The 72,089-nt window shown below is 41.4% G+C and overlaps 1 protein-coding gene across 1 annotated transcript; it reads right to left on the reverse strand.

The window, feature by feature from the left end:
* Positions 1–4,579: 4,579 nt before the first annotated feature.
* prkd1 (protein kinase D1) lies at positions 4,580–44,016 on the reverse strand. Its single transcript, XM_047610167.1, has 21 exons — positions 42,673–44,016; positions 33,232–33,370; positions 26,574–26,705; positions 26,327–26,496; positions 25,396–25,419; positions 25,096–25,306; positions 24,703–24,780; positions 23,310–23,511; positions 23,079–23,202; positions 22,658–22,735; positions 22,003–22,170; positions 21,649–21,760; positions 20,517–20,569; positions 17,328–17,400; positions 16,881–16,987; positions 15,755–15,916; positions 15,551–15,649; positions 12,879–13,039; positions 12,694–12,800; positions 9,320–9,405; positions 4,580–8,139 (listed from the first exon to the last, which is right to left on the reverse strand). The coding sequence occupies exons 1-21, from the start codon at positions 42,925–42,927 to the stop codon at positions 7,909–7,911; spliced, it is 2,772 nt and encodes a 923-aa protein (XP_047466123.1). The 5' UTR covers positions 42,928–44,016; the 3' UTR covers positions 4,580–7,908.
* Between the last annotated feature and the right edge of the window lie 28,073 nt (positions 44,017–72,089).

Genomic DNA, 72,089 nt, shown 5'->3' on the forward strand with positions numbered 1-72,089 from the left:
AATGGAAAAAACGTCACAGCAGGAAAAATTAGAGGATTAATAAAAAAAAGAAACGAGCTGAAAGAGAAATAAAGACGCTTTAATCTGTTAATAATATTTAACCCACCACATCAAATAAATTAAAATGACAACAAGAGAAAATAAGAATAAAAGAAAGTCTTCGGTTTTAATTTTGTTTTAAAAAAACGTAAAAATAATTATCAAACATTTTAAATTAAAGGAAATTACAATAAAAAAACAAACAAATTTAAAAACTCACCAGAATTTAACTGGATTTGATCTGAGATCTTTTTCTAAGCCGTGAATCGCGGCCGGTTCTTTCTAATAAACTCAGCTTTTATTTAAATGTGCAGACGCGTCCGTCCGTCCGTCCTCAAGCTTCTCACGGCTGCAGCTTTATTTCCCGTCCTGCATTCATGCTATAGATTAATTGATGAGGTGTTATACGCCGGCTTCTTTCTGCCTCAGCAGGCGGACGCTTAACGAGAAGCTCGACAACAAAGAATGAGACCATTTCTTTTCCTGCAGCCGAACAAACGGCTCCAAAGAAAAGACGCCGAGGACGGAGGACGGAAGAGACATAAATATAAGAAACAGAAGAATGAGACAAATAATAAAGAAACGTTAAAACACAAAACGGAGCTTAGAATCTGTAAATTATTTAAGATGCAGAACTATTTTATTGTTAATTAGAAGAAGAGAAATATTTAATTCCTCGTGTTTTTATTTTATTTGATCCACTTCTGTTTATTTGTTCTTGTTTTAATAATAATTTTTATGCTTTTTAATAACGTGAGTTTGTTTTTTTGTGGCTCAGAAGTTAAAACACAATCAAATAAAATGAAACTGAAAAATGAAAGTAAATGAAATAAGACTAATAATTATAAATGTGGTGAATTAATCACGTTTCCATATATTTCTATTGACGTCCCTTTACACTGAATTACTGAATGTAAAAATGATTAATTAGCTTCTCTGTCAGCTGATGCTACATAGAAGTTGATTATAATTTACTACATATTAACTATATCATGTTATTATTGTAGTTTTCAGCTGATGTTTAAGTGTGAAAATATATTGTTATTATTATTGCTGCCCTGGTTTTGAATCAAAATTGGTTTTAAAAAAAACTGGAAATTAAAAATAATCATAAAGTCTACGTTTAATGCACATTAAAATACACATACATATATATTTAGATTAATGCTGCTTTAGGATTAAAAAAAAACGAATGGAAATAAAAATCTTCACAAAATCTATATGATTTAAAAAGACAATATATGGACATAAATATCTGCATTTACAGCAGATACAGCATGAATCATAATATATTTATTAGAATAATTAGTTATATTATTCATTCATCCTTAAATATAAATAATAATAATGATTTTTATATAAAAATCTGGTGAATGTTTGAGAATAAAAACATACGTATGTGTCGTATAAAGTCTGCACGTTATTCAGGTCAATGTTTTAAATTATTAAGAAATAAAAAAATTAAAATGACTGACATGAGTGCACAGAAACACACACACACAAACACACACACAGACACACACACAAACACTGTACATGAAGACAAAGAGGATTCAGTTCAGTTTTCCTGCAGCTGCTTTGACTCGACAACTCAATTAACTACACACATGTGGTAAGACTCACTGTGTGTGTGTGTGTGTGTGTGTGTTTGTGTGCGTTGCTGCAGAAACACAACCTGAACAGAAACTGTGCAGCAGCGTTTGGATTTTGCAGCGAGTCTCTGAATTTGGACGATTTCAGGCCGATAATCGTCGATTTTCTTTAATCGCTCACAGAAATAATTCAGTTTTTGTTTTAAAAGCCGCCTCCCTCCTCCTCCCCCCTTCCTCACCCTCTTCCTCCCTCTTCCTCCCTCTTCCTCTCCCTCCGTCTCTGGCTTTTTTTAATTGGCATATAGGGAGGCTTGTTTGTTTTTGTTGTCTGCTGTTTCTTAAATGTGTGTGTTCGTGTTCATGTGGCCCCCGGTGTCCCAACAAGCACCGCGGTAGGTGTTGGGAGGAGGCAACAAACACACAACAACAAAACAACACGCAGGAATACACCAGACGAAATGAACCACAAAGACACAGACACGCACAGGCACACAAAACCTGAGAAAACACACACACACACACACACTCCCTCTGTGTGTGTGTGTGTGTGTGTGTGGAGAGGCTGACACACAGTTACCTCTCATGGGGCGCCATCTAGTGGCGACAACGCTTTTTAAATCCTGGTTTTCTTTTATTTTTAAAGATGAATTTTTATTTATTTGTTGATAAATGTGCAAGAAAACAAAGTTGTGATTAGGACAAAATAAAAATGAATCATGGCTTCAGTTAATATTACACTGTTTATATTTCTCTGTAAATATTTTTGAATTTTATTTAAACGTCTGTGATTTACACGAGAACCTTTAAGCCGTGAGCCTCATAAAGACAATAGAGACTCTTGATTCACAAACACATCTTCATTTTTACTGTTGTTATTGTTTTAAATGTAAGATTTAAACGTTTAATGGATTCAGCTTCAGTTTAAATCCATTCATATTCAGTTAATAAACTCTGAATTAGATGAAGGTTAAACTGCAGCTAAACACTAAATATGATTCACTTTTTATTTTACTCATCAGCTTGTGAAAACAGCTGTAGCTGTAGTGAAATACTTGCTGCTTCCTAGTACTGCTACAATACTTCATAGCATGTACGTTTATATTTATATATACATTTATTTATGTGGTAATACTCACTGTATTAGTATTTATTTATACTATTATTGTTAAATACTTGATACAACAGTTGTAGCTTTTAATTTGTTTAATTTTGCACTTTTTGGATCCAGTAACTTAATAACCTGTCGTATGTGTTTCTAAATGATCCGTGGCCAGCGGGACGTGTTTCATGTGTTAAGAATTTAAAAGCACGAGCTCTGAGGTCATTGATTTGTTGGTTCTTGATGAGACCAGTTCACATTCTTTAAATCGACCGACTCGTCTCTGATGACGTCACCAATAAAAACCCAGTAGAAAGGATGAATCTAGATTGTTGACCTGAGAGCAGACGGATCATGTGCTTCATACTGAGAGCTGCAGATATGTATAGTCTGTATAAAAACAGGCTGCACCTCAGCACCGTCAGTAGCATCTACTAGTGCTCCACCTACAGGCCGTTGGTAGATGGATGGTGGAGCAGGTGGTTCTATAGTAACTTTATCAAATAGTTGATGTGTAGCCTCCTTCTCTCTGGTTCCACAGGACGTTTGGTGAAGTTGTTGCTGACCTGCTAGCGTTAGCCTTTTTAGCTGCAGTATTTCAGGACTGACATGTCACGGTAGTTTGGGCTTCATCTTTAGTGAAGACGACTTGATGAACCGATGACCCGCTGGACTGGATGTTGTTATTGTCACGTGATCAGAGACCAGTCGACCCACTAGCCTCAACTAGACGTAAACTTTGTTCAGTACAGAGTTCGCAGGTTTGAACTCGTCAAGTAATTTGGAAAATCCCAAATTCTCCAATTAAAAATAAGTGTTTTATATTAGTATAAAGTTAATGTAGATATCAGAACAACAAGGGCTTCTTTAAGACTCACTGTCAGCCATCTTGTTAGCTTCAGTTGCTAACATGCTGTGACTGCCTAGTCGACTCGTTTGTACGACCCCTAGTGGGTATTCTGAATAATTTATCGCAGTGAGCAGAGGTTAAAGTGCCGGTAATTGTGTTGATCTTGTACTTCTGCAGTTATATGTGTGAGTACTTTATACGTAGTGAAGTAGGTAACAGTATGAATAATTTATCGTAGTGAGCAGAGGTTAAAGTGTCAGTAAAAATAAACAGTTAAAGTGTTGGACTCTTGTTGTAACATGTATAAGTGAAACAGTAGAAACTGATGATGTTGTACTACTTACATGAATTAACCAGCTACATGGATGTGGATAATTCAGAGAGGGAATTTCTCAGGCATTTAGCCTCCAGACTAAAATGAAGCTAAATGAATTATTGTCGTGTTTCTGGCTGGAACAATCATCAGACCATGAATAACTTTCTTCAGGGGACCTTTGCTGACCTGTGAGTCCAACTACAGCAGATTTTTAGCTTTTAAATGTGATCAGAATCAGATTGACCTCAATAAAGCCTCGTGTGGTCGCTTGATATTAATTATATTATCATTATTACACTAGAAAATTAGTTCAGAGTTGCTGCATCAACATTTCAATTACCTGCCAAGAAACTGAAGCAGTGGCCTGATACCTGAGAAAAACGGCGGCCATCTTGGATGTGACATCGTAAACACAAAAACAACTTAAATCTTATATGTTCTGAAAATCACATTTAAGTTTGGTTTCACTAAAAAACTAACATGTAGATAATGATAAAAGAGCTGTAACCTTTAAATCTGAGTTCAATTAAATCCATTTAATCTTGTGATTTTTCAAGAACTTTAAATTTTTACCTTCTCAACACAAATAAGCTGAATTATCCTGCATCCAACAGTGATATGAGGACAGTTTAGCAAAAAAATAAAATGAAATGAAATAGAAAGACACTCAGAGGATGCAAAGATTGATTTTTAAAATATCTTTATTCATGAGCTCGGAAAAAAATACATCTTTGAAATTCCTGCAGACACTTTGTGAGCGAAGCCACGTTTAGAAACAGTCGAGCATTCGGACGCACGAGTGAAGCGAAAACACATTCACAGGAAAACGTTTGTCCTCTTGTAGCTCTGAGATTAAACTCATTAAACATTCAACACGGGCCACTTCCTCACCAACGCACCACTTTAACATCTCCCACCGTCAAGGAATAAAGTTTCTGAGATTAGCTTAGCTTAGCTTTGTGCAACGGTTGAAACATATTATAAACACTGTTTTTTATTTATTTATTTATTTATTTTTTACAACCAGAAGAAAGAAACCATTCAGATTTTAGATTTGTAAAGAGATTATATTGTATTTCTTTTCTTGGTAGTTAAATCTCCAGTATCAGAAGTAGAGCATGTTAGCAACTGAAGCTAACAAGATGGCTGACAGTGAGTCTTAAAGAAGCCCTTGTTGTTCTGATATCTACATTAACTTTATACTAATATAAAACACTCATTTTTAATTGGAGAATTTGGGATTTTCCAAATTACTTGACGAGTTCAAACCTGCGAACTCTGTACTGAACAAAGTTTACGTCTAGTTGAGGCTAGTGGGTCGACTGGTCTCTGATCACGTGACAATAACAACATCCAGTCCAGCGGGTCATCGGTTCATCAAGTCGTCTTCACTAAAGATGAAGCCCAAACTACCGTGACATGTCAGTCCTGAAATACTGCAGCTAAAAAGGCTAACGCTAGCAGGTCAGCAACAACTTCACCAAACGTCCTGTGGAACCAGAGAGAAGGAGGCTTCACGTCAACTATTTGATAAAGTTACTATAGAACCACCTGCTCCACCGTCCATCTACCAACAGCCTGTAGGTGGAGCACTAGTAGATGCTACTGACGGTGCTGAGGTGCAGCCTGTTTTTATACAGACTATACATATCTGCAGCTCTCAGTATGAAGCACATGATCCGTCTGCTCTCAGGTCAACAATCTAGATTCATCGCTTTCTACTGGGTTTTTATTGGTGACGTCATCAGAGACGAGTCGGTCGATTTAAAGAATGTGAACTGGTCTCATCAAGAACCAACAAATCAATGACCTCAGAGCTCGTGCTTTTAAATTCTTAACACATGAAACACGTCCCGCTGGCCACGGATCATTTAGAAACACATACGACAAGTCAAGATCTTCACGGAGAAACGGAGAAGACAAACATTTCTGCTCCAGATGAAGCTGAAATGTCAGTTCCAGCAAAAACCGAAGCGAGAGAAGAGGCACGAAGAGGACGAGGCCGTGGAGGCTCTGGAGAAGCAGCCCTTGTTTTTCAGATCGTATCAGAAACCCGTATACGTGCTGTCCTCTCTAGTGTCTGTATGGGAGGAGGTGAACTGGGCTTCACTCAAAGCATCTCAGCTTAAAGGAGAAAAGTCTTAAACAAACATTAAAATAATTAAACTATAACTAAATGAATAGTAAGTATGAGCCTTGCATATGAACGAATGAAGCCAGTTTTTCTTCTTACGTTTATTGGTGAGTGAAGCCACTGAGGACAGTCTGGTCCAAACTATGACATCTATTTAGCATCTGCTAGCATCAGCTGATTAAAGAAAAACGTCTATTTAACCAGTGTTAGCGTGTTAGCGTGTGTCCCATACAGAACTAGAACAGCCGGTATCTGAGTTTAACTTTGCGCAGAGAAACAAACATTCACGCGGTTTACAGAAGACGCTGCGTTAGCATTCAGATGGACATCATGTGTTTGTCTTTTAAAGCATTCCTTTTTTTTTTTACTCTTTATTCATGTTTTTAATACTTTTTGATTAAAAAAACAACCATTTGTACGTTGATTGGCCGCGGAGCAGGAGAGGAGTGTGTTGGATAGTAACAGAAAGCAGTGATGTGTTGTGTTGTAGTTTTTGGTATTTACTGTAGGTGGCGCTGTGTTTCATGTGAGTGCTTTCATTCCTAAATGCTACATATCCATTCTCAGTAGCTCATTGATGTGGATGAACCTCACTATGTTGGATATTTGTTTTGGGAATGAAACCCTGAAACCTGATGACGTCTCATCGGGCGGAAACAAGGACGAGCTGAACGGGTTCGTTTGACCCTGATCCAGAGCTGGACCCTGTTCTACAGTCCAGTAAATCTGTTCTCTGCTCCCTAAACTTCTACGATTAGACTCCAGGAAACTTTTCTTTGAGACGTTGCAGCGTCTGTGTTTGTTGTTGTTGTTTGGCTGCAGCCTTTAACCTGAGTGACTCCATGATTCTGTTCAGTGGTTTTACTGAATGATGATCAACTACCAACACCTCATCACATTCTTCTTCTTCTTTGTTTTTAAGGCGGCTTTGACGCCACTAAATAAGACGACGAGGTTTTAGAGAAGTTCCCTCGTACGAGCTGAACTGGTGTCGTGGAGACGATCACTGATTAATTTCACTAAAGATTAAATATTTCATTGATTAAAAATGAAAACTCATGAATTCGTTGGGATCATTTGGAGCCGAGTTGGAATTAGCTCAGAAAGTTGTGTCACTTTATGTTTTGATATTTACAGTTTTTTTAATGATATAATTCAGGTTTAACTTGACTTAATCCCCAGATTTTACCGTGGATCATCTGAGTCCTGGTTTAGCAGCGTGGGGAGGACGTGGTGGAAAGTTCAGGATGAATAAAGAAATAACTGAGGTTAGAAGAAAGAATCCTTGTTTTGTATTTAAAACGTTAAGATCTTACAAGTTATTATTTATTCAATCAAATTCAGTAAGAAAATAGTGAATATTGTGAATCTGATCTGATATATATGTGTGTGTATATATAATTAGGACCAATGAGAAGATCAATATTTTATATTTATAAGAGGCTTGTTTTGTTCACATATAGAAACTGAAAGATTCAAATAATTAGGATCTTTATGTTGTTTGTACAAAACAAGGTTCTCTAGTTTTAATGAAAATAAAAAAATAGTCATGAGAGATTTAAAGTGTAACTTTAAAAAAACAAAAGGAGCCTAATTATGTGACGTAATTAATTTGTAATTATGAGATAAAATCATCTAAATCTCATAACCGTCGAGATAACGAAGTGGAAACTGTTGAGACAAAATAAGAATCTCACAATTAAAAGAAGCATTTATGAAATATGAGCTGTTCTAATTAAAGAAATCGTTAAGTCAGAGCAACGAAGTGAAGCCGCAAAGAAAACGGTTGAGTTTGGTTCATAGAAAAGAGGAGATTTAGGTGGAAGAAGCGAATCCTTTGTTGGTTTCCTTTGCGCCGTCTCCTCCGTCTCCTGGTCCTCAGAGTTCACTGACCCTCTCGCTGAGCGTCTCCAGCTCCTCGTCCCGCTCCTTGTAGCGGTCCAGGGCTGGGACTCCGTCGCCCCGGGGCCCGTTGGCGAGCTGGGCCGGGTAGTCCAGGCCGCTCAGCTGAGCGTGGTGATGCCAGCGCAGGTCGTCGCTCTCGTGGGTGATGTAGCGCTCGTTCATACGACACTCCAGGTTCCTCAGGTCCAGCCACATCTGGTAGTCCTGCAGGAGGGAAGCACCAGAGCGTCAGGGTCAGAGGAAACGCTCAGATCACATCGTCACGCTGCTCAGTCTGTGGTGGTTGGTGGTTGGTTGGTTTTTAGATGTTTCACATCATCAGAAAACTTATTTTTTTTTGATAAACCATGACCTGGAAGGTTATCTGGGTTCACATGGAGCCAAATGTTCTGATTACAGTCGGTTCAGACGCCCAAACCCAATGAAAATGCTCCATGTAAACACCTCAGTCTCGAGTGGAATCTGAATGAAGTCAGGCTCAGTCTGGATGTAAAGACTCAGGGACGTTTCCTCATCTGGTCTGCGGCTCCGCGGAGAGTTTGTCTCTAATAGCAACTCTAGACAGAGCCAGACATTATCACACGCTTAGAAAAACTACAAATACTGAACTCTTTAAAAAGGTCTGGAAACGACTGGAAAACTTTAAGGCCCGGCTACTGTAAAGCTTCAGCTTAGTGGATATAACACCACAAACTTCCCTAATCAATAATAAAAGTATAAAAACACTGGAAACTACGGCTGATTAGAACAGAGACGTCTTTGATCAGTCACACGTCTGTAAAACGTCCGCTCAGATTAAAAGCAGAGCTTGATGTAAACATCAGGTCAGAATAAATCACCTCACATGGAAACAGTCGACCTGGAACCTTCAGTCAGAACGAGAAAACGTTTCCATGTAAACCGAACTGAGAACCTTCACACGTGTTTTGGGTTCTTGTTCAAATCCCGTCCGTCGTGGACGAACCAGTGACCCGTCCACAGTTTTACCATAAACACATGATATGACGGTAAACGCGTCGGCCTAATTTCACAGCAGCTCATCCTCCAACCAGTGTTTACTGTACTGGAGCTCTGTTAGCTGCATGCTAACAGGTTTAGCCTTCGCAGGAGCTACAGGATTTTAATCCATAAATTCATTCTTATCATCAGCATTCGTGCTGATTGGAACCTGTACGCAGCACGTTAACGGATGCTTCAATAAAGGTTATTCAGTTTAAAATGTGCTCTGGTCCCGAGTTAGTGTGTTGGATGAACAGGTCATGAGTCTGGTAAATAGATTTATTAGTGCTTCTCTAGAAAAGGAGCTTCATTAAAGCTCTTTACATGTTAGAAATCAAATCTAAAACGGCCTCATCGTGGATTTAACGTGTGACTGAGCCGGTACCTGGAGCCAGGGGTGACTGAGCGTCTTGTCCACGCTGAACCTCTTCCTCATCTTCACTTGCAGAAGGTTGTTGATCAGGTCAATTGCTGCGAGGAAGGAAAGAAAGAAGGAAAAAGAAGTGAGGTAAAGCTGGGAGGGGGAGGAGGAGGAGGATGTAGGGTTGCCCCCCCCTGTGGTGAGGGGCCAGTCGGGGCTAATGAGCAAAGCTAACATGATGTTAACATTTCTTCAGGGGTCAGCGGTCTGAACAGCTCTGGGACCCGGGGCCCCTCAGGTCTACAGGGGCCTCCATCACTTAGCATTATGCACATGAATGGACCGCCACATGAATAGACAGGCCCCCCCGCCCTCCTCCACCCCCCACCCCTCCATCTAAGAGCGGCATGGACTCTCACGGAAGCTCATGGAGATGTCACATGACCCGTTTAATCTGCAAACATCCAGCTAGCGGCGAGGGGGGGGGGCGGCGGAGGCCGGCGACGTCAGTGCTCACACAGTTGGCCAACACTGCTCATGCTGCAGGAATGTTGTCAGGGGGCTGTTACTGGTTATGGGGTCGGTTCCTCTGCTGAAGTTGATGTATTGAGTTTGTGGGTGGCACCGTAGCACAGACCCCGACTACACCTGGAAGTTTCCCAGAAGCCCCGGCGGTCACTGACACACAGTTCTGGTAAATGTTAGCTTAGTTAGACGGAGGTTAGGCCTAAGCAAGTAGAGCTCCCCCTGGTGGCTGGTTGCAGTACAGGTCATCCATGTTAGTGGGCGAGGCTTGAGCTAAAGTGAAACAGTAAAATCAATCAAGTAAAAGATGATTTCTGTCAAAGTTTTAGTTAGTGAATATGATCAGGATCAGAAAAAAAAATCAATAAATAATGTGCAGCATGGATTAAATAGAAAGAAAGCAATTTTTAAAAAAGCAAATAAAATAAGTAATTGAAAAACAGTAGAACTAGCAGCAAATCTGACCAGGACATTGTGATATTACACATGAGGCAATATTGCAGAAAATCATGCAGCTGCTTAAATGCTGGAAACAGAACGTTCGTTGATTCACTAAAAGTTTCATGAATTTTTGATGAATGTTCAAGTTCAATGTCAATGTCTCTCTTTGACGTTTGTTTAGTTTTTATATAAAAAAATAAAGTCACACCATCATTAATGTGAACCTTGATCTCTGCTTTACAAATGAATGAAGTTTGAAGTTAGCCTAGCCTTATGCTAACCTTATGCTAACCTTATGCTAGCCTTATGCTAGCTAGTTATCTAGACTAAAGGCTTAGAAAAATAGCAGCTAGCGTCATATATACTGTGAAACCCATGTGTTCATGTAATTTATGTTCATGTAGATAAACACATTTAACTGACACATAACTTTACCTCAGTTACTACTAAGTTATTATGGCTAGCATGCTAATGCTATAATGCTAATACTAAATAACAGTGAGACTAGTAGAATAGTTTTTCAACCTTTTAACGGTGATGGATGAACACGGAGGCTGAGGAGAAGGTAAACACAGCTCCATGACTGATGAGGTGATTGGGCTACAAAGCATTTTACAGCTCATTTAAGATATTTAAAGGAAGTAGACGCTGGGATATTTAAGTGAGGACCTTTTACATATTAATAAGTAGAATCTAACCTCTGATGGAGCAAACATGGCGCCATGATCTGAGCTGGACAGACTCTCTGATATATGACTCTGGTCTATCACAGAGTCATTGTGAGAGGTGGGGTCCACCCTGGACAGGTTCAGACAAAAAGAACCACAAATCTTTTCTAGATTCGATGAACCACGACCTCCTCCACAGATTTTCAGACTTTAATGAGCAAATAAAACTCTGCAGCAGTCAGAGGCGAAAGTTATTTAAACTTTACAAACTTTGAGTTGAGCGTCTTTGCTCGTGGGCAGGAGAGCCTCCTTTTTTTGTATCTGATCTTTGTAGATGTAGATCTGTTGACGCACTCAGAGGTTATTCACGACGTTGAATCCTCCTGAGGCCGACAGAAACGACTCGCATTTATTCCCGAGTGCAGTTGGAGTTTTATGTGGTGGGATGAGGGGGTGGAGGGAGGGTTAGGAGCGCTTCGGGGGATCCGGCCGAGGAGCCAGTGAGTCAGGGCTGATTCAGATCTGTAGTCTGTAGCTAACAGGACGATTCCAGCCAACACATCCACATCCACAGCACAACAACGACAACATGAGTCACGCTGCAGCAGCACACAATCACTCCAACTGACTTCAAGGATGTGTTGGAGGTATCAGACTGAGCCCGAGGAGAAACATAATCACCTGAGCTGCTGCTTGTGGATGAATAACAACCGTCCAGTCACACAGAGGTGACACAGGCCAATGTATTAGTGGAGGTGGAGGAAGCTTCAGTTTGCAGACAAGAACCTCTCCTGGTTGAACCACCAGTGAATTAATCATGTATCTGAGCAAGTAAAAGTCAAATGTATCATCACATACTGAGCCACAATAAACTAACTTTGGTTTCTGGGTGCAAGATTTTGCACATCACACACAGAGCTGCTGAAATAGTTTTGCATCCTTTGGTGTTTTCTACATTTCTCAGCTGATTGTGTCTGTAGCAGCTCGGAGGAATCTGATCCCATTCAGATCAGAACCAGCTGAATTGTGAGATGTTGGTGGTTTCCTCTCATCAGCTGATGCTCCAACATTTCTACTGGATGAAGGTCAGGACTTTGACTTGTTCCTAAACATTCATCTGGTTCTTCTGGAGAACCACTGGTGTTCTTGGGCTCCTTGTCTTCCTCCATGACCCAGTTTCTCTTCACATTCAGCTCATGGACTCATGTCCTGACATTTTCTTTCAGAGTTCACTGGTAGAATTCACAGTTCATTGGTCCATCAATGATGAGCAGATGCAGCAGAACAGGCCCAAACCAGGACATTAGCGCCCCCATGTTTCATGGAGGGATGAGGTTCTGATGCTGGAATGCAGTGTTGGTTCATCTCCAAACATTTAAACCAAACTATTCTACTCTGGTCTCATCTGTCCACTAAACATTGTCCCACATGTCTTTGTGGACAGAGAGCAGTGTCTTTGGTTGTTGAGTGGATTCATCAACATGAACATCAGCCAATGTGAGAGAGGCCTTTAGCTGCTTAGAAGTTCCCCTGGGTTCCTCTGGTTCCTCTCCCACTATGATGGAGTGATGTTTGTTGGTGGACCACTCCTGTGGAGGGGAACAGTCGTCTTCAATCTGTCTGACTCTCTGTGGATTATTTGTGGCTTCCAGACTCTTTACAGATGGTTGTGGAACCTTTTCCGAAGCGTGTGAAAAAGTTTAAGAGGCACTATGAACCGTGGAGGAAACAAGAGCAACAGCATTTCAGTTTCGTCTCACTTACCTTCCTGGGAGACTTTCTTCCAGGGGTGAGGAGGGTACATGAAGGCAGCGTTCTGGATCTGATCGTTGATGTCTTCGTCTTCATTGAAAGGGAACGTCCCACTGAGGCTGGAAACACAAAACTAGGTCCCACACTGACGTTTCCTTACAGTTTTTATTCACGTTCTTCATCAAACCTGCTGCTACCTGACGTAGACGATGACTCCGACTGACCACATGTCCAGGGAGCGGTTGTAGCCTTTGTTCCTCAGGACCTCGGGAGCCAGATAAGCCGGCGTACCGACCACCGAACGCCTGAACGACTTCTCACCGATGATTCGAGCGAATCCAAAGTCACAGAGCTTCACCTGCAGCGTTAATGAAACCACACAACAATGACTCAAAACTGCGGTTTAATATTTTGTCATTTTAGTTGTGTAGTTATAATTTTGTGTCAGTATTTACACAACCCAACATTTTCATTGTGTTTTAACTGCATTAAGTTGCAGTTAGCATGCTAAGTGTTAGCTTCTTAGCGGTGCTTTTATGACACATGGCTAAACAAACATTTTGTGTGCATGACTTTACACGTTTCATTAGAAGGCAGCATGAAAAAACCAACCTGTGAGATTAGCTAAATGCTAACAAGCATGCTAGAGAGTCAGCAACATATCAAATAAGCTCCTCAAGCTAGCTCACATTAGCATGTTATTTATATAGCCGAGCTAATGCAACAGCAGAAAAGCCAAACTATAAAACACAAAATGTTTCACACTAAAAAAAAGAATAAGTAGAATAATAAGACCTGTAAAATAAATGACTGTTTAATTATTAAGAACCACTGAGAGCTGACGGCTGATATCAGTGCAGGATGATTCACTGATTCATTTTAGCTGGACTCACTGACATGAATCAGATCTTAATCTTCAGACTCTACGTTCAGCTTCAGCTTCAGCTTCACTTCCTCCGACTCTTTCTACATGAACAAGAACCTTAAACAGAAACAGACTCAGATCTCATCAGAATCAGAGTCTGGATTTTATTTTAACGTAATAAATTAGTTTGACGACATGAGCCTCAAACACTCAGGACGACACCAGCCCCTGTTCCTCCTCCTCCTCTTCCTCCTCCTCCTCCTCCTCCCCTTCATTCCCTGTGTCTGAAACCCCCCCGGTGTGTCTCTATACATTGAACTCAGTCTCTACACGTCTCATTAGTCGATGGCGTCACTGTTGTCTCATCATTAGTGTCACTCTGCCGCGGCTCCCGGCGCCGTCACATTATAATTTACACGTCAGTAAAACGTGGTGACTTTGTAAACTAACATGTGTGAAGTTCATGGAATAAAAAGTAAAATAATAAAATATTTTCATGATGAAACTTCTTAATGTGTCTCATTAACGGCAGCGTCGCTACAGACGCAATGCATGATGGGATATCGGCCACCCACTGAAAGACCACTGGATGGTCGCTACTTTGCTTTATGGGGACGTAAAGCGTAGAATTGAATCACTACGGCTTCAGGGTCTAACCCCTTTATAGTTAGAGGACACAGCCATTCTCCTCTTCTTCCTCCTCGTGGACCCTTCGTTCGTGGACTTGTCTCTGATTCCTTGGACCACATTAAGCTCCGCCCCCTGGTCAGCTGGAGCAGAAAAGATGAACTAATGTAACGAGTAGAAAACAGGATTTGTAAACGTCTCCGTGTGTTTCTGTCATTGTCGCCTGTTGAAGACGTTCTCATGTTTGTCTGAATAGACGAAGTCGTCTTCTCTTTGACGAAGCTACGCTAACGGCGCTAAGCTGGAATAGACTCATTATCTCATGTGTTTTCATTTCTCTCTTCGGGATATTTTCACATTTTGTTTGTTTCCTGATATTTCCCGAGCTGTGACGAGGACACGCAGTAAGTGAAGTGTGAGAGGAATCCTGAGCCGAGGCGGCGGCCTGATGCATCATTACTGATAACAGTTAGTCTGTCTGACACCAGCAGCTATTTCTGGAGGCTGAGAACCACAGGAAGCTGCTAATAGTTGCGCTGACGGCTAATGGACTGCCCGCCTGGATTCTCCTGTTTCACCTCTTCCTCACATTAATTCATGTTTTCATGAGAGTGTTTTTGTTTGCGTCGTATCTGGGATTCTCGTCTCAGCTTCTTATTTATAACCGAGCTCCAGATTTGATTCTATTTTATTTATTTTTTTAGCTGCAGGAACGTTAGGAACTGGACTCGGTCCGTTCGTCCTCTGAAATACTGGCATCTGATATCTGAGCAAAATATTCCAGATTTCATTTCATTAAAGGAACAGTCCTGTTCATACCGATCAGCCATAAGATTATGACCACCTGCCTAATATTGAGATGCTTTAAACTCCTTTAAAGTTTCTTCTCTCTCAGTGTCTTTTTTAACAGCAGACACGAGACTTTTCACAGTTTTGACTCTTTTCTGTTTTTATTTTGTAAAGTTGTTCCTTGGCGTTTTTTTTCCCTTCTCTGATTGGGTGATTGGCTTCTCATTATTCTCACCTGTGTCTTGATTAACTGCCCAGGTGATTATTTAAAGCCTTTCTCTCACTTCCTCTGTTCTCGTCTTGGTTTTCAGTCTTTTGGGTGTTGGTTTTATCCTGCAGGACTTTAACTTCTGGTTTTTGAGTCATTTTCTTGCCTCCACTTAGTGTCTCACATTTAACTTGACCAGAAACATGACAGTGAACTCTGAACCTCTTCTTCCTTTTCCATCTCTTCCTCTACTTTTTACATCTTCCTCATTTTTCCTGCTTCTTGCATCAACTTCTAAAGGACGAGACATTCGGCCACTTTCTGCCCAATATTATCAGTCAGAGGTCGTAATGTTATGGCTGATTGGGGAGTCGTATCACCTGTGGGAAAGAGTCTGCAGAGGCCAGCAGGACGTTTTCTGGTTTCAGGTCACAGTGGACAATGTTCTTGAAGTGGAGATGACGCAAAGCCACCAGGATCTGACGAACAAAACAGACGATTTAATCAGTTTCTGGTTTGAACTGAGAATAATAAAGATAAAATAAATGCACGGACCGTGTGTCTACAGTATATATCGGTCTGACCTGTGTCACCAGGAACTTGGTGATCCTCTCGGGGAGACGGCCTTTCTCACTGGACAGGATCATCTCCAACATGTCTCCGTGGAGCTTCTCCATCACCACGAACACTCGCTCTGGAGTCTCAAACATGCAGTCCAGGTTGACTACGCCCGGGTGGTGCAGGCTCTGCAGCCACGGAAACATTAATGATAATAATGCATTTTATTTAGTCACCAGAGGACACTTTACAGACAGGAACGGACGAATAGAACGATGGATAAAACAGCATGAATGAACGGAGGCTGGTCAGGTTGGCTCAGGTTGGGTTTGAAGGTCTACATGAAGATTCTGAATTGAATTCTTTGTGTGACCGTGAACCAGTGAAGTTCCTGTAGAAACTTGAGAAACATCAGAGGCGTTTTAGGGTTAATGTTGTGCTGCTTGTGCTTCTTCAGTAAAAGTTTACAGTGGATACGACGTTGATCATCATCATTAATAGAAGATCTTTGATGGAGAAGAATCAGTTCCCAACGGAGAAAAAACAGAAAAAATGTTGAAGGAAACAAATGTGACCGGCTGATGTTCTACCACATCAGTCGACCTCCTCGTCCTCTTCTTCTTGCTCCTCTTCCTCTTCTTCTTGCTCCTCTTCCTCTTCTTCTTCTTTATCTTCCTCCTCTACGTCCTCCCCCTCCTTCCAAGACCTGCTGCTGATTCATAAATTCTTCATATCTTCCTGTGAACTTTCGTTGTAAAATCTCTCTGGACTCTGTGAAATATCTTGTGAGACTGAGATTTAAAGTCTGAGGACAGAGAAGAGCGACATGAAAACACATGAAAGATGCGGAGACGCCACAAACCTCTGGAACTGAAGGATCCAGTAAACGAGTGTCGACGTGAGCGCTGATATTCAGCCTTTAACTCATTTAAATATTTAAACGGGGAGAAATGGATGAGTTTACTCCAGGGAGCAGTTTTATGAGCAGCACATCAGATCAGATCAGATCTGTGTAGCTGTGCAGGTGTGCACTGCAGCAGAAGAGCAGGAATATTTTGGGATGTCACACCCCTACAGTGTTGCCACGGTAATGAAGACGTTTCACGCCAGGAAGCTGGAGCTCCTGCAGCGCTGCAGGTTGAATGTGTTCACCTGCAGGATGGCCACCTCGTTCCTCAGCTGACTCTCCTGTTTGGTGGGGAAGCGAAGTTTGTCGATGATCTTGATGGCGACGTCTCGACCGGACTTCCTGTGTTTACCTGGAACACACCAACACCTTCATCAGGACCGACAGAGAACTGAGGAACAACACGTCTGACACAGTCAATAACACAAAACATGAAACATCTTCTGGTTTATTTCAACACTTTCTTACATGTTCCTTCACCATGTTGACATCCTCTCTATTAATCTACGGTTCAGAGCAACAGATTTGTGCTGATTTATAAAAAAACATGAGATTACCGGAGATTAAACTCTGGTATCTTGTCCTCTGTGTTATATCGATCGTGCAGCCAGGCAGCGTCCCAGTATCCAGATATTTGTTGCAGAGTTATTTATAAAGGAAAACAATAAACTGAACATTGATTGTGTTTTTACCTCCGTACACGATGCCAAACTGTCCCGAACCAAGAACCTCGTCCGGGAAGATCTGATACACGGAGTTGATGTCCTGGAAAACACGAGCAGCAGAATTAATAATGAATAATTACTTCATTATTTTTCCACAAACAAAACCATCTGCTTTTTATTGTTGAATTTCAGTTCAACGTTTTAGTGAATAATATTAATACAACTGAACTGCTCACTTAGCATTAGCATTAGCAATAGCAATAGCATTAGCACAGCTCTGTTACAGAGTGAACGATTAAGAATCTTATTAAAAAGAAGCCAAACTCTTGACAGTTATTTATATATACATATAATATTAGATTTAATATATATTTCTGCAGCTGAAGAGTCAGTGAAGCTTTTACAGATATAAATAATGAATTTACTTTGTAGATTAAACTAAGACAAAGTTGAATCAGTGTTTATGGAGAATAAAAATAAAATAAATGCATCACATCACATCTCACATAGTTTCTTACTGTCTCATTTTGTTTGTTAGATTGATCCTCCTGCTGGAGTTGATCATTATTATTACTTTTGTTTTACCTTAATCGTTTTTTATTTGTTGTTGTCCTGTAACGACTGAATTTCCCTTCAACCAGTAAACTCTGATCTGATCTTACAGGACCAGCGCTCTTTAATCTGGAGGAGCCTCAGTATTTTGCTTTTGTTTTAAAAAGGTTGACACTGAATATTTTCCACCTTATTTGGAAATTAACGCTGCATAAACCGACGGCAACATCCAGTCTGTTAGAGGCCCTGACTGAAGCTGTCAGCGTGTATAGACGACACCAGAACGACGAGAGGCAACGGAAACAGGACCGAGGGACATTAATGAGTTTCTGTCTTTACTTGAAAAAATAAGTGCATGATTGAAAATAGTTTAAAGAGAAGCAGGAAATGAAAGAAGCTCGACGTCTAAAGATAAAAACAACACACTGCAAAGTTTAGATAATGAAAGTTTCTGGTCTGAGTTGCGTTGGTCTGCAGCTGAGACGCAAAAACCAAAAAATAAAAAGGAACTGCATCAATTGATGACCTGGCGAGGGGTTTTTGTAGCGAAGGGCCTACTGCGCGCCTCCCTCGGCGTAACTACACGGCGTCAGTGATCTGCCACAGCTTTGACACCAAAACTGCAAAATATTTTCTCCTTCATTTGTCTGCGATCACGTCTCCCCTCTCTCCCGTTAGCTGACAGCCTAATATCACACCTCAAGCAAAGAGGACAGAAATACAATATTATGAACCTCCTCCCCCTTCCCCGCGCTCGCTGCCTAATTACCGCCGTCGCCATGGAAACGGTTTGGCTGAGTGAGTAATCACAGTAATCTCCATTTGAGGTGCTCGAAGACGTGCTCACCTTGGAGACGGCGAGGTGCACGTCTGCATGGAAATGGGACTCGATGTTCTCTGCAGTCGCATTTGCATGCACCAGCAGAGTTCAGCGACATCTTTCTGATGTAAATGTACAGACTCTCACATTGACCTCAAATCACAAAGTCTCAAAGAAAAAGTGACAGAGAGCAGGAAGAGGTAGAACCAGGATGTTTGATGAGGTCAGAGCGAAGTGAAATCTCTTCGAGTGGCTGCATGCAAACATCACATCTGACTTCAGAAAACCTTCCAGGCTCCTGAATGTTGCAACTACCTGCACAGGTGAAGCTTGAGGAAATGATGAAGCGTGAACAATGGCTGTCACTTAAAGTAGGATAAATAAAGGCAAATAACAACCACAAAAGACCACAGGGACTGTCACTAGATTCATAATTAAATTAAATTAATCACGATTAATCGCATAATTTCCAAGTTTAATGGAAATTCATCATTTTAAAATCAGTTTAAAATGCACCAGGATATTTTTCAAGGTTGTTTTACGCTTGTTACTTTGCTGCCTGCAACGGAAATTTTATGATGTATTTAAATAAATCAGGACTGTAAATACATTAAAATATTTAATCGCGATTAATTGCATGATTTCCAGTTAATGGAAATTAATTCAGTACATATCAGCTGCTCGGAGAAAACACATTACTCAGTTTTCTGATATCTGTCAGTTTAGATGCTGCAGGTCGTATTACTGCCCCCTGCAGGTTAAAATCATTTACTACCACCACACTTTAGATTCCGCTTTCTTTCCACAGAGTTACTGCTGCTTTCATCACTTCCTGATTCTCTAAACTACGGTTTAAGCTGAACTCATAATAACAGAACGTTCAGTAAAAGGATTTTGTGTCGGCGCAGTAGCCGCAGGTTAATGTTGTGTGGAAGAGTATTAGGGCCACCCATGAGGGTGTTTTTTTTATCATGCAATAATATATACAGCAATATAACTGAAAAAAAATTTCACAAGACAATTTTAAATTATTAATATTAATTAAGCTGCAATACTCTTCTACTTTCTGCTTTCAACTTTTTTCTTGAAATTTCAAATTGTTTCTCAAAGTGCATGATGAAAAAAAATCTACCTCCTCTAATTTATTTTCTCATGTGTAGCCCTGATACTGATACAACTCTGGTTTCAGTTGATTATTTTCATTCTGTGCTTTGATTAGTTTAGTTCACTGTATCTGTGTAGAGCTGATTAATTATAGAAAATCTGATAAAAACATTTTGAATTTAAAAGCAAGTGCAGCCTAACTCTGTTAGCGCTCGCTAGCTAAACCTGGACTCTAAAAACATTGTTTTTTTCTGCAACAAGACTGCTTATTATATTCCATCCTTGTCATTAACACATTAACATGTCTGGTCTGGAGCTGCATGTTTCTGGTCTGCGGTCATGAACCTGCCCAGTGTTTATTGTGCGTGTGTCGTGCATCATCTACTATCGTGTACTTGTGTTTATTTCATGTCACTGCATGTACAAATTTATCTTCCTTCTGCTTCTTCCAAGCAGACGCCACCTCATAGGAGCTGGTTTCTCTGAAAAGGAAGTTTTCTTTCTTATTATACTCTGGGCGTTTCACAATTCTCTCTTTATAACGGTGGAGGTACGTTCTGTTATTCTGGTCTAGGCTCAACCACCGTTGCCTCGATGTGTTTGTTAACCACTCGTGCTTGTGCTCAGTTGGACACCGTCGTGGAATCACTATTTCTGCAGTTAAAAGCTCCATAAATAAAAATAAAAGGCCAAAATCAGCCAGACAGTGAAATCTTTGTGTGTTTCCTGCATTTTCTCACCACATTCTCCTGGATCTGACAGTTGGAGACAGAAATACTGACGGAAACTTCCTCTGTTGATGAAACACAAACACAGTCAGAATAAAATCTGGAAGAAAAATAATTATTTGTTACAGAAAATGTACAAAACAACATCGTGATCAGTCACTGAGCATCGAATAAAACAAAAACTGTACAAATGAACTGTTTAAGTTTTATTTCCCTATAGCATTAAGAGCTTTAAGTTATATATCTGAAGCCTGCAGCCCTTTTGTGAGTTGAGACACATTATTTTATTCAGAAAACGGTGAAGTGTTAGTCATGATCAGTTTGACGTCAGCGAGGCCTGAAATATCTCTGATGGGTTTTGTGTGGGCGCCGTCGGCCCTGAGGGGATCTGAGTGTCTGCAGGAGAGTTCAACATTTACAGCAATACCTGAACTGGGAATGTGTGAGGAGTCCTTTCACGGCGGAAATAGACATCTACATTTTTCCATTTTCATTCTCAATAGAGTCTCGCTGCCACTCTGACAGCTGAAAAGGATGGTGAAGACGGTTCTGTCTTCACGTTAAAGTCACAGAGAAGACATAACGGCGCTTTTAACATAATAACATTCTGAGAATCAGGTTATTTCAGCTTCATTTTACTTTTATCATGTAAAATACCGCAATCAATGTCTCTGTGGTAAATATTCAACATTTATTTCTTATTATTCCACACTTTTCTGCAAAACTGGTCCTGACACGCACATTTCAAATTAAAGAAGTTTGGTTGTGAAGAGGGGAAATATTTTACAGCGAATTAACAATATAAAAACAAAGCTTCAGGAACATGTCGCAAGATGTGAGTCGAGATTTTCAGGTGGTAAAAACAGCATCAGGATAAAAGGCCTTATAAACCTGGGTGTCGTCTGCATAGCGATTAAATATGATGTTGGATTTTAAAAAATAAATAGATAAATAACGGGAAAAGTAGTGGAACCAGAATTGAGCCTTGTGGGACTCCATGCTGAATATTTTTTACTGTTTTATTATTTGATAAGGGAGTAAGGATCAAAGCAGATTCTGATTTCTTTCCACAGTCGCTCTGATCACGTCCTGATTTATAAATCAATGAAAGAGTGACCAGCTGTAATGGAGCTCAGCCTCTTACTGTGTCCACTGTGGTGAGAGCTGTGACAAACTCCTGTAGAGACGGCCGGCATCAGAGCGTGCTGGATCGCCATCTCCCACATCCGAGCCACGTCCTGCCCCACTCCGCTGACCTGAAACCGGGCGACAGCCACAGTGTTGTACTGCTCATTCGTCCCAGTGGAAAGATGCTGGTGGTCACATTTGTGTCACTTAAAATTATTTGTATCCCAATCAAACACATGAAACAAAGTTGGGTTCTCTTTGTCTAGTTTCAGGACTTGCATGAAAATCCATGTATGAGTCATTTTTATGCATCACTGAATATATGAAGACCAGTAACTCCCACGTTCTGCCAGGTGACATTGAATCTCACCAGAATGCTGCTTCCTGACACAGAAGACTCGACTCTCTGAAGATTCTCTCCGATGTAATAGACCAGTGACGCCGTGGCGATCTCAAAGCAGTGAGGATTAGCTCCATCAGGAAGCAGAGAGAAAGTCTGAGCCGGCTCCAGGGATAAGATCTCCGACAGAGGGATCTCCTGCACACAGTTCAGAGTATCAGCACCAGTACAAGAAGCTTTTTGAATCTTTCTAATTCATGTCCGAGAGTTGGAATTTTAACATCATTTACAACTTGAGATTTCCAGCTGTCTTTGTTTCTTTTTTTTTTTTTTTGACTATACTATGACCTTGATAACTGAGAATCTTCATACACGACGCCGGTGTTATCGTAGCATCTTAGCATCAACAACCACGAAAACAGAAGATCAACAGCAGATGGAGGAAATAACTTTGACCTAAATCCAGTAGCTCTAGTTCTTCGGGGATCTGGTCTGGTCCAGACGGGTTCTACATGTCTAAGTAACATCCAACGAAACCCAGGTCCAAAGATGGTTTAAACGTTATGATATTATTCTGATCATATTTCTTAAACTCCTCCAGGCGTCTTGGTCGTAGGTAAAGTTCTTCTGTCTATAAACTTATAAACTTCTGTGACTAGAGTACTAGAGAGTAGTACCGTCTTACCTTGTAGTATTTACTCCCTGTCTCATTTTGAAACAGCGTGATGCATTTACTGTCCAACCGCCAGTAGTGTCTTTTCCTCTGAGGAAGGTAAAGATGCAGAAAAGGAAGAAGTAGAAAAAGAAACAGATAAGAAATCAACCAGCTGCCCTTGAGCGAGAGGTGGCGTATGATCCTGATTTATCTAGTTAATTCATGTTGTTACGGGGAGAATGTAATTCAAAGTTTTGTTGCTGAGGTTTGATGGACTGGCTGCAGACTTTACTCCAAAACCTCTCGTCCAGTGAAAGCTGGACTCCAGGATAACTGATGTTAACTGATAGAAACAGAAGTCATCATGTTTGGTCTGAAAGCCGACAAGCGAACACGCATGTAAACAAACAACGGCAACAACACAAACTAGAGGAGGTAAACATGTGGGTACCAGAGTGTCCTTGCTGGTGTAGTGGACCATCCATCCCTCCTTCATCACGCTGCTGCTCTTCCTCTTCGTGTGTTTGACGGACTGAACCACTCGCATCAGAGGGATGTTGTTGCTGGTGGACGGGCTGCAGGGGGCGGTACAGAGCACGGCCTCAGATCCAAGTGTGTGTTTCTAGGTGTGTGTTTCTAGGTGTGTGTGTCTTGGTGTGTGTTTCTTGGAGTGTGTGCGTACCTGATGGCCCGGTTGGACTCGTCCAGGTCGGGGTCGTGCAGGTCGCAGAGGTCGCTTGGCCCCGCCTCCAGCAGCAGCCCCCCCTCGGACGTCAGCGCCTCGTCCATGTCGTCCAACAGGCCGCCGCCTCGGTCCACGTCGTGGTCGTCAAGGCAACCCTCCACCATGACAACGTCCGACTCCGCCCCCGGGCTCAGGAGCTCTGTGGAACATTTTGTTCTGAGTTTGATGACGTCACCTTTTTCTGAGACGTTTTGGCTTCACTTTAGCACAAACAGTCGGACAAAGGGAGGAGAAGTCATCGAGTTTTATTAACGAGCTTCTTAGGAAAGTGAGGATATTTTTGTCTGGCCTTTGTTTCTGCAAAGATTTAATTGGTTTCAATGTTTAGGTTAAAACCCTGTGTCCTCATATGGGGACAGTAAGTTTTTCATCCTGCAGACGATCACAGGTCAATGTGCAAAACCTCAAGTTCTATGGTTGGAACTTTGACATGTTTGATAAGACGAGCAGATCTAACTAATTCTGTGTCATGGTTTGTCTTTTATTTTATGAGTCATGTTTTGAAGTTTTATTTTGTCATGTTTCCTAGTTTCCTGTCTGTCGTGCTTCCTTGTGGTTTCGTCATGTCAGTGTCATGTTTTGTGTTTCCTGTTTTATTTTGTTAAGTTCTGGATTTCCTGTCTTGTGCTTCCTTGTTTGTCCCCTGATTGTTAATTGGTTTCTCCTGCTGTGATGACGCTCACCTGTGCCTTGTCACCCTCTTGTGTATATATAACCCTGCCTTCCCTTTGTTACTTGCCCTGTTGTTAATGTTTCCACAGCCACCTTCCTTGTGTCTGTGATTTTTTGCCATGTCATGATTCTTTTGATTTTTGTATTTTGTATTTCCTGCCTTGCGCAGCAATTTTTTGTTCATTATTAAAACCCCCTTTTCCCTTTATTTCCTGCCTCTTCATCCTTATTGTCCTGCGTTTGGGTCCAACCTCTTAAACCTGACATTCTGTCAATAGCAACGAGCTATAACGTTGTTAATTAGTAAATACTCATTTGAGGATGTTGGAATTTGAATGTTTGTGATTCTGTCTTTGCTCAGCCATGTTCATGGATTAAAATAAACAGTTTAAGGCGACTTTATTACATCATACAGTGAAATAAACCCTGTGTCCACATATGAGGACAAAGTTTATTTTTCAAAAACTACTTCCTGTTCCTGTCTTCATTTTTTTTGACGTCTTAGTTCCTACTGGTCCCAAATACCTTGAATAAAATTAAAAGTGTATCACAAATAAAAGCTCTGGTCTCAGGCGGTTACGCGTGCACAGTTATCGTTGCCGTATATTAAAGGTACAAAGAAACATGTTGTGTGTGTTCGTGTGATTTTGAAACTTGCCTCCATTTTTGGAAACTTCCCCCAGGCAGTTGTTTGGCACCTTTGGGGCACAGCGTTTATGACAATTAAATCTACAATCTGGAGGAGAAAGATCCAAGTAAAGGACGAAGGTTAGAATCTGGAAAAGGCTGCAATGACCTGTTAAACATCTGGAACAATATTAAAGATTATGAAGGTGGAAGAAAGTCAGTGTTAATTGACAAAAGGCTTTTATGAGCTAGAAGCAGAAACCTGATTTCAAATCAGATGCAAAAACCAAAATGAATGTTGAGAAGTTATTAGAAGAGGCTCTAAGTTGACAATCTGTCCAACAGGGACTGAACACAGGAGGTGGACTGAGACTTCATGATGGTGGACAGTTAGCATCCGAGTTAGCATTAAAGGTGAGCTCACCTTTGCACTGCAGGCCCTGCCTGAAGAGGCCTTTCAGCAGCTTCTTGCAGTGCTGGCAGACGGTGGGTCGGGTGTACGAGTGGATCAGGAAGGTGTGGGGAACTTTGACCTTGGACAGTAAGATCTTATCAAGCTCGATGGGACGTCCGACGTACGACTGGGAGCTGGAGCGCCGCTCCCTTCCGGGAAAATAGTCTAATTGGTTTTTCTGCTGCGAGCACAAATAACGGAGAAAACGTTACCCCTCACCTTCCTCTGACAATCAAGGATTTTATGGATAAACGCGACTGAAGGACTCACCTCCATGCTGGGACTGACTGGAGACTGGACGACGGGAAAGAAAATATAATGGATCAGAACAAGAACCATCCATTTAACTTCAACACTAATAAAATAATAAAAGGACTTTAGTTTGTCAGTACGTTTATATTTTTATTGAAGTTGAATATTTTAATCTTCTAAGATTAAAGATTAAAAAGATTAAAACATGATTTGGGAACATTTAAGGGGAGGCTGAACTTTTTTTTTCTTTTCTCTATTTCTGTTTGTTTTGCTGCTGTGAACTAATTATAAAAAATAAACCTCAACAAAGAAAATCAACACAACAATTTCCATCAATCTTTTTGAGTTCTGACAACTTCTCATGAAATGACTTCTAACCAAGAAACTTTACTGAGTTACAGGAATTATCTTCTATAATCAACACTGTTTTTAATTGTGACCTGCTTAATATCTGATAAGCAGCATTTTTAAGTTGAAAACTTAACTTCACATTAAATCTTCACAGAAATCTTTAGGTGTTATAACATTTCAGTTACTGGACGACACTTTACTCTCCGAGCTACTGAAGCCATTAGCTTAGCTTTGATCGTGCAGTAAAGACGAGTGAATATGTTTCCTGAACAACACATTTCAAAGTCAGAATAATTGAATATATGAATAATTACTCTGGTATTTTTCAGGCCAAGGATCCAAACTGGTGGTGAGATTGAGTAGCGCCCCCTACCTACTGTATGTGTTCTATGTTAAACTCAGCCCAGTGCTATTTATAAATACATATTATTATCATCATTTTTCATTCAAATAATACACAGGTTCAAATACTGATTGTTTTACTACAAACATGTTAAAAACAAATATATAAAAAAATGTCTAATCAGTCAAAGATTTTGCACGAACAATATCACAATATTAGGTTGATGTTAGTACTAAAAATATTAAGTCAGCTGACCAGTAAAGCCTCGTCGGTGTAGTGTGGAGGCGAAGGTTCGGCGGAGAGGGGGCGTCCGATGTTGATGATGCCTCCCGTCAATGAGACGTTGGACGGACGACGCCTCCTCACGCCGCTGCAGTTGTTGGGGATTTTAAAGGCACAACGTTTGTGATAGTTCAGACCACAACCTGGAAGAGACAGAAACAGACACATCTCTGTGAAACCCTCGTCCCCGCCCTCAGTCAGAGCAACACAACCGTCGTACCTTCACATTTGAGTCCCTGTCGTACGAGTCCCCACAGCATCTCTCCACAGTGGTCGCAGAAAGCCGGAGCTCGGTACGAGTGGACGAAGAGACAGTGGGGACGGATCTGGAAGTCCTCCACTGTGGCTGAAGCTGCAGGACGTCATAAAGAGATCAGAAGTTTGGTGTTTTGATATTTTTACCTGAATGTTGAGACATTTAAAGTGAAACTGAAGTCGAAGACCTGAAACCTGAGAAGTTTTTAATTATGAGGTGAAGTCTCCTCAGTGTGTGAACAGTTAAAGACAAATGAGATAAAACGAAGCATAAACTTTAAGCATCTGATTGATGAAGACGTCTCCAATGAACCTTTAATTGATTCTATGAATAAAAACCTAAACTCTGTCACCTCATTTAGAGCTGAACACTTGGAGGAAACGTCTTCGTTCTTCTGAATAAACCATGACCTGGACAGCGTGAGCTCTGAAAGAAGCCGAAGCCTTAAAGCGTCACTTCCACGGTAGAAACTGAAAACTGTTGGTGTGAATGAAGCTGAAGTATGTGGTGATTTATGTCCTCAGCTTCCCCTTCGTCGTCTCAGTGTTGTTGGCATTTACCTCATTAAATTAATTACGATAGAAACTGCAAAGTGTAAAAGGCTGAAAGCAGTTGAAGTTGAAAGGATCAAGAATCAATGAATTAATCACCAACACTTTTCCACTTTTTAATTTTTTAAATAAATTTAACCTTATTGCCAGCGTTTCTCTGAACGTCCCTGAGGCGTCTGGGCCCACGGCCACGCCGACCATCGAACCCAAACATCCTCCAGCTGTTTGCACAAAAACCCGGTCGGGTGCTTTGGCAGCGGCTCCGAGTCCTGCTGAGAATCAACCGGCCACTTTTCTAATCACATATGACACGATCATGTGGAGACACGGAGCTCTGAGCTGTGTTTCTGGTAAATCTGCAGCTTTATGGAAATTCATAATACGTTTGGTTTCATTGTTTCAAAAGACTTTAAAAGACCAGACAGACGTGTTCAGAGACCAGCTGCTGAACACAAAGAAGCATTCAGCCAAAGTTAAAGCCAAATATTTAGTTGGTTGAGACCAAAAATGGAGCCGGTGGATGTGGTGATGAAGAACTGTGACCAAATTAAGAACTAAACTCCACGCGTGACCACAGAATAACACGGAGATACTCTGAGTCGTACCTTAAGTTACGTAGAGTCTGGATCACGTTACTTCTCAGTGAAGCTCTTAGCGTTAGCATCTTTTTTTTAGTCAGTGAAATAAACTGAAACTAACTGAAACTGAGGCTGATCCAGTTTCCTAATGAGGATCCTCTGGTACGAAGCTGCTGGAGCTGTTGTTGTTTAAAGAACCTAAAGGTCGTACTTTAGTGTCAGTGTAATATTTATTAGAGCTGAAATCAGGTTCATATAAATATCAGGAGAACTGGTTTCTGGTCACATGTTCGTGGACCATTCATCATGTGTTAGTTCGTATGGATCATTGTTCAGTCCAGTTGTTCTTTAGTTTGATCCAATAATCCACATTTTTCCAGGTCTCATTTCACCATGTTTTTACCGCTCAGGGGGCGTGGCCTCGGCAGGAAGTGATGTCAATGCATTCCCTATATAAACCAGAACAGCCTCTGTAGCTTCCTTTCAACATGTATTCAGGTCATAGATTTATTTCTTTCTGTTGTGTTTTTATCGGTGAGACTCGTCAGCATCAACTCTCTCCACATATTAGTCAACTTTAAAAAGCCTGAAGTCGTTCCGTCCTTTACGTGGACGGATCCTGAGGAGCAGGATTCATCGGAGACTATTTTAGGCGGCGGATGAGTCCCCCGTAGAGTATTTGTGTAGCAGATACGTCGAGCGTTGGCTCAGAGCTGAACATGGACGCGTTGACCCGAAGGAAAATATAGAATATGAGGCTGTAACTAACCGGAGACGGAGATGGAGAGGAGAGGGGACGGAGATAAACAGCAGAGCAGCCATGAATAGGTTGTTAGCGGGTATTTTGTAAATGTTTTGGAGGTACGAGAGGCTCTTAGCGGGCGCAGATGGGCCGAGTGTTTTTTCAGTTGGCCAGCAGGCTTGGCAAAGCATCATGGGTAGTTTGGGACACTGGTTTTCACTCCCTTCCTCTTTTTTTTTTGTTTTTTTTCGTCTCTTTTTCTTTGCAAGTATTTCTGAATCTCTCTCGCCTTTTCCCTTCACACACACACACACACACACACACACACACTTCGCCCTGTGTTGTGGTCCTCCAGTAGAATGTGGCTCTGATTAGACATTCTGCTGCAGGAAATTACCTTCATTTATTCAAATTATTGTTTATGCCTTTTGTTTGGAGGGCCGACGTGCGTTTGGAAGTGTGAACAAGCTCCCAAACTGTTATTATATGCTTCAGAAAATCATGCATGTGTGTGTGTTACTGTGTGTGTGTGTGTGTGTAGGTAGTCCTGGTCTGGATTTAAACACCAGTGTTTATGTGTGTGCGCTGGAATTAGTAGCGCTCACTGCTGCTGCTAACTTGTTAACCCACAACCACAAAACAAACACACTGGTGGCGGAACAGCTGATGTAGCTGGTTTAGCTGGTTTAGCTGGTTTAGCTGGTTCAGCTAATGTAGCGTGCTAACAATAACATTTGAAGAAGGCTTTAGAGAAATTACAGTAACAGACTCAGATGAAATGTGTTGATGAATGTTCAGTGAAAATCCTCTGGAAACGTTTCACTGGTAATAAACACAACTTATCGCTGCAGCTAAATGCTCCTGCTAATGCTAACCTCTATTCACCCCCTCGTAATTACACTGCGCTGCTATTTTTATTTAAGTTTTTCACTTTTAATTTCTACTTTGGTTATGCTAAGTGCTAATGTTCGAGTCTTTTTTTTAGCTTCTTATTAGGATGAGAAACTGAAACCTCCGCCTAATATTATATTATATTATATATATTACGATGTTTGTTTGGTTGAAGTGTCCGTTAGAACCGTGTGACCGGGCGTCTCACAGATGATCAGGTTGTCTTTGTTTTGTTTCGTTTTTTACGGGCCATCCTGGCTGGAGATCCCTGTTACAACACACAACATCAATTTCCTGTTTGTTTCCTCCACACTCGGAGCTGTCGCATGGACTGGCAGAGAGCCGCTAACAAAAGTGTTTCTAAGTGAGTGTCAGCATCCTAATGGAGGAGGAGGAGGAGGAGGAGGAGGAGGAGGGAAGGGTTAGGGTGATGAAGAACATGATGAAGAACAACCAGGAAGGAAGGAGGAGTTTCTCATTGTATTGAACATCTCTGGTGCTTTCATTTCCTCTCACTCTGAATTGTTTTGTCTCAGTTCATTGAGTTCAGCTCTAAAATTACATCAAGTTTGGTTTTGATCAGTGCAGAAGTCTCCATGTTCCTGCATGTTGCTGTGTTACTCATTGTATTCCTGGTAAAAAAGTCTGACCTTTGTCTAAAGCATGACCCAGGTTGAGTGAAATCTGTTGGAATGAAGAAACTAATCGATAATAGATCCTGGTTTACTTTGATTAACTACAAGCTCCTCCATTCCTCTGATTAACCTTTGTCATTGTTCTGCCTGATTTGTAAAAACTTTTAATAAAATTCCAAATGTTTGCCTGATTGGTCCAGGAAAAAAATACAACAATAATTCACCATTTTCCACCGTCTACTTCCGTCTGTGAGCTTTGTTTAACGAGTGCCTCCAACGTGGAGACGTCTGGACCGATGTGAAAACCTTCTATACATGTATCATCACACCCTGACTTTTTCTAGCTGACTAGTTATTTTGCTGAAGCTCAGATCTTACTCTTTCCCTTTAACACTGACGTGAGCAGGAGCCCAGAGGAGGCCAGTAGGTCCAGCCTTTCTTTCCGTGCTGTATAATATGTGAAATATTTCAACGATGAGATCTGTTCTGATGATCCACCGGTTTTGATGCTTTCATGCTTTGCAGAGAAACTATCAGATGCAAAAACAGTGATTATTATCTGGCTTTCCCACTGCAGCGCTAACGCTAATGCTAAAAGCTCGTAATGATTATATATGAATATAAACTGCTGCACCTGCACATGTTCCTGGATCTTTGGAATCATCTACATCATGAACCACATATGAGTTCATTTCCTGTTTTATGGTGAAATCTATATGAGGAATAACCAGGGAGGGACGGGCTGAAATGGCAACTGTGAAGCTAAATTGAAAATGACTCAGTCTTACATTTCTTGCTTTCACATCCACCCAGACTCCTAACGTTTGATTCGTCACGCTCCATTTAACACATTCTTTGTTAGATATGAATCATTATTGAGATTAATCCAGTAAACCAGCTTCACTCCTCTAACATAGAGCTCTGCTAATGCAAACCTCTACTTTAGTCGCTGCTAAGTGTTCTTGCTAATGCTAATGTTTATTTCTATTGCTGTTAAGTGCCGTTGCTAATGCTACTTATACTTTTGCCATTTCTTAACACTTCACCGTCCTACTTCCAGAGTCTCTTCAGCTCCTTCCAGAACTGGTGCTCTAATAAATATCTTTAATGTTCTTAAAGTTATCAGTCATTAGTCATGTCTGCCACTTTAACTCCTTTCAGAGCTCCGTGATTCCTACTTCTTACACCTAGAATAGGTGCTAATGTTAAAGAGCATCTAAAAAGCACAGTCGGTTGAATATAAGAGATAAATCAAATGTATCCTTTAAATATTAGAACACATGCTACGGACACGGAGATTTAAAGTTACACACAGAGAGAAAATGCAAACATGTTAATTAAGACAAACACAAATACTGACAACCGATATGCAAATGTTCACACGCTCGCATACTGAACTGGCTGCTGAAGGAGAGGCAGGAAATTGGGAAACAGTAGCAGCTGTCGGGCCGTTAGCGTAGCACGGCGCAAACACCTGAGTCCTGCGCTGGACGACAGCCAGAAAAAAGACGAGGCTCACGGAGAAGAAGAATCTCAACTGAGATCAACAGGAGACACATCTGGACGAATCAGCATGAACAGGACGAGTTTCCAATCTGCCAAACCAATTAAACTTAGTCAAACTCATTAGTTATCAGCTGAGACCAGTTTCTAGAAGAAAAATAAAGAAGAAGAACTAAATGTGTTAAATGGTTGGTCCACGCTGGAAGAGAGCATCCGCACAGTCACAGTGATGAGAGGAGGAAGAACTTCTGCAGATGGGAAGAAGTGGGCGGGGCCAAGATGAACTGGACCAATGGGAGCCACCGATCCAGTTCACAGAGTTACGATCAAATCATTTCCCTGAAGGAAACACCATCCACCACTTTGGTTCCCAAAGTGTGACACCAAGAATTAAGGAGGGGGCATGCATGAAAAGTGCATCATGAATAAAAATGATTATTGTTATTACTATTATTATTAATGGTTAAACTGGGACGTCCACTACAGACCAGCTGTCCTCTACAGAGACATGGACGTCCAGAGGCTTTAAGATGAACGTGACCCACCAAACTTCTTACTGACCCAGTTTCCGTCGGTTTCAGTCGGAGTGGAGCCTCGGGCTTCGTCTGTACAGTGAGACGTTGGACAGCTGACTCTCGTCTGACTGTCACATCAACACAACAAAAATCTGACACAGTCTAGCAGAGAACCGAGGACACAATGACTGAACTGTTCCCTGATCAGATGAGGTCAGAGCGACTGAGACCAGGAGAATGAGAGGCAGTGTCTTCCTCTCAGTCAGGTCTATTTTGGCTCAAGGCTTAATGTACTTTGACTGTACTTTAGATTTTTAAGGCCTTCGCACAGAGGTCGTCCTGGAAAAACAGCTGTTTCTGTTAATTCAACGACTGTGATTATTTGGTGTGAACTCCTCTCACTGTAACTCCTCCTTCCTGTTTTCACAGAAAACATCATTTCTATCCATAAAAAGAAACAAAACTGAACCAAACTCATCTGGCCTGTGTTTGTAAAGACGTTCTACCAGAGTCTGGTAATGACCTGATACTGTTCTCATCCCGTCTCCAGTTCGTTTTCCTCTAATGATGCGTTAATGTCCAGTCTGAATGAAACCTTTTGGGTACAGAAGTTTCCTTTCTTTCTCCTCTTCCAAACCATCATTTATGGATAAAACGTGGACGTAGTTTCCTCTAAAGAGCTGGAGTAAAGGAAGCTCCTTATTATGACTTTCTATTATTATTTCTTAATATTTGCCGGTGGATGTCCACAGATGTTACTCAGGGGTCATTAGAGAAGCATTCGCTGGAGGTTTCAGGGACTGTAACTGTAACTCCTCTAGTGTTTTCTTTGGAATAAACTGTGACCTGGAACCCTGACGCCCTTCACAGATGGACAGACATGTTCTCTCTTTAAAACGAACTCTGAGGCTTCTTTACATCAGAGCCTCCGTACACATGGACCTCGGGGAAGGGTGAGGGTGAAGTTATCCGCCTAGAATCAATCATTAAACTCAGATATCCCACACGTCAAACGTATATTGGTGTGAATGCATCTTAAAAATAAATAAATATCACAATGAGCCCGTCTGTTGAACAGATCTTTGACATGATCCACAAGCTCCTTCTCCCTCTGAACAAATCCCATCTCTAGGTCTTTCTGAGGGAATTCATGGACTTTTATATTGGGACCTTGAGACGTGACACTGAATGTAGAAATTAGATTTACCTGACAGTATGGCCTCCACCAGGTCTCCCTCCTGGATCTGGGATGCAGAGCGCAGCAGCTGCAGCACGTTGTCCATCGTCTGGTCATGACGGAACAGCAGGATCTTCTCATACATCCCGTAGAAACCACATTCAGGCAACTGCCAGAGACGAGAGGAGAGGCAGCTCATCACAGTCTGTTCAAGAGAAAAACCTTCAGCCTTTCTGCAACTACTTCTAGAAAGTTTATGGTGGTTTTGCATGTTATTGTGGTTGTTTTGCATCTCTTTATAACTTTATAACAGCTTTGGGTAAAGATGGGTCCGGTTCAGGTTTTATCTGAAACCAGAGCTAAACGGTTACTTTTTTTGTGATGCGTATTTAAATAATATAAATAAGAACTAAATGAACGAATATAATAATAATAATAATAATAATAATAATAATAATAATAATAAAATCTTTTAATAAAATGCTACGCTAATGCTAATGCTAGTGTGTGGTCAGATGTTGAATCTAACTCCAGGTGTTTCCTCCTTGTTGCATCTTTAGAGGTGAAGTCCAGACAAACTTTAACAAACGTTTGGTCTCAGACATGTTGAAGCTTCACTTCCATCCATGCAGCTATAGAGCTAAGGAGGCTAAGCTAATTAAACACTCACTGGAACCAGATGAACCAGATCAGTCTGGTTACCACCGTTAGCATCAGCACCGCTAGCATCATCACCGTTAGCATCATCACCGTTAGCTTTATGGTACCCCGTATCAGGTCCCGTCCCTAACTGGGTCTGTTTTTGGTTCTAAATGGTCGACCTGGTTGTTTTTTGTGTCTTTTTGTTTTTTCTATGTGATTCTTTCCATCAGTTCAACTCTTGGTCTATAAAAAGTCTACGTTTTGGAACAAATCAGAGCACATGCTCCAAGAAAACTCTTAGGTTTTGCCGCAGGGTGACGCAACGTTTGAAACATTTTTGATGGTTGTGTGTATTTTTCTAGTCGTTCTCTTCTGTTTGGTCACTTTTCATAGCTTAACGCTGCGTTTGTGTGTTTTACGATCAGCTCTTTCTGGTTTTTATGATTATTATGTGTCTAAATGTGTTAATTTTAAGTATCTTTAAGTGCTTTATGTCGTCTCTTTGTTGCAGCACAGAACATTTGGTTTTGGTCTCATGGTGTTTGATATTTCCACCTGACGTCCTGGGACAGAGGAGGATCAACAGACTAAAATAACCCTCTCCCATAAACAGTGTGTCCTTGTTATATCCTCACATCTTTACTGGTTCATTTCACAAATTCTTCCTCCTTTCTTGTGTGTTTTTGAATAGACGTGATTTGTTTAACTTTGGTCGCACCGACGAAGCAAATGTTAATTTAAGAGGAAAAAAGAGAGGAAGCTTTGATCTCCATCAGCAGATGAATAAATCATTGAGTGTCATCATCAGGAGGAATAAATGAATACGAACACACAACAGAGTCAGTTTAAAGAGGAAACCGACAACAACCCAACAATCTGGTGTAAGACCTGGATCCCAGAGGACTCCTGACCTCAACCAGCGGTTCAACCTAATGATTAAACCAAAGACAAAAAGAGACAAAACATTCAAAGCTACAGACGCTAAAGGACGACGGAGACACAACACGAGCTCAGAGAGACGACAACCAAGAACCACAACTAGAACATGAACCCAGCACTGTACACACACTAAAGACTGTAGACACACACTGGAGACATATGTGCACACATACACACAGACACACACACACACACACTCTCCACAGTGCAGTGGAGCCACAGGAAGTTAAAGGCCCAGTTTGCTGCTGTTATGTTGAAAATCGATGCGGCGACGCTGAAACGAGCAACAACAGCAGAACACCACTGAGACCACTATCGACCACACACACACACACACACACACACACACACACACCTAAAACACACACACACACACACACCTAAAATACACACACACACACACACACACCTAAAACACACAAAACATCACAGATTTCTGGAATTTATTTGCTTGAACCAAACTGAGCCGAACACGTTAGTTCTTCTAATTCCCACAGTTCTTGAACGCAGCGTTACTGGGCCTCATTCAAGATTCAAGATCAGGAATAAATCATTTAATAAATAAATCAGGAATAAATCATTTAATAAATAAATCAGGAAATAAAGAAGAACGTTAATAATCTGGACCATGTCTCCATGTGTCCCTGGTTCTGGTCCAGTGGTAGGTAGAGATCCATCAGAGGCAGCAGCTGATACATTATTCTACTGACCACATGGTGGCGCTGCTTCTTTCTGTCCTTCCTTCCGTCCTTCCTTCCATCCATCTTTTCTACTTTCCTTTCTTCCTTCCTTCCTATAATTGTTTTGTGTTTCTTTGTGGTTGTCATGGTTACGTTCTATTATCTGCCACTTTTTGCTTTTCTGTCATCGTTTAGTCTCGTCTCAAGTATTTTGTGTCTCCGTATTTTATTTCATGCTTTTGTACTAGTTTTATATCTTTTTGTGGTCATTTTGCGTCTCTTTTTTTTGTGTTGTGTGTGTTTTTGTGTCTCTATCTTTATTCTGTGTGATTTATTTTGCAGCTCTCTCCATCACACCTGGTCACATCTCCTCCTCCTCCTCGTTCAGGTCGTCTCCTTCCTCTCCATCAACAAAACCTTCCGTACATTCGTCTTTATATGTCTTGTTTGTGTGTGTGTGTGTGTGTGTGTGTGTGTGTGCACGGCGTCGCCATGGCAGCGACGTCGCTCCCGTTGTCACGGCAACAAGAGCTCAAGGCTGATTCCTCTCCATCTCTGTCTCCATCCGTCTCCCTCTGTTTTTATTTAGTTCAGCTCAGTTCAAGACTTTCTGTACCGAACACGCCACAATGAACGGCTGCAAAGCATGCTGGGTGTTGGAGTCCCACTGGAGTTTTGCAGGAGAACAGAGGCGGCTTGTTTTTAGTGGATCAGCTGACTGGAAGTGAGAGTGGTGTGATTTTATCAAGATTCAATTTAAATATGAAGAAAATACATATAGAGATTTTCTAATTACATATTTAAAACAACAGAATTTTTAAAGACTTGTTCTGTCGTCGTTAACCTCCTGAGACCTGAGCTTTTATTTGTTATGCATATTTAATCTCTCCACGGTATTTGGGATCAGTAGGAGTAAGATATATAAAAACTAAGCATCATCTTTGGACAGGAAGTAGTAGTTTTTAAAAAACAAAAAGACGTCCTCATGTGTGGACACTGGGATTATTTCATTATTTATATTATAACAAAGTCATTATAAAGAAGTAATAGTACCTGAATATGACTGAACAATGAAGTCCCAACATCTTCAAATGAGTTTGTTGCTATGGATAAAATCTGTTAAATTTGTGAGTTATATAAAACTAGAAAGGTTAACGAGCATAAGTAAATAAGGTTTGATCTTTGCTACCACTAGATGGCAGACTAAGTTGTCCAGTAATGAGGACAATGGGTTTAAATGAAGCAGAATAAGCATGTCCCCATATGAGGACATAGGGTCTCAGGAGGTTACGTTTTCAAAATGACTTCCTATATAGGAACAAAACGTCACTGTGGAGATTTATTTCTCCTGTACCTGGAAACAAGGCTTCAAATGGATCAAAGGAATCACTCCTACATCTTTTAATTTAATCTTATTTTATTTTATCTTTCTTTGTTCCTTGTGGTTTTTAACAGTGTTTCTTTTATGTGCAGCTAAGCTACTGAGAAGAACTGAGAAGTAATTTCCCTCGTGGATCAAAGTCTAAGTCTTCAATATAAATTTTTTTTTTATTTTTTTTTGACTTAATTGTTGATTTAAAGTCGAGTCCTGGGTCTGACTCCCAGGTCCATCGACGGAAATATCTGATTCCAGGTAAAGAAATAAAAATCTTCATGTCACGTCCGAAGCCTCAAACGTTCACGGTGACGTTTTACTTCGGACTGAATTAATAAAAAATATAATAAGGAGTGAACGTTTGCAGCAGATTTATCAGTCAAGGACAAGAAGACGCTTGGTGAAAAGGGCTGAGGGAAGGATGGAGGGAAGGTGAAACATGAATAAAGACGAATGAATGGATGAGAAAAGAAGAGTGGACATAAAAGAGACAGAGAGAGGACAATGAAACACACATCCTCTCGTCTTCAGGCTTCATTCAGTGTGTGTGTGTGTGTGTGTGTGTGTGTCTCATAATGGCCGCCATAAGGACACTTCACCGCCGCAATCATCGTCGGTTGCCAGGCAACAAGAAGAAACCGACATCGAACGCACGGCTTCATTATGACCGTTACACAGCGGTGGAGGTGAGTTTGAGATTGAAGAGGCAAGAAAACCCAGAAAAAAAGTGGTTCATTTAAACCACAGGTGTCAAACATAAGGCCCGCGGGCCAAAAACGGTCCGAGAACTGGCCAAAAGTGCAAGAGTTACACAGAAGACTGCAATTCATCAATGAAAATAACTTCTCTTCCTAATGAATCTACTGTTTTATTCAGGCAGACTCAGGACTAGACAGACATGAATTATTGAAAAGCAAATATTCTCCTAATTTACTTGTTCTTCTTTGGAGTAAAACAAATGAAAGAAGTTGTCGTTTCTTATAGGTTATTATTAGGTTGATAGATTATGGTACTGGTCCGGCCCACTGGAGACCAGACGGGGCTGAATGTGGCCCCCGAAACTGAAATGACCGCCCTGATTTAAACTTTACAATTATTATTTATTCATTTGTTTTTAATTAATGCATCAATTTAACTCTTAATATTAAATCTTACTCATGTATTAGAAGGCGATATCTATGAATGAGTTTAGTTAGAAAACTGTTATTGTACTGTCATTAATTAGCAAACACATCCTGTAGAGAGTCACCATGTCAGCATGCTAACATGAAGCTAACAGTCATGTCTATGTGAAAGGAAACACAGCAGGAAACATAGAAAGACTCCAGCCAGCCAGCGGCTTAGAGCCAACAACCTTAGCATCTCCACTAGCATCACCATTAGCATCTTCATTAATATCACCATCATTATCTCCACTAGCATAACCATTAGCATAACTGATAGTATCACCATCATTATCTCCACTAGCATCCTCACTAGCATCACCATTAGCATCACTGACATTATCCTCATTAGCATCACTATTAACATCTCCATTAATATCACCGTGATTATCTCCACTAGCATCAGAATTAGCATCACCATTAGCATCACCATTATTATAACCACCATTATCTCCACTAGCATCTCCATTAATATCACTCGAATCACCATTAGCATCTGCTCTGGAGTCTATTAGGTTCTTTTCTGGAACAATCCAGATACTCAGCTACACCAGAGAGAGGTTTCACTTTTAGAAAGCATTCAACTTCTTGTTGTTCTTCCTTTTCTTTCTGGCAGGTATTACTGTTCTCTGCAGGATATGAGTATTAACAACGACAACAGTCTGTCAAGCCTCCAGGTCTCTGTTTAATCTTTGGTCTTCTTTAGTAAATTTGTCACAGGTCTTCACATGAGTCTGACCACTGACCACGTTCACAAATGTATGAAAAAGCTGAAACTGGAACCAGCGATGTGACAATGACATCCCTGGTTGCCATAGTAACACCGCATCCTGCCGACCTCGGCAACGTTTCATGTCAGTGAGACTGAAGTCTGAATTTCTGGCCAAATGAAGCCAATCGTTATTTTCTGCGTTTTATTTTCAAATAGAAGAAGAGCTCCTGTAGCTCCATCTATGCACATATTTATGAGTTCACACGAAACAGACTGAGTCAGATATATCTCTTTTTTTTGTCTTCTTTTGTTGACAATTTCATTGTTTTTGTATTTATATTTACAACTGACTTCAGGTGAACTGTTGAAAAAAATTCCTACTGTACCGAGCTTGTCTGTGCACAGAATGGCGAATAAAGTACAATCAAAAAGAGACCAAATATTGGACATAATAAGCAACTGCTCAATACTCCAACAACACAACTCATGAATTCCACTTCCTGTTAAACTTTCTACAGTTTCCACCAGATCCACCACGATGCTAATGGCTTGGAAGAAGAAGAAGAAGAAGAAGAAGAAGAAGAAGAAGAAGAAGAAGAAGAAGAAGAAGAGCTACACATGTTTATATGAGGGTTACCATGGTGACCAGGGACCAACTGTCCTCTACGGCAGAAACGCATCTGAAGAGCTTCTGATGACGTTGAATTAACATTCGCAAGACTTGCTGCCATTTGAGACCCACCTGTTTTCACACACACACACACACGCACACACACACACACACACACACACACACACACACACACACACACACACCTCCTCGTGCTAATCAGTTCATTTGGTGCTATTTGAAGTGTTAAGTGTTGCATGTTGTGAGCGGTGTTGTGCAGGTTCGTGTGAACAGGTGACCCGATGCAACTTTCCATCCCCCTGAAGAACGCACCGACACTCGGATCCATGTGTGAGCGTCACATTCAGGTGTAAAACTCTCACCGCGCTGGAGGAATGTGCTGATTTCCAGCTAATATGAGATGATTAGCTCACGTGAGCAGAGATAATGGACGACGTGAACGCTGGAGAGCTGAGGGAGTTAAATAATAATCTCCACTGGTGTCATGTTGCGGAGGTGAAGCAGGAACCAAACCGGTTCAACAGATCTGAAATGGAATTAAATTTCTTTCTGTTTACAACAACAAGTAAAACCTCTGCCCACAACCTCAGAGACAGAAGTTACATCTGAACCCACTGGACCATCCAGACCAGACTGGGATGTGATACTGAGGCTGATCCAGACATTACTTTTAAATGAGTGGATCAGTATCAGCCCAGTTTGATCTGTAGTAGATATTTATTTTAGGTCCACCATCGAAATAAAAAGCACGTCTCTGCAGACACATCAAAACATCTTCTTCTTCTGCTTTACTGGGGCTTCAAAAGAGGAAGTGGAATAAGAAAAATAAGAAACAAGAACAGAAGAAGAAGAAGAAGAAGAGCAGTAAGAAAAACAAGACGAAGAAGACAAAATAAAAGAGGAGGAAGAATATTAAGAAGATGTATTGTGCTATAGGAGGAGTCTAAAGGACCAGAACAAACCTTCAGCTGAACGATAACTGCAGCTGGATGGATTTATAATGTGAAGCTGGAGAATCTTCATAAAATCATGTTCAGACAGAATAAAGATTTAAACGTTTGATGAACCAGGAGGTCGTAGTGACTCCACGAGAGGATGAGAACATCGCTGCAAAGCTACCGAGGCTAACGGCTAGCTAAACCTCTACGCTGATCTTAAACCATCAGTGTCTCTCCTGCTTCCTTCCTTGTCGCCTCAGGACCAACATTCAGCTCAAACACATTCCCTTTTGGACGTGATTCTAGTTTGATGACACTGAACAACAACTCACATTCACAAACTCCTCAGAGACTCGACATCTATCACATTCACGAGGACGCTGACACGGTCTGCTTCAGTCTCAGTTCACTTCATAAAGCGGCAGAAACAGAGAATCCCCTGCAGAGCCACAAACAAAGGCAGAATTCATGGCGTTGAGTCACGGCTTCACTGACTAACACAAACTGTACACATCACACATGGAGGAAATACTGTTAAACACACAGCGCCACAGAGACACACTGAGTGAGAAAGATCCACAGCTAAATAGACCATCCAGAGCTAGCAACCAGCCATGTGACCGAGTCTAACACCTGGATGTGTTCAGGCCCCGCCCACTTTATTAAGGATGCACCTGGAGCTAATGTATCCCGCAACTCCACCAAAAGGAAACTTCAGGGACTTTGCACAACTAGAAACTTCTGCTGATCCTGAGATGAAGATTAGATACTTTATAAGATAATGTCCAAAAATTAGTTATTGGTCTAAACGGAGCAAAGACTTTAGGTCTTCATTTTCAAAAGCAAAACTTAAACCAGAAAATGTTCCTTTGATTCTTTAATGTACGAAGCCAGGAACCAGATGTCCTGACACAAGGAACTTCTCTCTGAGCATTCGCCTTAAATCTGGAGAAGAACCGGGTTTATTTAGACCTGGACCAGAGAGACCTAGTTCACCATGGAGGAGACTACTTCCTGGACCAGAGAGACCTAGTTCACCATGGAGGAGACTACTTCCTGGACCAGTGTTCACCATGGAGGAGACTACTTCCTGGACCAGAGAGACCTAGTTCACCATGGAGGAGACTACTTCCTGGACCAGTGTTCACCATGGAGGAGACTACTTCCTGGACCAGTGTTCACCTTATCAAATCAAAACAAATCAAACTTTATTTAATATGATTTTTTCATGCTTGGAGACTAATTCCTGGAGCAGTTCTCTGTTCAGTTCTCTGGACGCTGTGCAGTCACATGAGAGGTTAGACCGTGTCATTGGCTGATCAGTTCCAGTGGACATTGCTGCCTATGGCACCGTACATTATTCAGACATGGGAAATGTTTCCCTTCCAGCTCTGTTCACGTTCAAAGCTGCTTTAACATGTTTTTCATTTGTTGAATGTCATGAAATAAATCTGAGCTGCATCATCATCATCATCAGCATCATCATCGTGTTTAAGGAGATTCGTGAACACAACCTCCAGGACTGAATCAATTAAACGTCTTCATTACGTCTCATTACAGCGTCTTCTCGTTTACTCTCTGTTTTCATCACATGGTCGCGTTGTGCGTTAAAATCCTGATCATGTGGCACATGACACACGATGACAACACCACTGTCTCCATGACAACGGGGCAAACTGTGAGATTACAGCTGAAGGTCAGGAAGTAAACTCTGAACACCATGTGCTCATTAATGAGCCCGTAGGGACGTTAGCGCAGCTCGGTTTCATTTATGTTTATTATCCATGAACTATTCTGCAGCAAAATACACAAACTGACAACTTAACACAACGTGACACAACAGATACAGGATCAGTTTCATTCAATCAAACAGTCACATTTTAACTTATTATTATATCGTTCAACTGGAACTTTTCTCGACGTCATAATTCATTTTCCATATTTATTTGTTTCATTTTGATTAAAATATTGTTATTTTCAATAGGCAGTTAGTCTCTATGTTACTCATTCACTTATTTGTTCATCATAGTTTAATATCATTTTATTTACAGAGTTTCATTGTATAATGACAATAAAGTTTGACTCATTCAATTTATTTTACTTGTTTATATGTCCTAGTAAACCAGCTAAGCTAACCCATAGCCATGAGTGTTTTGTTGACCCACCATCCACCCCGACCTCCTCTCTCCCTGATTTGCTCAAAAAAAAAACAGACGTTTTCTGTCGTGATCGGGTTTCACAGGTGTCCCTAATAAAGTGGCAAGCCTAATGTTGACTCAGACAGATTCATGTGGCCTTCACGGTCCTAATCTGCTGGTTGTAAATATGAATTATGCAACTTTGTTTTGACACTTTGACTTTTATTCATTTATTTATTTATTTATTTGTTACCTTCTGGTCCACGATGGAGCACGCCACCTCCCGGACCTGACTGAGGCTGAGCTCCGCGGCGTCCAGCAGCACCGGCTCCCGGCTCAGACCGATCTGGATGTGGAAGGAGATCACTCCTCCACCGCCTCCTCCTCCACCTCCTCCACCTCCTCCCCCTAACCCTAATCCGCCTCCCCCGTTGCCGGTGTTGCTGTTGCTTGTCACCCCTGAGAACGGGAGCGGGCTGGGCGCACGGATCAGCGGAGGCGCACTCATGTGAGGCTTCTCCCCGGGGGGTTCCAACTCTGCCAAGAAACAATTAAAGAGTCACGACGACGACAAATGACCGCACGGGACGGTTGAACAGGGGAGATGAGCGCCAGGTCCAGGTGGAGGGATGGAGACCGTGGAGGGAGAGGGAGGGATGCTCGGACGCACGAAAACTCCAGCAAAAAAAAAAAAAGCGCAAAAGAAAAGCGGAGTTTCCGACAGAGAAAGCGACAAATTAACTACAACAAAATAAAAATTAAAAACTAGGTATGAACGACAGGAGAGCCGAGAGGAGACGAACAGAGGACGGGTGTGAACACGGAGGGAAATAGAAGAGCCATAATGACTACATGACTGGACCGGAGAGCCGCGTGGAAACCGGTGATGTGGGTGACAGAGCCATGGACGTCAACAGTGGCTGGAGAGGAGGAGGAAGAGGAGGAGGAAGAGGAGAGGAGAGGAGGAGAGAAGGAGAGAGGGAAACCTCCTGGACTGACTGATGGAGAAATCCGGACCTTGTTGTTCTGACTGTTGTCTCCATAATTTAATTTAATTTAATTTAATTTAATTTAATTTAATTTAATTTAATTTAGTTTTTAATGCTTAAAATTTCACAATCATTCCAAATGATTATTTATTAAATATTTTATGATATTTCCAGTTATGATAACAGTTACTTATCTTTCCTTTTCTCAACAATAATAATAAAAAATATGTTTTTAAAAGGAGCGGAACGCAGCTTAAATTTAACAGTGACGGGTGGATTTGTGAGGATTTGTGGGGAAAAAAAATTCATAAAAACACGTTCAGACAGAGAAACTGGTGTATTTCATAAACCAGGAGGTTGTAGTTATGACACGGACGACGTGTGCGCAGAATATTTGGTGTTTAAATGTTAACATCAGCTGTTAGTCATGGGAACAGCTGCAAGGCAACATTTAGCATCAGAGCTCAGTCAGACACAAAAGAACAAGCAACGTTGTCTCTGCCTAAACATTTTAAGGTGTAAACTTGTTCTGGAGTCTCTGTTGGAGGAGTTATTATGTTATTATTATTCTGTAATGAGCTCAGTGGTAGAATGTAATGACGTCCAGGAGAAATAAAATGTCCAAAGGTTGAATTGTGTGAACGTTGCCTCCTGTAGTGAATCAGTAGCATTTTGGAGCCAGATTCACTTTAAAAGGTAAAAACACAACGTGGAGGAACTTTGGGTTCTTTGGTTTGATCCTAATGTCCAGATGGAGAGTGGACCTGGTTCTGTTTCACTAGAACCTTTGGAGAACATGTGAGCTCTGTGGTGTTTCTAGGAACTCTGGGTCCAGGTCTGGTCCAGGTCTAGTCCTGGTCTGGTCCAGGGTTTGACTATATCGTTGCTATCAGGGTGTTTTCTTCTCTCTATGACATTTTAGTTTATCACTAATTAATCAGCTAATGATTAAAGACACAATGTTACCAACACTGAAGTCTGACTTATCTATAGAGACCAGGGTCCGTAGAGACCAGGGTCCACAGAGACCAGGGTCCATAGAGACCAGGGTCCATAGAGACCAGGGTCCATAGAGACCAGGGTCCGTAGAGACCAGGGTCCACAGAGACCAGGGTGCGTAGAGACCAGGGTCCACAGAGACCAGGGTCCATAGAGACCAGGGTCCGTAGAGTCCAGATTTATTTAGTGTTTTTCTCCTCCCAGCAGCCTAGAGGCTTCAGGGAGTTAATGCAACAGAAACGTCCTCCCTGGCCGTCTGCAGTGGGTGTAAAACACTTAGTGATTTGATTGTGCAGGATGTTTTACAGTGCACCTGTTGCCTCTGCAGAGCGATGCTGACGGCTCAATGCAGAGTGAAGGGTGCTGGTTGCTAAGCGACACACACATACAGTTACATACACAAAGACACACGTCAGACCAGCCTCCTACACTTCAACCTTGCCTCCGTTTACTTCCATTTATTACAGAGGACGATGCCAGAATCTGGGCATATGGTCTAAATGTGTGTGTGTGTGTGTGTGATTATTTCAGTTTTTGGACAGGATATTTCTGGAGAGTGAGCATGTTTTTAGCTTGTGCTGGTTAAGGTTTGGATGAAAGGCTGAAGAACGAGAGAGTTGCACAGATTAATATGATTAGTCATTTTCAGATAATGCAGAATGGAAATGGTTTTATTACAGAAACCTGAGGGTGGAATGAGCTGAGACATGCCCTCGAACATTGAGTCCTATCCCTTCAACACCTTTTCATCGCTCATCTTCCACTGATTAAGTTCAGGTCATAAACTTCTTGCATCTATGTGGCTAATGTTTTGTTGTCACATGGGTCTGGGACCTCATTCCTTTGGTTAGTGTGAACACTCAGTGAGTCCTGGGTCCATTAAAGACCTACTACTCAACAGAAGAGGAGTTTATCTCATTCATTCAACCACTGGTGAAGAAACGAACCTAAATAAGTGACGTCTGTTTATTAATAATGAGCCTTTTAAAAGATTCAAACTCCCCAACAACAAGTAGCATCTGTCACACATCTGGACGACCGCCAAACTTCCGGATTACTTTCTAAACAGGTTAATGAATATATTGATCAGAGTCTGAGAAAATAACGTTCCTTCCTCTGTAAACTCTTGTTTTCCTCTTTGGTGATTCAGAGTTTATTTCCCTGCAGATCCACGCAGGCTGAGAATGTGCCGTGTAGTAATCGTCCATTTCTGGAGCCGCCGTCTAAAACAGGACGATGAGTCAGAGCGATGAGTCCGACCTAGACTATATCAAAGACCAACGGAAACCGAACAAGTTTCCTCCAAGTGTTCAGCTCCAAATGGCTGGAGGGGAGTTTATCTGTGGGTGGAGTCCACCTGAAGGTCACATGATTAGAGCCTCACCTGGAACTTGAGTCTCTCTGTTGGGAACTGATTCGGCTCCAGAAAAGATCTTTCAGACCAATCATATGGTTTTGACTTAAAACGTAATTTTTTTTCGCTTCACCTGTAAGTGGTCATAATGTTATGGCTGATCCATCAGTATCTGTACCTAAGGTTTTTTTCTGTTTATTTGACATGTTAACAAAAACCAAAAAACTGCTTATGTAACCCGTGATGGTCATCATGTTACTTGTGGAGTTCCCCAGGGTTCTATACTTGGTCCTCTACAGTTTCTTGAATGAGTAAAATAAAATCAAAGTAAAACCAGCTAATTCGTGAAGGTGTCCAAGGTTTTCGTCAGTTGTCCTTGCTCCAGCGAAGATCTGCTGGGCCAATCAAATGGTTTGGGGGAGGGGCTTAATGTGGCGACGAACAGAAGAGTAACAGTGTTTATATGTAAACACTGCACCACTATCACCGATACTATCATCATAACGTTGATTATTATTATTATTATTGTTGTTGTTGTTGTTATTGTTATTATTGCTATTATTATTATTAAATGATTTCATTATAAAATAGCGAAGCAGAGCAGTGTTTCATTTTTTCCTTTAACTCTTTGATTTCCTTCCAGACTCAGTAGAGTTGTATACACCCACACAACACATACTACACAACATCAGACACCTCCATTTTCTGGATTTTTTTTATTATTTATTTATTTATGTTTGTTTCCTGTTTTTATTTTGGACCTGGTCTCATCTTCGTGCTCCTGGTTCATTAGTCCTGTGTTTCTTAGCTCTTTTGTTTTTAGTATTTTCTTGGACTGGACGTACTTGTGACGGATCACTCTTTAGTTGGGTTCTTCCAGTTCTGTCCTCCATTTATTTTCTGTATCCTGTGTTCAATTATATTTTTTAATTAAAACACATTCATAACTAAAGGTATATGCACTTCAGTGTCTATTTTGTGATTCTTTATTTAAAGATAAGCCTGTTGTGTTGCTGTGCTCCGATCAAATGAATTCAAATGAATCACATTTATTCCAAAGTGTCATGAACTGCAGCTCAGTTTTCCGCACACAAATGAAAATAAACTCTGTGAGTCATGTTTGACTTGAGGTGAGTCGGAGGCTCGACAATCTGCTTCCAGGCAATCCTCCCACTCTGAGGCTCCGAGCACCTCACGGCTCATTTATTATTTATTAAAATAACACTTTAACTTCGATTCACATTTAATTTCTTGACAGGAGTTCAAAACAGAAAAAGAAAAACTGCTGCAGTTCCTCCAGTGTCCACTAGAGTCTCCCCCATGGAGGAGAGTAACTTTATGTCAGTGGTAAGGCCACGCCCCCTTATGGGAGAAACCAAAGGAGATGTCGGGCTGTGGTGTATCGTTCAAAAACTTAAAAGATAAAACGCTGAGATTTTCTCTGCTCCCCTTAATAGAGAGGAACAAAAACTGAATAAATGTGTAACTTCAGGCCATAAAACGGGACAAAGCTGGAAAGCTGTGGGACCCTGATAGTCGATGTGTGTGTAAACACTTAACTTTGGTTCTACCGCCAGTGGTTTGTTTTCACCCAAATGGGGGCGTGGCCTAATTCACTACTCTCTTCTATAGACTTTAATGTTAAATAAACTTTGTTTTTTCCACAGTTTTGGTTCTTCATCTCTTTGACCATTGTTGGATCAGCTGGGAGTTAACAGGAGTTAAAACGGTGACGCTGAACTTTAGATGTTCAGGAAACGTACGGAGGCTTCGTCCGTCTTCACGACAAAACCAAAACTAAACCTGCACTGTAACAAAAAAAAAAAGAAAAAATGGCCGTTTTCAAAAAAAAAAAAAAAATGACCCACAATGGCCACACAACATGAAGACAAACAACAAAACACAAAGTGGACTAAAATCACACCTTGGTTCAACGTCTTCAGCAACAAACAAACAGAGGGAGGATGCAAACAAAGCTGTTACCATGGCAACAAGGACACATGTTACATATGGAGGAGAGGAAGACGGGAGAAAAAGAGGAGGAAGAGAAGGAGACAAAGGGAAGAGGAGAGCAACAAAAGGAGATCCGAGAACAGAGAGGAAGAGGAGGCAAAGGAGAGGAGGAGAAGAGAGTAGAAGAAGAGGAGAGGATGAGAGGAACAAGGGAGGAAGGGAGGAGAAGAGGACTAATAGAGGAAAGAGGAGGAAAAGGGAAGGAACAGAAAAGATACCCCCCCCCCCCAGTGTCCTGACTCCGCCCCCTAAAACCAGGTCTGAGCACCAGGTCCCCACAACGTGATGAAACCAACACACACCGAGTCGGTGACTCTGTTGTTCGCGCGTCGTCTCGTCAGAACGAAGCCGTTCGTCGACACTCGTGAACAAACACACTCGTCTCTGACAGATTTGACACCCGCCGTTGCCCCCCCTCCTCCCCCGTCCTCCCCCCTCCTCCCTCCGCGGGTGCTATTCCCGTCACCGTGGGGTGTTCGAGAAGCGGCAGAGTGCTAAAAAGCCGTCGTCTCTTCTCTGCAAACTTGCCGTCATTGTTGTATGTTGTTGTGCAAATGTTTTGGGGAGAAGTTTGCCGACGGCGTCGAGGCGGCGAAGAACAACAGTCAGAGGGCAGCGGCGGGACGGGAACACGCCACGGGAAACCCAGACGTGTCGCTACGCAGGCCACAGGTCACGCCTCCCACATGTTCCACTTTGTCTTAATTACTTTCACGTTTTCTGGGAGAGTACGTCGCCTTCACAAAACACTCGAAACACAAACAGGAGGCGTCACCGAGACGTGGCAAAAGATGGATGATGGAAAATCAGGACAAAGTGTCTCCACTGATACAAAACCTTGTGTTGTTCTAGGAATAAACAGGAAGCAAACAGGGTGTAGTGTTGTAGTGTTGTAGTGTTGTAGTGATTCTCATCTGCAATACAACCGCGACCCATTGACCCACTTTTGAGTCGCAGGCTTGTTATTGTTATTGTTTCTCACAGATTCAGTGAGCGAGGATTCTCCGCTAACGCATCACTTTTATTATTTATTTAATATTTCTCAGTAGTTTTTATTTAATGTATTTCACATGAAAACACTGAGTCTGTTAAAAATGTTCTGTCATGTCACCGTCAGTTATGATTAATGCTTCAATGAGTCACTGAACAGTTTTAATAGGACATTTTTTATATATTCAATGAACTGAATTTAAGTTGAAAATTTACTTTGATTCTGGTCATGACTCGTCATTAAGGGCTGATGGTGAAGTTCACAACGGTTGAGACTGACTCATGTAGTGGATCAATGGGATTCACTTTAAAAGGTAAAAACCCAACGTGGAGGAACTTTGGTTCTTTGGTTTGATCCTAATGTCCAGATGGAGAGTGGACCTGGTTCTGTTTCACTAGAACCTTTGGAGAACATGTGAGCTCTGTGGTGTTTCTAGGAACTCTGGGTCCAGGTCTGGTACCGGTCTGGTCTAGTTGCAAATGGACACGAACGTACAGATCCAGCTCAGTTTTGATGTCTCCGTTCTTCTTTTCTGCAGCTACATGTGGAAATGAGAAGCTGTTTATGTGGTTTTAATTAAGCCTCCATATTCAGAGAGTGGAGGGATAATTAATGGCGTTCAGGAGGCGTCTTCTAGATCAATCTCTGCTCAGCTCTTCTTCTCCAGCAATAAAAAAACAACTCCTGAAGTTTCAGCAAACACAATTTGCAGCGTTAACCCGGGGGCACGCAGCGATCACAGTGAATATCAGGGTGGCGCTGACACCCCCTCCTCCATCAGAGCTGTTTCCCCGGTGAGTTGTATGTAAATATTGACGGGCGGCAGCGTTGTCGTCAGATTTAATGTTTCATTTCCTTTGACATATGTTGACGAAGGTGTTGCTGCACAAGGTGACAAAGCCTGAGAGTGACTTTATCTTCTGATGGAATTATCACAGAAAGACAAAGCAGCCTCCGGCCTTTTAATGTTTTAAACTGTTTGCATGTTTGGTTTTTGACTTGATAAGTTGATAAGATGAAAGAAGGTAGGTTTGGTCTCTGATCAATATTTTCACAGTAGGTGGAAAAAGTTGATTATTGAGTAAAAATAAAAAGTGAATCCACAGGGAAACATGTCTTTGTCTGAGCTTTATTATATTCAGACATAAATATTGTGTTGAACTTATTACAGTAGCTGTGTGGTTGTTGTTCTTGTCCTCGTTCATAGAAGCTGCTGACTCTGATGTGAAGACAAGGACATTTCTGGAAGTTATTCGATGATTTCTGTTGAATTCTCTGCAGCTTCAAAATGACAAGAAACATCTGTGAACCTGAGACGATTTAGGTTTTATGGGAATAAAACCTTTTTCTGAGAGGGCAGCTTTTGTCTTTTGTTTTGCAGGATTGTAAGAAAGAAATCGATGACTGTCTGTATTTCCCCTGGGAAGGGTTTGCTTTGATTTAAACTAACTTAACAAAGAATTAAAATGTTCCTTTACATTAAACCTGGAAACCTGAGCTAATCTAGAGTCTCTCCGTTGGGAACTGACTCCTGTAAAGATCTGACAATGAGCTGATAAATAGTAAAATAATAAAGTAAAATAAGCTGCAGCCTCAGCTTCCCTCCACATCTCAGGCTGCTCGGCTGTGGAGAACTGCTCTTCTTATTGGGACAAAGTGTGTTTTACGTACTAATAAAAGAGTCTGTATTGTTGGGCTGCCTTAGAGCCGTAAAGCTGTGATTTAACAGACAAATAAAAAAGCTCCATGACATGTTATAATGTTAGTGAAACAGCCACGAGTTTTCATGAACCTGATGATTCTCTGTTTGCGTTTCTGAGTAGAAAGTCAAGGACCAAAGATATATCAGCTCCAGTTTAAAATGTATCCTAGAAATACAGAAAACTATCACTATCATCTCTACTTAAGTAGACATCAGAGAACATTTCACCTCCTCTTCAAGTCAAACACAGTAAAATAATTAGTGGTCTGAAGTTTACGAGGATTAAATCAGTAAACCTGGAGCCTTTAAAATGTTGGAGACGCTCTCCGTGATTAAATTATTCATTCGTTCAGGCGGAATATTTCCCAGATGTTGCCGAACGTCTCGTTAACAGCAGATGAGATTCAGCCCGTCACCTTTTACTGAGCGGGTTTGTGGATGCAGCGCTGCGACCGACAGCACGAACAGGCGACAGTCTCAGACATGATTAAATAAAGACTGTTTGGTAATTTATTCCAAAGTGTTGCGGTGGAACATATGTTGTGAGGAGAAAAAAACTGTGTTTTTCCCGAGGAAGCCTTTTGTTACAGACTCGTTAATATGTTTTAAAAATAACACGTGAGGACGAACACGCTTCGATCCCAGCGGCCTGACAGGTAAATCATTCCCAAGATTCCTCATCTAATAGTAGGAAAAGAATAAGATGTGGGGAACAGTGATGCTCTTCTTCCACATCCAAACATATCCTTGATTGCACTACTACCTCTCATCTCATCTTATTTTATTCTTAAATTCTATTTTTTATTTTAACTTGTTATTCTATTTTATATTTCCTATTCTATATTTATATTATTTATATATCTCAGGTCTGTACGTTTATACCAAGAGCTGCTGAACAGAATTTCGTTGTGCCTTGCATAATGACAATAAAGATTCTTGATTCTTGATTCTTGAAACCATTAAAAATAATTAACTCAGAGTCGCGTTTGTGTCCTTGTGACAACGTTGAATCTCTTTTTGATCAACTTTTGGTCTCTGCCAACACCTGAGGGGTGAATGTGCCTCTAACCTTTAACCTGGAGTCGACAGATGCGCCGAAAATCACACGACCAATTTAAGACGACGTAGCAGGAAGACGCAGCGTCACTGAATCTAAAACCTCAAACCATATATCACTTTTTAAATTGTGTTGATAGTAAAACTAGTAAAATTTACTAGAAATAATTTAACACACACCTTTTCTTAATATTGCCGTCATGTTGGTACATTTCACGGGAGAAACGACAAAAAGCAGAGATCGCTAGTTATCTTCAAATGCTCGGAAGCAAAACACTAAACAAATGTTTGTGGTTTTCACAGTAAAAATCAAGCTCGTTCCTACTGGGATTTGATGGTTTTAGGTCCAATGTGTTCACACAAATCGTCAAAACGAAAAAAATAATAATTGTAAAATGACACAGGTGAGGTTGAGCTGAAAAGAATGAAACCAAACAAAGAACATTGTGAACCATGTTCAAGATGAAATGTAAAGGTAAAACCAAAAAGGCTCTCTGGACTCCAGAGGGTTAAAACCGGCCGGATCGCTGGTGATCCGTTAACCTCCTGAGGCCTGGTGTCCTCATATGGGGACTTTATGTTCTAGGTTTGGAGCAGCTGCTTCATTTAGACCTGTCGTCCTCATATGGGGACACTTCTGTCCTGGTAGCCAAGAGTCAGTAGGAAAGTTCAGGCAAAAGGCTGATTAACTTTCTAGTTTGATATCACATGCAGATTTAACACATTTTCCATGATAACCCTCATATAAACATGTCTAGTTTAAAATGCTTTGACATGAGATGCAACATGTGATATTTACACACAGTTCTACACAACACAAAGTCAGATTAGGGAGGAGGTCAGGGTTGATGGGTGGCAGCTGAATTATTACAAGCAAGACGACGTCTAACATTGAGAATGATTTAGCCCAAAGCCTGATCTGTTCCTAAACCTTTAAACCTTTACAGTAACATTATAAAAGAATAAATCCTTTATGTTTTCGGGGACGTTTCACCAACAGAAACAGAAACTTCTAAGTGTCTGTGAATGTTCTCAGTCACTGAGGTCTATGGTGCAAACACCTTCAAAAACAACAGAGTGGATATGAGGAAACCTCGATGCATGAACTCTCACTCGTGCAACATAAACACGTCAATATTAACAAAACAGTGGCGCGTCCTGCTGTGAACGACGACCTCGGGGCTTCACAAAAGTGTAAAGTGAGCACATCCTGCATGATTCATGTACATTTCACTCCTCAAACGTTAAATCAGAGGGAGATCCTGCTGCGTCTGCTGCCGACTGTCATCCATCCTGCTGTGAATCATTTATCAATTTACAAAACAATCAGACACATTTCACATCACACAAACACACAAAGCGTCAGGAGAGAAGGAAAATAAAAGTAAAGGTGACAAAATGAAAGCAAGGATAAAGCGTTCACCTGCTGAGACTGAGGCCGAGTCAGATCCAGCTTTTCTATCGTGTTTAATGAATATTTAACATTTTCACACAACAAGAACAAGAAAAGGTGAAGCTTTAATCCATCTGATGATAAAAACCCATTCAGACCAAATATTAACCTCCATCCTGACTCTAGGGTCCATGTTAAAGTCCAGGTGTGAACACTATATTTTTAGCTGGTTAGTGCCGGTCTGAACCGGGCGTTTGACACGTAGCAATACCAGCAGTAACCACTAGATGGCTGTCACCACTTCAGCAGCTTTAGATGAAGAAAAATCCTCCGTCTACATCAGGGGTGTCAAACATATGGCCCGGGGGCCAAAACCGGCCCTTCAGAGGGTCTAATCTGGCCCAGCTGAAGATATCAGCTGAAAATGTTTGATAAAATAAGAAATTGCACTTGCACCTTGCACTTCTTAGGAAATTCATGGTTGTTCACTACATGTAACTGCACGTTTTTGCACTAAAGCAAGAGAAACATTTCGAGTTGTCGTTAATGAGCTGTTGTGTTACTGGTCCAGTTCCCTTGAGATCAAATTGGGCTGAATGTGGCCCCTGAACTAAAATGAGTTTGACACCTCTGGTCTACATAAACTGCACACTAGACTTTAGCTCTGCTCCATTTCTGAAACTCAAACTAACATCACATCTACTGCTAGCAACATTAGCATTGTTGCTAAGTTGACATTACCAGCAGTTCAGAGGGAATAATACTGTTGAAGACATGCACATCATCGCCTTCAGGTTGGTTTTTGTGAAGCGTCTTGAGTCAGTTTGTCTTGTTATTGACTCTATAAGAATAAAATTGAATTGAATTGAATGTACATATGAATCTGTTAATGCTAATAACTTGTGCTAACTGCTAACGCATGCAGCACGTATGTCAGTCTGTTAAATAAAAATATCACAGAAATCCCAGAAATCTCACCGTTATAATTAATGTTAGCAACATTTCACTGTGTTCACTTCATATTAACAACAAACCACAGAGCTCAGGTCGCCCCCTGCTGGTCGCTTTCATACCGGCACAGGGACTTTTAGTAAAACTAAAATCTGCAAATGGTTCTGATTGGATTTAGGATTTTAATGACAAGGCTTAAATAAAGAAAACAGAAGAAAAGGCAGAATGACATTTGAACAGTTCCCTTTGTCACAAACACAACAACACACCCAATTAAAGCTGTTTGTTAGAGAGGGATGATAATTAAAGATGTCATGTTGCTGTGTGTTTACAGATACCGGTGTGTACTAGCGGTGTCGGGCTTTGATGCTGTTTTTTGGGGATTTATCACAAAGTTTTCATGGCTAAAACGTGTTCAGTCTTAGTTAGATTCTTGTTCCATATCAGCTGATATCAGCTCACATCTACCACCACCAGAAACCAGCTCCTGTTCCTCCAGCTTGTTCTGGTCCTTCTGGGTTCTGCCTCCGTTCTAATATAGATCCCATTCACAGCTTCCAAACAGGGCGACGTATTTTGAAAAGAAGAAGAAGAAGAAGAAGAAGAAGAAGAAGTAGAAGAAGAATAAGAAGAAGAAGTAGAAGTAGAATAAGAAGAAGTAGAAGAAGAAAAAGAAGTAGAAGAAGAAGTAGAGAGCCTATTAACCAGAGAGAGAACAAGCAGCAGCACAGAGGAAGATTTGTAAAAGTCTGACCTTCCATGGCCTTATTTAAGAGAACTGATTCATGGTGAATGCGTTTGTCTGAACCTAAAATCCTAAAAAACAAAGCTGACTCAGGATCTCTGCTCAGTTCAGTAGATTATTCTGACACAACTTTATTTAATTTTGATAAATTATCAACAGAGGTGTTGATTCATTAATGGTAAAAAAAAGAGCCTGTACTTTCTTAATTTAACTTAAATAAGTTGAATCAGTACTTTTACTGTTACCAGAGTATTTTCTACACCAGTAATTGTACTTTTACTGAAGCAGAGAATGTGAGTTTTGCTGCCTCTGGTTTTTACCAAACCTCAATAAAAAAAGCTGCTCACGTTTCCTCCACTTGTCACGATGTTTAGAAAATAAAGCTTCATCCGACGCCGCTTCTCCTGAAAATCAACACGCCGAGATCGAGAATGTCAACCAACGAGAGCTGCTGGGTGATATCCCATGATGCCGAGCGGCGTGATGAGAAAACACGTCTGTTACCGAGGAATGTGGTGTGAATAAAGAGCGGCCTCATTTACAGCTGCTGTGTTTTATTGGACTGGTTTACATGTTTTATCATTATTTACCCACCTCCACAAACACACACACACGTGTTTGTATGTCTATCTCTGCGAGGACCCTCCATTGATTTAATGCATTCTCTAACCAGTAGCAACGACATCCAGGAGGACCAATACAGGCTGGAAGAGCAGCAGCAGATCTCTGGAGGAGATTGATGACTGTGAGGATGCGTCTGGAAATAAAATTAAAGAAATACAGTTTTGCCGAATCAGGAAATGATCAAAGCAGCTGTAACGCTGTGAAAAGAAAGCAGAGTCTAAAGTGAGGTTGTAGTAAATGATGTTACCCTGTAGAGGGCAGTAATAAGACCTGTAGCATCAACAATACGTCTTTATTCTCTGCTCATTTAGTATCATTTAAAGCCTAAAGAGCTACTGTTACTGGGAGGCTAGGAAAAGCTACTGTTTCCCGGCAAACTATGCTACGGTTAGCTAGAAGGCTAGGAAGAGCTACTGTTAGCTAGAAGGCTAGGAAGAGCTACTGTTAGCTAGTGGGCTAGGAACGTTAAAACCTTCCAAAAGTTGAAAAGCCCAGAAAAAGTCGTCTCCAGAACGTTCTTCATAAAAACAAGAACACGCCGCCTGTTTGTGTGTACACACATTACCACGTGTTTGCATAAGATCACATTTATATGTTTTCTTGCTTGGTAACTTGTGTGTGTGTTGTTTACACACCTGGGCGGCCATGTTGTTTTTGAGTGTGTAGTTCATCATCAGCCCACGGCCCAACACACACACTAATAGAGTCCACAGAGACGTGAGCCATGTACAGTAGCTAGCTGTAAATTGACCTGTGTATATATGTGTGTGTGTGTGTGTGTGGGGTGGGTGGGGGGGTCCACAGAGAGCCATAATAACTGTTATCACTCCCACAGGCCTTTATTGTTCCACACACACCTTCTTCGTCCTGAGGGACGCTGCAGCAGTAATAATTAGAGCTTTCAACCGTCCTCAGGTCAGAGTCATGGAGACGACAGACACAAAAAAAACAATAAAACGCACGATAGAATAAAATAAGAGATGCGTTAAAAGGCTGGACGGTGTTTTACACATTTTCCAAAATAGGAGGATTCTGATTAATCTAATTAATGCATGAGTCTGTTTCTAGCTAGGAAAGCTACTGATAGCTGGGAGGCTACGAAGCTGGGCTGGTATTAGCTTAGACGCCAATTTGACATATCCATTTCACCAAATGTCTGAGTTAAAGTCTAATATAACAGTTTATAGTTTAGGTTGAGGATTTAGATTAAAACCTAAACTGGATCTAGTAACTTTATTATTTTTCCAGTGACACTGACATGAAGGGACGACATCCTTCCCGTAGCAGTCAGGCTCTTTTCATATTTCATTTATATATTTATTTTTTTATTCCAGTGACTTGAAGACTGAGTTCTTCTTTGAATCAGAAACTAATCTGACCATCCCCTCACCTTGAAGTGTGCGTTTAATTGCAGCAGCTCTGCTCTCTTCATGTCTGCAGGTTGTTGGTTAATTGGTGCCGGAGGCTCAGCTCGTTAACTCCACTCTCATCTGCCTCAAAAACAGCCTCACACCAATTACTTCCTCTCCCTCCATCTCCCTCTCTTTGTTTTGTTTCTAATGGGTTTCACCGCTCAGGCCGTAATTAAGCCCATCATTGATGGAGCAGGTTCAGTTTGCTGTGTTTCACTAATAATTCAGAGTGGGATGAAAGGAAGACAACAATTCATCTCCACTTTAGCTCCATCATCTGAGTCAGAGGAATAAAACCAGAAACAGAAACCGCTTCAACATCAACATCCTGTTCAGACACTAAATCAGGTCCATGTCCCTGACCCTGGTCTCTGTGGACCCTGGGGACCCTGGTCTATGGACCCTGGTCTATGTTGATAGGTCAGACTTCAGAGAACAGATTCCAAGTGTCACCACTAGCATGAATGAATGAATGAATGAATGAATGAATGACACTGACACACAGAGAAATGCAGCAAATTCAATGTAAAGTTTGACACATGTTTAGGTCTCAAAAAGAAGACAAAAGAGGACGTCTGGTCGCAAGCTGCTATTAGCTGTGAGGCTAGTAGATAGGTGTCACTAACATGAATGAATGAATGAATGAATGAATGAATGAATGAAAGCTTCATTTTGAGCGTCTGATACAGAACAAGGAAAACATTGAACAATATTTACTCAACATGTTCAAAAAGTTTTTTCTCCTTTTTCATGTGAACATAAACATGTATATTTAGACATATTCAGAGCCCCTTATAATAATAATAATAATAATAATAATAATAATAATAATAATAATAATAATATAATAGTCTCTCATTAAACTCATCCTGTTGTTGTTGTCGTCTGTCACCTCGCATGAGTAAACGTATCGCTGCTATTGACCAATAGGAGCTCAGCGTGCTTGTCTGGACAGACTCCGCCCCTCAGGTATGGAAAACACCTGACGACCAATCACAGCTCAGTATTATTCATGTCTGTGGACTTTTATTTTGAAATTTAGACTCAATTTAAAAATATTCACACGTTTGGTTTAGAAAACACAATAAAGCAAAAATAGAGTCAGAGCAGAAACATGAGACCAGAACAAACTGAACCTTCAGGACCGTGTGTGTGTAGTTCAGTGATGTACTGTTGTTGTACCAGGTGAAGGTCCGTCCCCTCAGTAGTGGACGTCTCTTGTCCTCCCGTCCACTCGTCCTCCTGTCCTCCCGTCCTCCTGTCCTCCTGTCCCCCTGTCCTCCCGTCCTCCCGTCTGTGATGGTGTTTCTGTACGTCCATGTTTTCACTGGGTCTCCGTGTTGAGTTGAATGAATGTGGCCGATCATCCTGAGTGTGTGTGGGCAGATTACAGCCTTTTCAATGAAACCCTCAGTGTGTGTGTGTTAATGTGTGCGTTAGTGTGTGTGTGTGTGTGTGTGTGTGTGGAGGACCATTAGTCGGCACTTGATTGGCAGCTTCATTAGTGTTCGTCTAGTATCTATCCATAAAATACACAAAACCACCAAAAACAGAGGCAACATTAGCACATAGAAACACTAGAAAACTACAATGGACAACAACATGACCACAAAAACACACAAACTCACCAAGACATGTACAACACCAACTTAGAAACAGCAACAACAAAAAAATAAACACAAACAGACACAAACTAAATGGACAAGAAACAATTTTATGGACAATCAGGTCACAAATACAGATAACAACCACAAAGACGCAAAACAGACAAAAGAATGACAAAAGAACCACAAACAGACGTAAAACAACCTCAAATAAACACACAACAGGCAAAACAACTAGAAAACACACGTAGAAACATCCACAAAGACACAAAACAAACGAAACAGAACCAGACTTAACACAACCATTGAACCTGTGGTGACTGAAACAGGAAGTTGTCGTCTTTATCTTTTGTTATTTTCTTAAATGAGGGTTTGTGTTTGGTTTGTGTAGCGCTCCGTGTGAACAGGTCCGAGTAAAGAACACGTGGAGCCAGAGACTCACAGTCACAAAACAAAAAGAAAAAAATCTGAAAAGTGTTTGCAGACTTGTGTTGTGCGGCGTGTACACACACACAGAGCGGCTGTAATTGTTTTCTTGGCTGTTGTGTGTTTGCAGCTGCCCTGTGAGACGAAGGTGTTGTCGGCGTCTCCCGACGGGACGCACACATACAGCTACTGAAGCCTTGTTAGAGCTTATAATGAGCCATAAAAGAGCTCAGCTGTATGCAACATGCATGTGAATCTCACCTGTCTGCACACACACACACACACACACACACACACACACACACACACACACACACACACACTGAGACACACACACACGGATCTCCCGCAGGAACAAATAAAGCCATATTGTCCCTGGTCTGATTGCTGTGATAATTAATGTAGCATACGAGCAGAAAAACACACAGAGACCAATTATAGCAGAGACAGAAAAACAGAGCGGGATTAAAGACGGAAAAACAAACTTTATGTTTAGTCTAAAGATTCAAATCAGCTTCAACATCCACATTTCACACGAATATGAACACGTGTAGCAGCTGGAGCACGATGCGTTCAGTTTATTTACTTCATACAAACTTTATTATTAAGTGCATGTAAAAGATCAATAAAATCAATAATACAAAAAGAAACTAACCTGAGACGTTAGCAGCTACGGACACAAACACAAACATGGAGCAGGATGAGTTCAGCTTTTATTTTACTGCAGAAATGTTCAGTGTTTGACAGATAAATAACTTTTCTCAGGTTCAGACTTTGGACAGAATAACGTGAGCGTGTAACTTTGTGCGTTCAGATATTTTCTGTTGAAGCGACTAAAGTGACGTCCTGATCTCTGATTGGCTGCTGCTCCGTGTGGAGCAGGAAGTGATCAGAGTTCCCTCCCAGCCTCCATCCACCGGCCTCCAGGTGTAATTAAAAGCAGCCGAACCACTTTCACCTCACAGCCTGGAAACATGTGGCAACTTGTTAATTTACCTCCACCCTCCCTCCATCCTCCCCCCTCCGCCTCCCCGGAGAGGGGAGAGACAGATGGGCTGGGAGGGAGGGAGGGAAGGAGGGAGGAGAGGTTTAATAGGACGGGTTTATCATCTATCTATCTATCTATCTATCTATCTATCTATCTATCTATCTATCTATCTATCTATCTATCTATCTATCTAGGGGGAGGAGGTTGGGGTGGATGAAAAGGTCAACAAGGAAAACAACTAAAAACAGAAGCAAGATGTCCACAGAAAACAAAATAAAATGCACAGAACAACTACAACAGAATGAAAAATAGATTAAAAAAAAATACCACAAAGACAAAACGAAGCAAATAAGACGTAAAACAAACGGAAACTAAAGCAAAATGACTCTAAAGGACTAAAGGACGAGAAAATGACCAGAAAAAGGTGCAAAACACCTTTAACGGACACAAAAAGAGACAAGAAAAAAGCCACGTGTCAATCAAACTGGATCGGTGGCTCCCATTGGTCCACATCAGTTCAACTTGGCCCCGCCCACTCCTTCCTGTCTCCAGAGGTCTTTCCTCCTAACACCACATCAGCGTTCAGACTCAGTCGTCTTTTTATTTCAACAATGAAACAAATAGTGAATGAAATAATCCCTTCGTTAAAGTTTTGTTTGCTAACGAACTGCTTCCTCCTGCACATTTTTAATTTCTACTTTTTTCTGAAAAGCTCAAAGCAGAGTAATTATCGGCCGACTGACTGTAAACGTGAATAAATTATTAAATTTATTCCAGGTAGGAGCGTTTCTCTGTGGTCGCGTTTTTAATGATGTTTATGAGCAGAGGAGCAGAAAGGTAAAACCTAAATAAAAACCAAACAGCTCCTCTCCACCTCCACAAGCAACACCACTCCGGAGGCCGGAGGTCGGAGGTCGGAGGTAACTGCAGCCGCTACAGGATCCTCATTCATTTGTTCCTGGTTTTTATTTTTAAAAACGTGAGCGTGTTCGTTATCAGAAGTGTGACGAGGTGAACGCGCAGGTCGAAGGCGGTTCGTCGAGTCCGTTAACGAGCTCAGAAACATCACTCACTGACTCCACGCTTCAGTTACAACACACGTCCGACCCGGCGGCGCCTCGGCATCAGGGCCACGCGGAGACAAAACCCCAAATAATTACCCCGCGCCATCGCTCACTCGGTTTCCACGGCAACCGCAGAGATCGGCTGAAGATAAACGTTAAAGTGTTTAACCTGAGACACACACAGGTAGAAATCTGGAGTTTATTAAGAGACAACTTCAAACTATAGAAGCAGTGGCAATGTGCTGAGTCTAGGTGGCGCCCCCTACCTGACAGGACAAACTTTACAGTACAACGTTATTCACGTAGAGTAGGAAACAACTCGAAAGCTGCTTTCACTCTGCACGAAAATCCTGCGTTGTCCCGGGTTGTCGCGGGTCTTTGTGAAAGGTTCGACGCGGCATTTCTTCCCGTGTCAAGCGACGTAGGAATTTCGTGGCCCTACTTCAGGGTCGACCCGTTAAATTACCCGAGGGCGTTGCTGTATCTGCCTGTCGCGTCCTGTTTTTCTGTCGTTGTAGAAGCTCCAGGGCTGAGAGCAGCTCACTCAGATCTGAAAACGGAGCAAAGTTCTGGTCCACTCCTGTAAGATCTAGAAAGTCTTCCTGTTGATGTCCCCCAGACTGATCTCAGAGATTTTTCCAATAAATCAAACATGTAGCTACATGATCTCTAATGGAGGCGCGTACGTGAATTAGCCCTACGCCGAGAAATCAGGGCATCCTGATGTGAACTGTGTCTATGTGCAGCTGGTATAGTGATATGGCAGCGACACCGATATTATCAATCATGGCAGCTCTCGGACATTTTCCAGTCTGGGCTGAGTTTGTAGACTTTGCAAAAGGTACAAAATTGCAATGTGTGAAACAACAGCGCTAACGCTGGACTGGCTGACGTCCTCGCTGTTGTTAGCTCACAGAGCTCCTGCACACTTAAATGTGTAATGATGACGCTGCTGGAGGTCTGAAAGCCGGACCAGAAAATCAAGCGGCTCGGTGCTATTGTCAGTGTGGAAGGAGCATAAGGAGCCCCCACCTGGTATATTTATACTGATAATGTACAATAACTCATGTTCACGTTATTTTTATGTACTTGTACATATTCCTCATACACTATTGGACTCACCATGCGCAATAATTTCTGGCTGTGCAGAACCACATATTCAGTGTTATTATAGAGCAACAACTCAGAACACAGGTTCACTTCTGCTTCTACTGCTCTTTGTTCTTAACGCTGGTACTTTGAGTAGGAGCTGCCCCCACCTGAATAACGCTGAGCTACAACAGTGGCATGTGTTGGGTTTTAAATGACAGTAGTAAACCTCCCCAAGGGCCAAAAAACCTTAAACTGCAGCACTGACAAGGCAAACTTTCTACCAGTGTTTCCCAGCCTTTCTTGAGCCATGGCTCATATTATACATTGGAAAATCCCACAGCACATCACCACATAAAATGCCACGGAAGATATAAATAAAGAAATAATGATCATCTACTCTCAGTTTACTCACTCAGTGTAAAATCTGGACCTGTTTACTTGAGACAAACGTTGTGAATGTCCACTAATGTCCATAGACACATGAAGTTGCAAATTCTTCTTCATAGTTCAAAAACTCTCCTTTAAATATCTGCAGATATGTCATCAGTACTTTATGCTTTGTTTAGGAGGCCAGGGCCAATCATCCTCCATGGTGTGAATGTTTTAATTTAACAATGAATTTAGCATCAGCAGCTCTGAGAGTGTTTTTAGTTTCCCTCCATAAAGCTGCACGTTTCCCAGTCTGGTTTTGTTTTGAAGGGACGGGGTTTGTTTGGAGATGGAGTTTACGTTGGTTCCCAGGTAAACAGAAATCCAAACTAGGACCATCATCTGGGTCAGAACTTTCTCCAGGACCCAGTTTGGATTGTGTTAAACTTTTGCAGAGAAAAAGAAACAGATTCAGCAGCTAAATATGGGTGTTTAGAGAAAAGAAGTGGCCCCGGGGCAGAACCTTGAGGAACACCTCACTGGAATCTGTGGCGATAACTGATGATGCTGCAGTGAATTTAGACACAGTTACACATTGAGATGTTGTAGCTTTTATTTTACACGGTAGTAAAAGGTGTTTGTTGACGTGTTGTAATTTGGTTCAGGTGAGGTGTTGGTATTGTGTGTATTTGTTTACATGTGTGCAGCCTTTATTACGTGACATAAACATGGATGGGTGTGTTAGTTAAACTGTCAAAACCTGTCGTAATATTCTCTGACCTCAAAGAACAAACAACAACAACAACAACAACAAAAACACAACGTGCATCCTCTCAGTGTGCTCCTCCTGTTGCCACGGCGACGTCACTGCACAAACATGTTCCGTGAGGAGCATTTAAACAACAACAACAACAACGACAACATGTATGTTGAACCAGAGTGTGTTTGGCCTCAACACACTCAACGCAGATATTCAAACGCATTAGAAACAAGTGGCTGCAGATAGACAGTCTGGTTAATGAATGAATGAATGAATGGGTGAATTTATTTACTTCAGACTTTAAAGAAATACAGTTAAAAGCAGATAGAAAATCAGTGTCAGAAAAGAAGTAGGTGGAAGTAAAGCTTATATATTTCTCACCTATTCATAAATAAATAAAGACAAAAACTAATAGAGCTTCAAATGAGTGTGAGGAAAACAAATTAAATTAAAACCAGCCGCCGTCCTGACTCTGCTCTAACCCCAGTATCTAAGACTTTAACTCGTCTTTAGTAGTGAACCATGTGCAGTGATGCTTCTTGCCTCTTTGGATTCTGCCGACAGAGTTTTACAGTGAGTTCTGTTCTCAGTGGTGGAGTGTGCAGTGTTTTTACAGTGTGTTGTGTAGTGTGCGTGTGTGTGTTGTTGAATCTCTGTCTCTGTGTCACTGGTTATTATAAATACACTGACATGTTGGCTGCTTAATTAAGGTGTATAATTCTTGTTGTTCGGCGGCGTCACATAAAGAGAGATGATAATAGACTGTGTGTGTGAACACGCATGTGTGTGTGTGTGTGTGTGTGTGTGTGCAGTAATAATTGGATGAAGGTTGGTGCTGTGTAATAATTGGACATCTGAACTACAAACACAGTGACAGCAGCAGCAGCAGCACCAGTGGTAGTAGTAGGATGAAGGCTACAAGCTACAAGCTACAGGCTACAAGCTACAAGCTACAGGCTACAAGCTACAAGCTGAGAGCTGAGGTCTGAAAGCTGAAAGCTGAAGGCTGAAGGCTGAAGGCTACAAGCTGAAGGTTGAGGGCCGACAGAGTCCAAACAGCGTCTGACTGTAAACACACAAACTGAAGTGGACTCCCAGCTTCTAACCTCCAGATGCAGCGTCTCCTGAACCAGACACAATGAAACTCTCCTCTCTGCTCAACGTGTCATCGTCCTGCAGAGAATGAAATGATGAATATATTCAGAAACATCTCAGCCCTCAGAAATGTCTGAACATTGTGGACAGTTTTATCACAGACGCTAACGTTTATATAACAAAATGCATGTTAAATAAAACCTTTTATTTTGCTATTTAAATAATTATATTCATCAGTTTAAATATTATAAATATTAAAATAAATATTCTAAATCCACCTAATGTTAGAAATACATATTTAAATAAATAATCATTTCCAACAGAATTAAGTCTGTTTTTTTATTTAATAATTATACTGCAAAATATAGAGAGTATGTTCACCATTAAAAATCGATATATTTGTCGTGACAATTTGAATTCTGAGTATATTTAATTGTCTGTGTCTTTGTTTTAAATTGTTTGACCCAGTAAAATTGGATCAGATGTGTGAATATAAATGAGTAATGATAGTTGATATATTACCTGCACTTTATTCTGTGTATTTGACTCGAGTTTAATTTAAAACAAACGTGATGAAGAAGAGATGAAGTGAGTCATTCTCTGTTCTCTGCTGCCATCTACAGGCCGATGATGCTGCAGAGAGGAGGCCTCTCCAGTGTTTAACTCCACATTTCTCTTCTCAGAAACAACCAAATAAAAGCTGCATGTTCCCTGTTTCTGTGGTTACACATATGTTTGCAAAAATTTGCAAATAAAGGCTGAAATTTATAGATGAAACACAACAACTTATAGATGAACACAGCTGTGATTCAGGTTTATCAATAAATAAATCATGTCACAGAAAAAAGATTTCACTGGTCTCTGATTTAAATGTTTAAATGAGTGTTTTCACATTTGCAGCATCATTCTGTTATTTCTGTTTCTTCCTCCATCTTATCTGTGCTCGTTCTGAACCTTCAGTGCATTAAATATTCTTTAATTTGATCACATTTACTTTAGATTTGTTGCTCAGTGCTATGAAGTGACGCGTCTCCAGCTGCTTCGTCCGGGAACAAACGGAGTTTTCTGTCTTCTTCTGAAGCTAACGAGCGAGCCAATTAACATGCTAAACTTTTCCAGAGGATGAATCAAAAGTCTGGTAAAGGTCACATGGAGCCTGACAACAGCTCTGACCACGTTAGCTTCTCCGCTAACTGAACTAACATTAACAGCCTGGAGCACCTGTCCTCTACTTTCTTTTCTCTCTGTCTGTGCATTGTGTTCTTCTTCATGCAGTCAGCTGTGTATCCTGTTAAAAGTTTTTTTTTGCCACCATCACCTTGGTGCCGCTCTGGAGGTTTCAGCCTCTGGCTTTGGTAAAGTGTTAATCACACTATATAAATATAACTGAATTGAATTGCACTGTTCCTAGTAGAATGCCCAGAGCTCCTGTAAACACCAGTTTATATGCAAATGAAATAGTTTCCATGAGTCTTTCTCTTTTTGTTCTGTTCAGCTTAAAAGTGCAGCAAGAGTTAAAAGAAATTAAAGATGAAGAATAAGTTCAGAGATATAATAATCACAGATCTAAACTCATCAAACTGTATTTATATCCACACTCTTAAAGAACAGGAGGAGAACTTTGGTTAAAACGTGGTGACACCGTTTCCTTTAGTTTTAGTTTTATTAGAACTGTCACATGTTTCCTGAAGCTCTGAGTTTAGATTTGACACATTTCTTCAGACTAGCAGAAAACAAAGAGACTTAGAAAAAGACACAGATTGCATTGTGGGAAATGTTCCTGGTAACAGCTGATCAGTTGGAGTTTGATCCCATTCAGATCAGAACCAGCTGAGTTGTGAGATGTTGGTGGTTTCCTCTCATCAGCTGATGCTTCAACATTTCTACTGGATGAAGGTCAGGACTTTGACTTGTTCCTAAACATTCATCTGGTTCTTCTGGAGAACCACTGGTGTTCTTGGGCTCCTTGTCTTCCTCCATGACCCAGTTTCTCTTCACATTCAGCTCATGGACTCATGTCCTGACTCCGGTGTCGCTGTGAGCTCCTTGTAACGAGATGATTGTGGTTCCTGCTGATCTTCCCTTCATGACGTTTCTTCAGACTATCAGAAGGTCGAGCGTCTAATTAAAGACACAACTTTGATTCTGTCCGAAGCTGTAGAATCTGAGTCTGAAAGCTCTTAAAGTGTCTGAGTTGTTCTTTAACCGTGTGTCTGTTGCATGGTGAGAATTGTTTGACTGACACGGTCCAGGTGGGAATGTTCTTCCCCCTCAGTTCTGCCTGACAGGCAGCCGATCACAACCTGACAACATTAATCCTGTGGTCACCTTCGTGTCACATGTGATGTGACTGGATGAAGTTATTAAGCAGCACAAAAACATCTGCATGTTTAATCCCCTCGCGCACGTAAACCACCTGTTTTTGCAGTAACTTGTAGTAAATATTCTTTTATTTTATCTTTAGATCTTTGCAGCTGTCTGCTGTTCTTACAATACGTTGCAGATGCTTGGTTTCCACCTGCCAACCAGGTGTGTCATCCATATGATTATGTCCCTGATTCTATACGGCCGGAGGTGTGGTGTCAGGTGGGAATTGAACTGGCGGCTCTCAAAGGAGGAGGAGGAGGAGGAGGAGGAGGAGGAGGGCAGCTTTCCACTATCATTTACAAAAGAAAAAAAGGAAGTGTGTCTGCGTTTCCTTTTGCAGCTCTGATTAAAGGCGTCGTCACCGTGTCATGCCGATGATTATGTCGGCTGCCGCCGGGGGACGAGTGTGTGTCAGACAGGTCGCTGAATACCACGGGGAACCTGTTCAGAAATGTGACTGTGAATATATTGTGCATCACAGAGCGGCGAAGCTTGACAACATTAATAATAGCTTCATCAGTCAGGAGACGATGACCTGCCCTCTGCACACAGCTCCGACGTCCACCTGAGACTAATGACACGGGAAGAACTCACTCACGCTTATTTAAAGACCATCCTTCACTTACTTTAAAACTCTCCCATGTGTCATGTTTACAGGCTGCGTATTATCAGGAACTATTTGCCCAGACTGAGCTCGGTCCGTCCAGACATCGACACTGAACCCTGAGATTCAGCCCCGAGGCTGGAACTGATCTGTGAACGTGTGAACTTTTATGAGTGAATGAGTAAATGTGTCGTTGTGACACTCACACATATATTATGATGTTCTGTTCTCAATGTACAGGCTGTTTCAAACCACAGTTTCCCCATGATGGAAGAAATAAAGGTGATTCTATTCTATTCTATTCTATTCTATTCTATTCTATTCTATTCTATTCTACATCTTCTTATACCGATGACATATTCTAAGATATTGAATATATAATTTAATATGTTATTATACTGACTATATACTCTCATGCTAACATATATATAATATACTGATTCATGTATTTGTTGTATATATAATGACAGACACATTCTTATATATTTAAAATATATTCTCATATTGAGTCAATATGAGAATATACAGAATACAGAATGTAAAGTCAATATTATTGTTATTATTATTATTATTATCATCATTATTATATTCTGTATGTTACATATGTCTGTAAACCGTATTTTTTTATGTTTTCTGATTTACTTTTTCCAGACATGTATTTATTAAATATCTTATGTTTAATTAACATATTTACAATTATTAATTATTATTAAAGACATAGTGAAGCTATATTTTATATTTCTTTCTATATTTTTACCATATTCTCTTCTAAAAGAGGAAGAGTGGTAGAAATCCTGTCGTACTGTGTATGAGACGCTTAAGTCTCTGCGTCTGTGGAGGATTTCACATTAAAACCTGGATTCTGTGTGTTTGCTTCCACATGTTGAACTTTTTTACGTTGGACTCCATTTTATCCAACTCTAAACGTTAGCTGCTGTAGCTGCGTCATGCTAACGTGGTTCTGAGTCTGACTGAATGAACTGAATGTAAAAACCATTTGAATTTATATTTTAACCATGCATAGAACTTGCCAGTTCATTAGGGACACTAGTGGTTCAAGTCCTTCACTAGATCTTGTCTTTGTGAAGGAAATGCAGCTGCTATGGAAGAATTTGATGTGTGGCCAAAGTAAATCATCTGTCACACCACGGTGTGGTCATGTCTTATTTTGGTGTGTTTGTCTCGTCATTTCCTGCTTTATTTAGGAAAGTAACTCTCCTCTCGTTTCAGGTCACTTGCTCTTCCTCATGTGATTCCTGATTCCTGATTGTGTCCACCTGGTTCTCTCTTCCCTCCATGTGTTTAAATAGTCTGCGTCTCTCTCGTCTTGTGCCAGAGTGTTTGTCATTTTTGTTGTTTCTACCCGTTTCTATCCAAGCTTCTTTGCTTTTCCTCCTGTTTTTTGGAGTTCTTCCTTGATTTCCTAGTTTTTCTTACCAGGTTTTGCTTCCTCCCGTTTGGAGCCTTTTGTTTGTCAGGGTTTTATTTGTCCCTTCCCGTTAGGTCAGGTTAGTTTGTTAGTCAGTGTAGTTAGCATTGGAGCTCCTTTTGTTTGTTAACTTTCATGGCCGTGAGTATCTTTGTTTTCCTCCTCTGGACTGATTTAACTCTGATAAGATTTCAAAGCCGCATCAGGAGCTTGTTTCATAGCACTTTTATTTTCACTCTGTTCGATTATCCTCACCCTGTTTGTTCTGTGAAATAAAGTCCCCTCCCCTGATAACAGCCTGAAATAAGAGACACATTTTTACATTTTTATCCTCTTATTTTTATTCTTCAGTCCACCCATATGTGCACTGACTATAAACAATGAGAATTTCCCCATGGGGTGGGATGAATAAAGGCAGATCTTATCTTATCAGTAATACAGCCTGAAGCGTTAACACACTTTTTGTATGTATTTATTCTTTTATGAAAACACGAGTTTTCTGTGAATAGTTGTAAACTGGGGACTGAGGAAGTGATGCAGCAGAAAGAAACCAAACTTTCATCAAGTATCTGTGGATGTGACCTGAACCAGGAGCTGCTTGTCTTCCTCCTCCCTGCAGACACTAGTCACTCCACCTAACCCTAACGCTAGCTGCTTTAGCCACGTGGAGCTAACACGGCTAGGAAGAGTTAGCAGCATCCGTGACCACCTGTGCACCAGCTCATGCTGTAGTGACGGCGTGGATTCATCGAGGGCCGTGGACGGCGGCCTTTTGGCGGCCGCGTGAGTGGTTGCGGGGTCGGGGGGGACGGGATGGTGGGGGGGACAGCTGCGTTATTCTCGGTTCTCTTTTAGAAACACAAAAATGTCACAGAACGTCTCCGAAATTGTGAAAAAGACGCAGCAGCCGACGGTGCGGCGGTGGATGGATCGGCGGCGGATGAATAGGTGGATGGGTGGATGGATGCAGCTTGGCTTGCCGCTGTGCCCTGCTCTGAACCCTCCTTTGTACCAAATTAGGGAGAGCGTGAAAAGACAGAAAGAGAGAAAGTGGCTGCTCTCTCCTTCTGCTTCTTGTCGCGCGGCTTAATTTCCCCCAGCGCCGGTGCTTCAGCCGAAATCTAATTTGAGTGAAAAATGGCAATCCAGCTGTTCGGTTGACAGAGCCCAACCAAAACATGGTTTTCTTTCAGCGTAAAAACATGCGGCGGCCATCTTCATCTGCACATCAATGGCTGCTGAGCGGAGGCTGAGCGCCGCGCAGGGTAGTAATTACAACCATTCTGCATGTGTGTGTGTGTGCTACAGTGTGTGGCCGGGTGTGTGTTTTGTGCGTCGGTGTGTGTTGCGGCCGGGTAATTTGCCGCCCTGCTCCTCCTCTCTTCTCTATGACGAGGGAACGAATACGAGGAAGAATGACGGTATTGAGGCTGCAGTTATTTCCCTGAGAGGGAGTGGAAATGATTCGCTCGGTGCTCCCTCTTTCTCTCTCTCTCTCTTCTCGTTTTGCTTTGTGTCGTCAGGCAGGATGAGACGAACCGGGAGTTAAATACCCCCCCCCCCCCTCCCTCCACCTCCTCCTCCTCCTTCCCAAATCTATTATGCAAACAGAAGTGGTTAATTGTCCACATATTTGCATGCAGCGGGTAAATGAATTATACAAGGAGCTCCGTCGCTTAGCAACAGCCTAGTGTATGTGGTTGTGTGTGTGTGTGTGTGTGTGTGTGTGTGTGTGTGTGTGTTTGTCGGGGGGGTTATGGCGGTTGGAGGGTCAGGGATGACATCAAGTTGTCACCGAGCGCGCTCAGAAGACAAAAGGTGAGCAGGAAGTGGAGCGAAGGGGAAGATTCAAACTTCTGCAAAGATCAACAAACACCTGAGAGGAAGGAAGACGAGAAACATGAACTAAAGAGGCGACACTCGGCAGGAATAAGGAGTCGTAGCCAAGGAAAAGGGGGACGTTCATCGAAGGTGAGGAAAACGAGGGCTGAAACAAACTCAAAGTTGTAAAAAACTGCAGAAGAACATGACAGAAGAGGAGTTCTGAACCAAAACTATACAAGAAAGTTTTAAACTCTTTCTGGAGTTCCACAGGGTTCTGTGCTGGGACCGATACTTTTCACATTATTCACGCCTCCCTGAGAAAATATTACTGTACGATTAAATGTGCATGAACAAACTAATTATTGCCTTAATGCGACTTTAACTGTTACTCCGACTTAAACCTGAGTTCTACTGATCTGACTAAAACGCCCAGATAATAAGATTGAAAATCATTTTTCTCCGGCATGTATATGCTTAATTGGACTTTAACTTTTGTCTTTTCAATTCAATTTTATTTATATAGCATCAATAACAATACAGATTGTCTCAAGACGCTTCACAAAAACCAGCCTGAAACCTCCAGATCAGCCTGAGGGAAAAACTCCCTTTAACAGGAAGAAACCTAGAGCAGAACCAGCTCATATGGAGGAACCATCTGCTGAAGACCAGTCGGGTAGAAACATTGAGGATAGAGAGAAAAGAAGAACAGGAGAAACAAGATAAACAAACTTGATGATCTATGAGAGAGTTTGAGAGTAGAAGAGGAATCATGGGCAGGAGTGGACGACTGGAGGCCATACAATGACCCCAGAACAAAAACATTTAAGAAAGCTGGTGGCAGAAGAAGAATGTAAACTCAGTAGAAGAACCACCTGAGGTCTCTTATCTGACATCTTATCTGACTCACATCGCCACCTAGTGTGGAGGAGGAGGAGGACAAGTTCCCGTCAGTTATTCAACTTTCTCTGTTGCATGTAAACTGGGACAAGGACCATATTCAGAAAGTCAGATTAAACGCACAGAGTAAATGTCAGTCGCTATGCAGATGACACCCAGCTATATTTATATCTACTGTTATATTCGCCTTTCAATCAAAGAGGCCACGCCCCCTTAACTGATCTAATTTAAACAGTTCTAGAAACATCATCACGAACAGAGGAATTATCTCAGCATTAGTAGCAGGATGGAGACATGCTGGTTTAACATGGAGGTCTATGGAGACTGACTCACTGCTGGAGTGGACACTCTAGTGGACGGGGACGTGGGGAGGTTGCTCCTTATTAAGTTGAGAGTCTCCTTCATTTGTTAGAGAAGGCAGAAGTATCAGTCATGTTGTTAGATTAATAATAATAACACTAATTACTGAATTATTTCAGTCTGTTTTTATTGTTCTAGGCAGTTTTTACTCTAAGAGAAGTGAAACTTCTCTGAAGTGTTTTTGCAGAACAGAGCAGAGCGAAGACTGGAACGACTTTTCTCACAGGATGTCTTCTCCTCTGCAAAAAGTCGTGTTTGATGTTCCTCCTCGTCCCTGAGTTGATGGGATCTCCATCTTCTAGAGCTGTAAATAAAATCTTGTTGCACTGTACGACCGATGTTCTGCAATGACAATAAAGGACAATCCATTCTTAAAGTACCAGCTTTGCAAAACCTGTGGGGAATAGACAATACAATAAAACCAGGCCTCAGTGTCACTCAGATAATACTTAATGATACTCTAGAGTGTCTGGTCGAGGAGGAACAATCTGCAGGAAGAGACCAAAGCCTCCTACCTCATGTTTGTAACCAGGAAGAAGACCCACGTCGTGGCGGGTTGCTG

Source organism: Mugil cephalus, chromosome 17 (assembly GCF_022458985.1).
Source record: "Mugil cephalus isolate CIBA_MC_2020 chromosome 17, CIBA_Mcephalus_1.1, whole genome shotgun sequence".
Lineage (NCBI taxonomy): Eukaryota > Metazoa > Chordata > Actinopteri > Mugiliformes > Mugilidae > Mugil > Mugil cephalus.

Bases quoted from the DNA above. Each gene is read 5' to 3' on its own strand.
- prkd1 (XM_047610167.1), bottom strand. From the start codon at position 42,927: ATGAGTGCGCCTCCGCTGATCCGTGCGCCCAGCCCGCTCCCGTTCTCA. The intron at 17,401-20,516 runs GTGAGAAAATGC...CGTGTTTTCCAG, and splicing joins GTCAGATCCAGGAGAATGTG to GACATCAACTCCGTGTATCA. The intron at 9,406-12,693 runs GTAAGTGAGACG...CCTTCCTCGCAG, and splicing joins GAAGAAAGTCTCCCAGGAAG to CAATTGACCTGATCAACAAC.